The sequence below is a fragment of the Hyaena hyaena genome, unplaced genomic scaffold, assembly GCF_003009895.1.
Source record: "Hyaena hyaena isolate Hyena2069 unplaced genomic scaffold, ASM300989v1 scaffold_1190, whole genome shotgun sequence".
NCBI lineage: Eukaryota > Metazoa > Chordata > Mammalia > Carnivora > Hyaenidae > Hyaena > Hyaena hyaena.
The window spans coordinates 129133-201221 of record NW_024081827.1 but is presented as its reverse complement, the minus strand read 5'-3'; the positions used below and the strand labels follow the sequence as shown (position 1 = coordinate 201221).

General features: G+C 43.4%; 1 protein-coding gene and 1 pseudogene across 1 annotated transcript; one reads left to right on the top strand and one right to left on the bottom strand.

Moving 5' to 3' along the window:
- Window positions 1–19225: 19225 nt before the first annotated feature.
- RAB39A (RAB39A, member RAS oncogene family) lies at window positions 19226–52137 on the top strand. Its single transcript, XM_039222835.1, has 2 exons — window positions 19226–19666; window positions 49694–52137. Exons 1-2 carry the CDS (start codon window positions 19440–19442, stop codon window positions 50118–50120), a joined length of 654 nt encoding a protein of 217 aa, XP_039078766.1. The 5' UTR covers window positions 19226–19439; the 3' UTR covers window positions 50121–52137.
- Window positions 42186–42360, bottom strand: LOC120224571 (annotated as a pseudogene).
- Window positions 52138–72089: the final 19952 nt, after the last annotated feature.

Genomic DNA, 72089 nt, shown 5'->3' with positions numbered 1-72089 from the left:
GAGTCTGTCTGTCTGTCTGTCTCTCTCTCTCTCTCTCTGCCCCTCCCCTGGTCTCACTCTGTCTCTCTCTCTCTCTCTCTCTCTCTCTCTCTCAAAAATAAAAATAAACATTAAAAAAGTAAAAAAATAAAGGACTGATCACAGGCTACTCAAAAGTAAAAAAAAAAAGAAAGAAAAGAAAAAGGAAAAGACTGCTAGGAAAGGAAATCTGGAACTCTGGCCTAGCAGTGGTAGCTGGACAAGGAAATGAAACTAAATTTCCTGAGGATGAGAATGCAGATACAGAAAAACAGAATCAACCTAGCAAATGCCCTCACTTAGAGGGAGGTCTTGTGCGGAAGCCAAAACATCTAATGGATGTCAGTGCAAGAAACGGACATATGTAATACAAATGATGACACGAGCATTATTGTAGAAGTTTATCTCTCAGTATTAGTCGGGCAAATAATGAGATACAGAAATGTTACTAAAGAATAATGAAAAAACAGAAATGGTACGAACCAAAACTCTTTTTCATGAATTATGCCAAGAGAAATCGTAACATATCAAGACAGATAAATTTTGGAATGTTTTCAAATTAAATGCATATTACTCACTTATGTGAGATGGAGGCTGATGAAGTGTTTGCACACAAATATGTAAATGGATGTAAGCACATAAAAAGTGCTTAGTTAATGCTGCTTCATAATTAGTTAGGGACGTTCTGACTTCAGATGCTCGTGGGCAATGCAGGAATCCAGACATATAAATCACCAATTAAAACGAAGTAAAATGATGCAATAATAATAATGCTTGTTAGGACTACGACGATGATGATGATGATGTGCTTCCATGTTTTTATTATCCCCACTTTATAGAACAAGAACTGAGGCCTAGAGAGGTTATGTAAATTGCTCAAAGTCACACAGTTAATAAATAATGTGTTCAAACCCAGATTTGCTGATTCCACAGTCTGGGCCCTTAAACACAGATACATCAAGTCTCCAGATAAAGTTCAATCGTAGTTTCTATGCAAGGTAGAAGGGAGGAGAGTCTTGATGCAAAAGGCAAGAGACAGCATTAAGAGGGTACCAGGATCAGAAATAATTTCACCGAGATGAATAAGGCAGCTTCTTAAAAAGTAGTGGTTTGGTGGACAAAGAACTAGAATGTGACAGGCAAAGGGAGGAAGAGTTACAAACACAAGGTGTGGCTGGCTTGCAGATGTGGTATTCACGTGTGTGACGGACAGGACGGAGCAGCAGAAACGCTAGTAAGGAGGCAAGTGTAATAGTCCAGGCAAAGACAATGGAAGCCTAACCTAGGGGTGGAAAGGAGGGAACAGGGCGTGAGCACATTCAGAAAGTGGAGTCTAGAACTTGAGTGCTGATAGAGCTTACAGGTAAAGGGGAGGGGGCTTCTGACTAAGGCAAAAAAGATGGGTTTTTTTCCTCTTGAAGGCTCTAGGGAGAAGAACCAGTCTGAAACGGGAAATAATGAATTTTACATTGGACTTTTGTGTTTGGAATGCCTCTAAGACATCCAGATGGAAATGTATAGCGGGGTAGTAAAAATTTGTGTCTATCGCTCAGAAGTGATTTGTTGCTATTCACTAATATCAAGCTGATGTAGCCCTTCCAAATGTACAATATTCTTTTGTTCTTCCAAAAAGAATACCTTTTATGTATGGAAATGCAAAGGTATAGGTTTAATAACACACACCAGTGAGCATAATCATATTACTGGTCAACAACAGATCCCAGACGTGAAAGCTGGCTGTCAACTTTGGATCTGTCCATTAGACTGCACTGCCTCCACGTGTATCTGAGTTGCAATAGCAGAAGGAAAGTGAAGGGAAAACTTCACTGTTTAAGGAAAACATTATACACTTTCAAATACTTGGAGGCCAAAAGTAATCCAATGGGACAGATTCTTAGTCTATGTAACATTTTGGGAGCTCTACCATAGTCTGGTATTTCCCAGAATAAAGCCTTAACACAATAGTAATTTCTATATGACCTAAAAAAGAGTGCTTCGGTAATCTGAAAGGTTTTTATTCTTAGCTTCATTAAGTTATCAAGAAGTAATGGACCAATTAGAAATAAGGGCTAGAAGTAAAATGCAATTACTTGCTATACTATCTTCCTGTGGTCTTCAGCCAAAAGCACTAAAGGTCAGAATGTATGTCTAGCATTAATAAAAAACTAAAGGATTGTTAAGCACCATAGTCAGCCTACTCTGAAGATTTAGGGAAAGACAATAAAAAATGATTTTTCTAGCCTGGGAGTGGCTAGTAGACTCACATCAGTTCTATAAAATATGATTAACACTTACCTATGCAAACAAAGGAACAAATGCCTCCTTTCTTCAAAAACAGACACTGTAGAAGTCCAAACAGGGAGAATGATTTTGGAGGGGTGGGGAAAAGAAATTGAAAGAGTATTATTCTTGGGATTTAAAACTCAGATTTTCTTATGTGCTGAGACTTTTGAAAAGGAGGGGGAGGCTATGCAGAGTGTAAGTGAGGTAGGAGAATTTGAACTCAAGACTGTAATCTACCTCTGTCTTCAAATTCCAGGCTGTCAATCACCCTGTGTTCTGCCTTTTAACAAAAGAAGGTTAGATATTATCTTCCCAAATCCCAAGTCAACATGTCTGAAATCCTCTCATCAACCATCACCTAAAGAAGAGTTTGTCCTCCCTAAAAGCATAATCCTAAGTGAGAGGAAATCTATGGTATAGGTCACCCACTTTTTCATTATTGATTCAATAATTAAATCTTGAGTGTTTAATCTTGCTGGGCATGGTTCTAGCAATTGCATATAGATAGCATAGAAGATGGGTTGGGGAAAGGCATGAATGAATAAATGAATGAATGAATAATACAGAGGTAGACTATCAGATAGTTATAAGTGCTAGGGACAGGAGGGAAGGAAGAGTAGAACAGAAATAGGTAATAACCTTAAACTTGAAATCAGAAAACCTAAGGAATAGCTTGGCTTTGCCACAGACTAGTGTTTGGATCTTGGGGAGAGCACCTCACTCCCCTGGATCTTCATTCCTCACACGTCAAATGAAAGTCATCTTAAAACATAGTGTATTGAACATGTATGTTTATCTTTGTTCCTTTCCAAAGCCTCAGGGAATGACACAGTAAACAGATTAACAAAAACAAAAACAAAAGGAAGACATAAACCCACCAGGACAAAAGAGAAGAAAAGTTGACAGCAAACAAGAGTGTTAACCAAATTTCAGAAGATAAAAGTACTTGAACAATTGGTAGCTGACTTAGCAGAATTAAGGAAGCTGAAACATAGCGTGGAAAGTCAGAAGCCAAAACAAGCCACTAGATAGAATAAAATGAAGTCAGAGAAAAAAGACTAAGCCAGGACTGAAATAAAACTTTAAAAATAATAATATTACCAGAGAGATAATACAATAATGTATCTATGAAACAAGAACAGTATGCTATAAAAAGAAAATAATCAGAAAGCATCAACAACAACAAAAAAAACTTCTCAGAAATTAAAGGATGGTAGGAAAAATTTTAAATTCATCAGAAAGATTGAAAGACAAAGCTGAGGAAATCTGCCAAGAAGTGAAACCAAGGTACAAAAAAATAGAAAAAAGGAAATAATAAGCAAATCAGAAGATATATCCAAAATCAGAGGATAGATCCAACGTTTCAGGCATTTCAGGAAGAAAATGAAGGCATTTTAGGAAGAGAATGAAGAAATGAAGAAAAGGAAATTCTCGAGTTGAAAACAAATGCCAAAAATATCCTAGTATGGAAAAGCCAGAGTATCCATAATTAAAGCATCTGCAGCAAAAGAGAAAGTCACATCCTTGTAACATTTTATAAAACCAGACATAAAGAAAGGATCCAAAAAGTGGATCGGAGAGGGAAAAAGCAAGTTGTTTCCACACAAACATTTAGGTATAAAAATAGCATTGAACTGGGGCGCCTGGGTGGCTTAGTCGGTTAAGCGTCCGACTTTCGGGTAGGTCATGATCTCGCGGTTCGTGGGTTTGAGCCCCGCGTCGGGCTCTGTGCTGACTGCCAGCTCAGAGCCTGGAGCCTGTTTCAGAGTCTGTGACTCCCTCTCTCTGACCCTCCCCTGCTCACGCTGTCTCTCTCTCTCTCTCCTAGAAATAAATAAAAATATTTAATAAAAAAAAATAGCATTGAACTTCTTAACCACAACCCTGGAATCTAAGAGACAATATTAAAATGTCTTCAAAATTCTAACGGAAAATGATCTCCAACCATTAAATACTAGGACAAACTATGAGGTACATAGGAAGGTAAAGTAAGGACATTTTAGACAGGAAATTTCTCAAAAAATTCCTTGCTACACATCCTTTTTCGGGAAGCTGTTGAAGAAGTGATCCACCAAGTCAAAAAGTGTATCAAGTAAGAAAGAGCCATGGTGTGGCAGGTGCAGGGGATTGGCTCACCAAACACCCTAACCTCCTCCTGGTGTTCATCTCCCCATTGTATAGAGGCTGGAAAGCTAAAACCACATTCACCCGAGTCTCTGGAAGACTTCAATTTTATTAATCACATGCATGCACAGAGACTTGAATTCAGGACTGAGTGAAGTGGACACTGAGTATATAATAAGCATGGCATCTGGGGTACCTGGGTGGATCAGTCGGTTGAGCATTCAACTTCGGCTCATGGTTCGTGACTTTGAACCCTGCATCAGGCTCTGTGCTGACAGCTCAGAGCCTGGAGACTGCTTCGGATTCTGTGTCTCCCTCTCTCGCTGCCCCTTCCCCGCTCACAGTCAGTCTCTCTGTCTCAAAAATAAATTAACATTTAAAAAAATAAAAAATAGTAAAGAAGACTGATCCATTTCTATAGTTGGTATTGAGAAATTCAATCAGGAAAAGCAAAAAAAATAAAAAATAAAAAAAATAACAGTTTATTTGAAGTCATTGAGCAGGGAAGTGACAGAGTACCCGGGTGGCTCAGCGGGTTAAGTGCCCAACTTCGGCTCAGGTCATGATCTCACTAGCTCACTAGTCTCACTGGCTAGTTTCGGGCCGTTCTCAGATAATAAAATGCCCATTTATTCTCTTCAGGTCATACAACACACACTCAATTCGATAATAAAAATCTCCAAAGATGCTCGGCGTCCCTCCTCATCAGGGAAATACAAATCAAAACCACACTGAGATACCACCTCACGTCAGTCAGAGTGGCTAAAATGAGCAAATCAGAGAACTCTAGATGCTGGCGAGGATGTGGAGAAACGGGCACCTTCCTACACTGTTGGTGGGAATGTAAACTGGTGCAGCCCCTCTGGAAAACAGTGTGGAGGTTCCTCAGGAAACTAACACTAGAACTCCCCTAGGACCCAGCAATAGCACTGCTAGGAATTTACCCAAGGGACACAGGAGTGCTGATGCATAGGAGCACATGTACCCCAATGTTCATAGCAGCACTCTCCACAATAGCTAAAACCTGGAAAGAGCCTAAGTGTCCATCAACAGATGAATGGATCAAGAAGATGTGGTTTATCTATACCATGGAATACTACATGGCAATGAAAAACAGTGAAATCTGGCCACGTGTAGCAACATGGATGGACCTTGAGGGTGTTCTGCTGAGCGAAATAAGTCAGGCAGAGAAGGACAAATATCATATGTTTGCACGTACAGGAGGATTAGGAGGAACTTGACGGAGGAACAAGGGGGAGAAGAAGGGCGGAAATGGTGGGGGAAAGGGAGGGAGGCAAACCATGAGAGACTCTTGAATGCTGACAAAAACTGAGGACTGATGGATGTGGGGGGGAGGGGGGATGGGCATGGAGGAGGGCACTTGTGGGGATGAGCACTGAGTGTTATGTGGAAACTAATTTGACAATAAACTATTTGTAAAAAAAAAAAAAAAACTCCAGTCCCTGACCCCCCCACCCCCCCAACTCCGGCCTGTTGCAGCCAGAAGCCTGCTCTTGAGAAGAGAACAAAGGCAGCATCCGCCCTCCACCCCATCTACTGCTTCTCCCTCGTCTTGCCTGCCCTGGGTTTTGGCCACTCAAGGTCTTAGAACATGGAAAAGAAAGGAAAGGAAAGTATAAGAATTCATACCGAACCGGCACTGTGGTGGTGATGCGGCAGTCATTCTCTCTGGTCTCAGAGAAGATTTTAAATCAGCTTTTTTTAAATCCTGGGCAGCTTGGCAGAGTTTGTGCAATCTTCATAAATCCCACATCGCTAGAAAGTTCCCGGCGACAAGTCCCTTGACGTGGGTGCAAGCCTCTGTATTCTGACCGCTGTATTCTGGCTGCTTCTTCCGCAGTCCACAGGCATCCAGTGGTGCATCTGCAGTGGAGACTCGGGGACCCTTCCACACTGGCTTCTCACATGCATGATTCCTTGTGGTCCATGGAAGACGCGTACTCATCCTTTGCCCCAACAAAGTAGAGAAATGCAGGTTAGTCCCAACACATGGGCAACCTCTGCTTCGCTCCTGCACTGGAACAGAGAGCCAGCAAGCCCCTCGCTCTTTAGATTTCTCAGGTGTAGTTAAAACACATTCCCCAACTGGGGCGCCTGGGTGGCTATGTTGTTTGAACCTCCAACTTCGGCTCAGGTCATGATCTCACAGTCTGTGCGTTCGAGCCCCGCATCGGGCTCTGTGCTGACAGCTCAGAGCCTGGAACCTGCTTCAGACTGTGTCTCCCTTTCTCTCTGTCCCTCCCCCGCTCACACTCTGTCTCTGTCTCTGTCTCAAAAATAAACATTAATTTTTAAAAAACACACATTCGCCAACTGCTAGGGGCACATGTTGAACTCTGTGAGTGATCCTGTTTAGGCTCTTTCCCTGGACTCGAGACAAAGAGCAGGCATCCTTGGGGAGGGGAGGAGGAGCTCACAATGCCAGCAGCTCTACGCAAAACTCACGTCTCATCACCCACAACCCATGACCTTACACTTTCTCCATAGACAGGGCTATAGGAGTTGAAAGACCTGTTTTGGGGAGTGTCTTGAAATGTTTGCATCTTGGCCTGAAGATGGTTTGGAAGACGTTGTCTGTTGCACAGGGAATTTAGTTGAAACTGCCTCCATATACTGTTACGCTCTGACAAAAATTAAACTTAGAACGATGGGCTTTTGCTGGGCTGGATAGTCTTTCAGGGCTCTTCCAACTCTACAGATGGGTTGTGTGGAGCTGGCGGGAGGTAGACTTGAAGAGGAGAGCCAAACGCTGGTGATCATGGCGCGGAGGCACGGAGGAAAGGTGTGCCCGTGTGCATGGCAGGATGTGGCTGGGGGCATGGGTAGCAGGTGGCCACAGAATATTTAGACCCTATTGACCCTCCCTGAAAGCCTTGGAAGACAAGGCTGAAATCATGACCATCCAAGCCGTCAAAGAACTACTGGCCAGACACCATCATCTGAAGAGAACTGAAAGACAGTGGTTTAGGGAAAGAAAAACCTTTTTCCTTTTTCTTTTTGAGATCTTTAGGATGTCAGGGAAATTCTGTTCAATATGTGTGACTAAGGGAGAATCATAACAATGACTCTTACACTGCATTAAGTCTCAGGGTGCCTGGCTGGCTCAGTCAGTGGAGTGCGTGACTCTTGATCTCAGGGTTGTTAAGTTCAAGCCCCACATTGGGTGTAGAAATTATTTAAAAATAAATTCTTTAAAAAAAACACTACACAATTCACTATGTCTCCATGTTTTTAATAAAAATAAATGGTCACTCTTTTGCAGTAACTCTGTGAATGCATGATTGAAGAATGCAGGCTACATTTCAGGCTGCCTATTCTAATGAAATGTTGCTTTATAGAAAATGTAGTAAAAGCTAAATCCTTTCTTAAGGAATAATAAGAGCCCAAGCATTTAGCTCTGATAAGGTGAATAGGTCCTGAACACTCTTTGGTGAACTTCCAATCAGAAATAAATGGCATCTGAGAAGGAGGAGAGCCAATTCTTTCTCTTTGATCTGCCTCAATAATATTGGTTTCTGAGCATTTGTGTGGAGAAAAATTTTCTAAATGTTTTAGGTCTGAGATTAGAGGAAAATTTGCTTCTGCATTCCTCATGGAATTTAGAGATTCCAACAAAATTGTTTTCTTTAATGATCTTGAAATTCACTGTGATGATTTATACCCTAACGTGTGAGTCATTTAATTTCCAGTGATGGGAAAAGTGAGGTAAGGGAAAACCAAAGTGATCGATCATCAAGTTAGTCACCCTCAGCAAAGCTGTCAATTTGATTGGTAAAAATTGCATATCATTGATTTCATTTGCATCTCTTTGATTACTAGTGAAGTTGGGCATTTTTTCAGTGCTTAATAGCCATTTATATATCTTCATTTGTGAATAGCTTGTTCACTGGTAGAAACGGTCTTTTGATAAAGCAGATAGCAATTTCCACTGGAATAAAGATAAACTATGTTCCATCCCTTCTGTTTTTTAATTTGTACCTTATGATACCACTCTTGGGTGAGTAGATTACAGGTCCCTAGCCATAAAACAAAACAAACTAAAAAACTAACCATCTTAAATGTGAATCACTTTTAAATGTTTCTACTATAACTGCTCTGCTATCTATTTTCAGACAAGAAATGCTTCTAAAAGTCAACTCTTCTAACGATAAATTCTCACCCTTGAAAGACAGATACCAATGTTTAACTTGTTTGTCAATTATAAACTTCTCCAAGTTAACTCCTTGAATTTTCATTTTGAATGGTTGAGACAGACATGTAGTTTCATCTCATGTAAAACTTTTCCATGTTAAGTTCCTAAAGTCATGCTTTCTTATATTGAACTTTGGGGTCCTAAGGATCTTTGCGTCTTTGTGCTAGAATGAATTCCAAACTACTGCCTGAGAAGAATCTAGGCCCTACCCAAAAGTATTGACCTACCTCCATGCCCTTTAAGACTTTTCTGCCCTCAAAAGAAGCTGTCACTCCTATCCCCAGCCCAGATCACTATTAATATTTATGGCTCTACCTTGAACTACACTCCAGGTACCTGGCATTGAGAATAACATTGAATTCACAATCCTTTTCCAAAGTCAGACAAAGAATATTTCTGGAAGAGTGACTGAACGAGCTATTCCTCCAGTTCATGCTAAGATCTGTCTCTAGAAAAGACCAAACCAGAAGAGAAGTGGACCTCAGCTTCTGACAATCCTATTCTTGCTAAATTAAACTCAGACATCATGTCACTGGCCTACACCAAGGGGCATTTATACAAAACTATCAAATCCCACAGACCTCTCACTTTCTTGACTGCCTCCTCTTTCTGGACATTTTTCATCTAGACCACTGAGGTACCTACTTTCCAGAGTAGTCACATCCTGAATATCATCACCAGAAATGGGTCCACTTACTTCCAAACTTAAAAATCTAACATCTCAACCTCTTTGCTGTCCATCCAGCTTCTTTACCTAAGTAGTGCACTGCCACATTCTTCACCTCATTAAGGACACTCCACCACCACAATCACCACTACCACCACCACTACCACCACCATCACTACAGCTGCCACTACCACCACCACCTTCACCATCATCATCACCACCACTACCACCACCATCACCATGATCACCATCACCTCTACCATCACCATCACCACCACTACCACCACCACCACTTCAATCTATCAAAGTGTCTTGCCCTCATTTCCTTCTTTATTCACCTTAGACACCATGGCCTGAATTTATGATCACACATGTAATTTAAAAATCCAAGGGCATAAAAAAAAAAAAAAATCCAAGGGCATATCTCATTTTAGCTGTAGCTCAATGCTAAGGATCAGACGGTGTCAAAAGAACTCAGTTTCTATTCTGGGTTTAAGACTGCTTCCTCCATGCTGGTAGAGCCTGGGTCCCTACCTTTGTAAAGCTGCCCTGTTGATCTTAGACAGTCCAACGTCTTTTACACAAAGGAGAAATAAGTTTCCTTCATATTTCAGCGATTATTGTTATTTCTGTCACTCATAGCCTAATTTAATGCTAACACTAACAGATGCAAAATATATGGTGTTGAGCTAGACCAGGGCATTTCAGGAGCCACATATAGCATAATAACGTAAAAGCAAACAGAAAGTGGAAGATAAAGGAAAATCCCATGGTACCAAAACATATCTTTTATGCCACCCTAATAAGTTTAAATGTTATTCTTTAAGCATTGTATATATGTGTATACATGGGATGTTTGAAATAGTTTGAGCTAGGTGTAATATGATTAGATTATTCTATATGTTAGAAACTTTCTTGAAGATCTTTGGGTGTTGGACAAAACCCAAGTAATTAAGCTTATAACAATTCTGGTTAAGAGGTAAGTGTCAAAATCTGGGCAACAGTGCTGGGGAAGGCAAAGCGTACACAGATTTGAAAAATATATACAAGATAGAATTGACCAGAATTTAGTCAACCTGGATGACTTCTGAAGCAATAGAGATGGACCGGCACTATTACAAGACTACAACCAAGTGATATAAGAAGTCCACTATGGGCATTCCAGAGGGAGGACACGGAAAAATGTAGCTATGCATTCAAGATTTTTCATTCACCACTCATGTATATATTTCTCACAAAAGTCCTGAGACTCACATGCATGTTGTGTCTGAATGAAAGTGCATACTTTCCTGGAGTACACATGTGTTTGAATCACTCTTACGTGTCAGCTATCATCTGGATCAGTTCTTCCTCTTTTAGCAGATAAGTATTTTCAGCCTATTGCTTCGGGCATGCAAATACACTGTAACTTTATCTTCCTACAATTCAGCTTCATCTTCGAGTCTCCATTCTGCTGAATGACCTAATGTGTTTATTTTTCCCCCAACCACTGCAAGTTTAAACTCTGTCTATTCAGGCTTTTTTCTCCCTCCCCGTGTTTATTGAGGTCATTTAAATTCCTGGAGGTTTGGGGCGCCTGGGTGGCTTAGTCGGTTAAGCGTCCGACTTTCGCTTGGGTCATGGTCTCGCGGTTCGTGGGTTCGAGCCCCGCGTCGGGCTCTGTGCTGACTGGCAGCTCAGAGCCTGGAGCCTATTTCAGAGTCTGTGTCTCCCTCTCTCTCTGACCCTCCCCTGCTCACGCGCTCTCTCTCTCCTAGAAATAAATAAATTTAAAAAAATAATAAATTCCTGGATGTTTATATAAGCTTGCTTTATTGGAGATGGGGAATAGAATTGGACATTGGTACAACTGAGAAATGGCAAAAGCCTTCACAATGCAATGGCTGTAGAGTTGTATTTTTTAAGTACAGAGGAGTCTATGGAGGAAATTCTACCATTCACATGCCCCTTGTGAGGCAAGTATAACAAAATAAAACCAACGCCTACACAAGTTAGAAAATTAGTTGTTTTGTTTATTTGTGTGTTTATTTAGAGACAGAAAGAGAGGGCCCAAGCAGGGAAAGTACAGAGAGAGAGGGAGACAGAGAACCTCAACTAGGCTCTATGCTCAGCACAGAGCCCGATGTGGGGCTCGATCCCACGAGCCTGGGATCATGACCTGAGGCAAAAATCAAGGGTCAGATGCTCAACTGACTGAACCGCCCAGGCTCCCTGAAAATTAGTTTATTTTTAAAGTGTAAATTGACTTCTGGTTCACTTTGGATGAACAGCCCTATGCAGAAAAGAATTGTGGCGATCATAATTTTTTAGAGTATTAAGAATGGCATGCACTTACATTTCAAACCGATTTCTAATTTTATGCAATGATTTCAGTCCACGCTGAAATCAGACACTCTGGAAAATTCTATTTGTCTCAAACAGTCCTATAAGATGGTTAAATGAGACTAGCTAATCAGTTCAAATCCGAACTTCATTTCCAGAGTAATCAGCTACTGATTTTGAGGACCAGGTATTAAAGGTAGTAAGGATATTAATCACTTCGTATGGAGCCCTCTCATCCATCTCATGACTCCCTGTAGAACCACGAAGAGAACGGCTAGTTTTGACATCAAATTTATTATCAAAATTGATCATTGGTAGGTAAAGATTTAGTGTTTAGTGTTTAGGAAACACTAACTTTACAAATACAAAATTGTAACTGATAATACTCTTTCTCTATTCTCCACACCGAAACATTTTTTTTTTTTTATTCCCATCCAAAGTCTTCAGTCTTCATCTGAAATTAAATGTCACTATCTTTTCAATTTAAAGATTCCTTATCAGGAAACCTGGTTGGCTCAGTCAGTAGAGCATGCAACTCTTGATCTCGGAGTTCAAGTTCAAGGCCCATGTTGGGTGTTGAGATTACTTAAAAATAAAATACTGAAAAAAAAAAAAAAGATACCTTATCAGTTACCTTGATTTTGTCTTCTGGGGGGAAACTTGTGGAAACTTTAAATTTATTCAACGAATATTTATTTATTTATTTATTTTTAATATTTTTATTTATTTCTAGGAGAGAGAGACAGCGTGAGCAGGGGAGGGTCAGAGAGAGAGGGAGACACAGACTCTGAAATAGGCTCCAGGCTCTGAGCTGTCAGTCAGCACAGAGCCCGACGCGGGGCTCGAACCCACGAACCGCGAGATCATGACCTAAGCGAAAGTCGGACGCTTAACCGACTAAGCCACCCAGGCGCCCCTCAACGAATATTTATTGACTGCCTATTATATATAATCCGGGTGCTGTGGTAGGCACTGGGATACAACTGTGAATAAAACAGACCAAAGCAAAAATCCCTCCCTTCATGTAGCTTACATTCCCTTGGCGGGGTGGGGGTGGGGGGGGAGGGTGGCAAACAATAAACAAAATGAATAAGTAAAATGCATATATGTTACATGGTAATAAGTACTATGGAGAAAGATAAAGCAGAGAAGGGGGTAGGGGGACAGTTTTAAATACAGTCGAATGAAGACATTCGAGTGGAGCTTGAATGAGGTGAGAGAGCAGGCTGTGCAAAGATAGAAGGAGAAAGGGAAGAGCAAGTACAAAGACTCTGAGGTGGCAGCCTGCCTCTCCTGTTTGAGGAACATCAAGGAAGCCAGCCTGGTGCACCTGGCTGCTCAGCTGGTACAGCATGCAACTCTTGATTTTAGGGTTGTGAGTTTGAGCCCCACATTGGGGGTAGAGACTAGTTAAAAAATAACATCCTAAAAAAAAAAAAAAAAAAGGAGAGAGAGGCCAGTATGTTGTGAAGGTATTAAAGGGAAGGTAGAAGATGAGACCCAAGAGGTAATGAGAGACCAAGGAATTTGAGTGTTTCGGTGACATAAGAAGCCATTAGAAGTTCTGGAGCATAGCAGTGACAAGACCTGACTTACATCTTGCAGAATTGTAGCTGCCAGGTTGAAAATAGCAAAAGTAATAGCAGGGCAAGGCCTACTTAGATGCTATTCCACGAATCCAGACCAGAGACGATGGCCACTTGGATCATGGTAGCAGAGGTGGAAGTAGTGAGAAATGGTTAGAATCTAGATATATTTTGAATATACACCCTATGGATTTCTCTGAGGGGATACTTATGGGGGAGATGAGAAAGAGTGGAATAAAAAATGAGACGTTTGTCCAAAGAAGACACACAGTTGGCTAACAGACACATGAAAAGATGCTCACTATCACTCATCATTGGGGAAATGCAAATCAGAACCACAATGAGACACCACCTCACCCCTGTCAGAATGGCTGAAATTAACAACACAGGAAACAACAGATGTTAGCACGGATGTGAAGAAAGGGGAACTCTCTTGCACTACTGGTGGGAATGCAAACTGGTGTAGCCACTCTGGAATGGAGGTCCCGCAAAGAGTTAAAAATAGAACTACCCTACGACCCAGCAATTGCACTACAAGGTATTTACCTAAAGGATACAACAATAATGATTCAAAGGGACACAGGCAGTCTTATGTTTATAGCAGTGTTATCAACAATTGCCAAACTATGGATTCAGCCCAAGTGTCCACTGACTGATGAATGGAAAAGGAAGATTTGATACACACACACTAGAATATTACTCAGCCATAAAAAAAAAAAGAATGAAATCTTGCCATTTGCAACGACGTGGATGGGGCTAGAAGGCACTATGCTAAATGAAATAAGTCAGTCAGAGAAAGACAAATACCACATGATTTCACTCATTTGTGGAATTTACAGCTCAGTTGGTTGAGCATCTGACTTCGGCTCAGGTCATGATCCCATGGTTCATGAGTTGGAGCCCCATATTGGACTTTCTGCTGTTACCACAAAGCCCACTTTGGATCCTCTGTCCCCCACCTCTCCATCCCCCACTCTGCACTTCCCCTGCTTGTGCTCTCTCTCTCTAAAATAAATAAACATTAAAAAAAAGTTTTTATTTTTATTTTTATTGTTTTATTTATTTCTGAGAGAGAGAAACAGTGTGAGCAGGGGAGGGTCAGAGAGAGAGGGAGACACAGACTCTGAAACAGGCTCCAGGCTCTGAGCTGTCAGCACAGAACCCAACGCGGGGCTCGAACCTACGAACCGTGAGACCATTGACCTGAGCTGAAGTCTGATGCTTAACCGACTGAGCCACCCAGGTGCCCCTAAAAAAAGTTTTTAAATCTGCCCTACCTATGTGCCTTATTTTCTAAGCTTAAACTTCTATAAACACGAATACAGCATTTCTAATTAAAATATTAAATTATTTGTACCAGCATGCATAATCCAAATATACTTAAAATTACTCATGGATTATTCAAAGGCAAATTTTAGTAATCATAAAATTAATCAATTTTAGTTCATTATGAAGCTGCATATATAGAGAAGTTCAGAGTCATAGAGAATTTTGGGTTAACAGTTCATTTCCACTCCGTGGGCATTTATAGAGCACCACTATGCACTAGCTGTGTGTGTGCTGAGGAAATAACAATGAATTAATCATTGCATTTGGCCTTGAGGAACTTACAGCCCAGCCAGACCATCAAACCAATAGCCGTAATTCAAAATGAGGTATATTGTAGAAGATATGAGATATCACAGAAGTACAGAGTACTCTTTGCCTAACTGCTGTAGAAACACGGAGGGTGAAAAATAAGTTCTCCTTGGGGATATAAATGATTTAGAAAGATCACAAAGGGGAGATAATATTTGTTCTGGGCCTTGAAAGATGAATAGAAATTTGCTGAGCAGTTGGACGGTGAAAGGGATATAAGGAGAGGACACAATAGTGCGGGGAAATAAAGTGTCGCATGAATAGCATGTCATGTAGAGGAGTCACTGACTAGATCACAGATGCCACATTATGATTTTTACACGATTAGCTATTCAGACTTTATCCTAGAGTGAATGAGTCACCAAAAGTGTTCAATGTCATAATTCCAGAAGCAATGTAGAACTAAAGGTGAGGCTGTCCTGGATTGAATTATATCCCTCAAGAAAGATACCAAAAAAAAAAAAAAGTCCTAACCTCCAGGGCTTCAGAACGTGCCTTATTTGGAAACAGCCTTTGCGCCTTTGCCAAGGATCAATTTAAAATGAGGTCATTATGGTGGGCCCTAATCCACCGTGACTGGTGTCCTCATAAAAAGGGGTAAATGTGGACACAGATACAGACATGCACAGAGGGAAGACTATGTGAAGAATACAGGGAAAATGTCATGTGACCGTGGAGGACTGGAATGGGACACCTACATGCCAAGGAATGCCAAAGACTGGCAGCCAAGCACCAGGAGTGAGGAAAGAGGCTTCGAACAGATACTCCCTCACAGCCCAAAGAAGGAACAAACCTGGGAACACCTCAGACTTGCGGCTTCCAGAACTGAGACAACATTACTTTCAGCCATTCTGTTAGTGGTACTTTGTTACACAAACAGACCTAGGAAACTAATACCCAGGTTACTGAGCAGTACAGTCTGAAATGATAAGAGACTGAGCAAAGACAGTGACAGGAGGGAGTTCAGAAAAGGTCATAAATCTGAAAGATACCGCTGAGGTAAACAACAAGGTTTACTGAGTGGCGGAATATGCCAGAGGAGAGAGAGTCGTCCAGGATGGGTGAAGTTTTTACTCTATCTTAATCAACTAAATGTGGTGTCTAAACTACCTTACCTTAGATCCTTGTTAGCTCTCTCCTGAGGCTGGGGACCTTAGAGAAAGTCCCATGCCTTTTCCTCTGGCGAATGGCGTCTAATTAGCCATGCTTCTGCCCTGTCATTCAAGCCATCCTCTGGGCTGGTTTCGTTTCCATCCTGTTGGCTTGTAGCTATGTTCTGCTCCATTCAACTAGTTCCTTTAAGAGGCTTGAAGGTCACTTGACCTGCCTACTTTGCTTTCCATTTTAGTTTTGTACAGGACGCTATGTATTAGATTATCCTTAGCTCTACACTCTGCTGCCTGTAGACCAATTCCATCCCTTCCTTATACACGACACAAACCCTTAGCCCCTAGATTCAGGACCACAAGCTCTCACTTCTCCAGGGAGCTAGAATAGATACTAACCACGCTAACCAACCTGAAAAATACAGGAAAAGGAAACATGACAAGAAATCTAATTTCACGTTTGGACATTATTATAGAGACTATATTTTGGATACAAAGGGAAGCCACTGACCAATACTTTTTCCAGAATTGCTAATATGCCATATACTCCATCCAAAGGGATTGGCTTGCTACATGTTCCTGTCTCACTGGCCATAGCTCTTTGGTATAAACACCTGCTCCAAACTGGGTCAATTAGATTGTCTCTGGAGAAAAATTGGAATCAGCCTCTGGATGTGTCTAGATATCTAACACAGAACTTGCAGCAACCATAGTCTTCCATATAGACGAAGCAGGAGACAAAGCTGGTTCACAGAGAGGTAAGAACTAAGCAGATGTTAGAAGGAGGTAAATATGAGAGAGACAGAGACACATGCTGCCTGTGTTCCTCACAGCTTTCCCCTTCCTGGTTCCAATCCCTTATGACACCATCTGCACTTCTGCTTGTGGATGGTGTAAAAATACCTCCATATTCTTATGATAAGTGCGTTTCTCTTTTCATATCATCCTAACTGGAGTTTGTTTCAAAGAATCCTAACCAACCCACATGTATTGAATCTGAAATGTGTATCCAACACTTAAGGGCAGAGGTATTTGGAAATGTGGGTCTCAGGACAGAGCAGCGGTGGAGGGAAGGACATGTGTTTGGGTAAGGGAGTAACTGAAGTCACTGGAGCTGATGAGGTCACCGGAAGTAGTTCAAAGTGATGGGGGAAAGGAGCAGAGGGTAAAAAGAGGGAAAAATGGGTCTCTTAGGAATTTCAGTATTTAAGAAACGGATGAGTGTAAGAGAAGTCAGTGAATCAGGATAAAAAAACACAGGAGACTAGGAGAGAATACTTATGTAGAAGCCAATAAATAAAAGTATCCATGTTGAACTTACAGAAAATCCAACCATCGGTGGCTTAAACAGGGGATGATTGATTTGTCCCTAACAAGATGCCCAGAGGGGCACCTGGGTGGCTCAGTCGGTTAAGTGCCTGACTTCGGCTCAGGTCATGATCTCGCAGTTTGTGAGTTTGAGCCCCGTGTCGGGCTCAGTGCTGACAGCTCAGAGCCTGGAGCCTGCTTCTGATTCTGTGTCTCCCTCTCTCTCTGCCCCTCCCCTGCTCATGCGCTGTCTCTCTCAAAAAAAAAAAAAAAAAAAAAAAAAAAAGATGCCCAGAGCTGGCACAACAGATCAGCAACTCCATGAAGGACTCAAGCTCTTCCTCTCTCTCTCCCACCATTTTTGCCACCTAGTCTTCATCTCTATGGTCACAAGATGGTTCTTAAACCTTCCAGGGAGAAAGGAAAAGCAAAAGAGAAAGAGTGAGGGGCAGTATGGGTGCCACTCTCCTGCTGGAAAAGCAGAAGCTTTACCAAAAGCCCTATGTAAGTGTCATCGGTCAGAACTCTGTCACCTGGCCACCCCTACCTGGAGGAAGACTAGACGAGAACTACGGAAACGAGCTGGGTCAGGCAATCAGCTTTTAACAACAGACTGTAGTCCACAACAGCTACGGGGAGGGCAAGAAAAATGATACCTAAAGACAGATGATGGGGAGAGAGGGTTTGACAGTCGGGAAACCCCTGGCAGCCTATCAAGCGCAATTTCTGACAGTCTGCCCACTGGCTCAGTCAGGAGGGCATGGCGCCTCCTGATCTCCAGGTTGCAGGTTTGAGCCTCACCTTGGGTGTAGAGATTACTTAAAAATGAGTATAGATGGCTCTTTCCTAATGCATGAAAAGGAGAATAATGGAGGAGGCAAAAACCTAAAGGCGGAGCAGAGGTAGAGATACTTTGTTCGGCTCTAAGGCTGTGACTACTTGAGCATGTTTATACACACTGAGTAGTAGAAACAACTGGAGACAGGAGATCTGAGGTATAAATAGCATGACAAAAAGATCAACTGTTGGGGGAAAAACCATCCCGACACCCCTTGGGTGACAGGGGATTTAATGCGATATTGAAAGCGATACCTTTGTCTCCAAAACAAGATAGGAAGTGGGAATGAAGAACAATAGTTTGGATGCGGGCAGGAAAAGGAAGTAGAAACGCTGAAAACTCTATTTTGGCAAAAACACACTTACAAAGATAGAACCCTGACTTCACTGTTACCCAACTTTAAGGAAGGCATGAAGAAGCAGGAAGATCTCCTGAGAATTCAGGTGTGCTGGTTTACCTGGATCCCCGAGCTGACGGCCAAGCAGTGACCCTGGTAGGGACGGAGAGCCGGGAGAATGGGAACTTTTATGAGCAGCTCAGCAGCTCTTGTTTTGTTTTTTTTTTTGGTTCCTCCTGTCCCTCTCGGGACTGCAAAGCCCCAGAGAGGATGGAGAGGGTACCTGGCTTTTTCCTCACTCTGCGTGGTTCTGAAAGAAGGTACACGGCGGTGGCAGGAGCAATGGCCAAAGCACTTGCTAGAAGCATCCAGACCTTGTTCTGCACATTTATTCCCATTGTTTTGAACTCCTTCGCCGTAGCGCGCGGGAGGCGGCGCTGAGCCGGGCTACACTGCAGGACGCCGCCGGCGGGCACCCTCAGGCGCGCGGGGACCCGCAGGGCCTCGGCGGGAAGGCAGGCGCCCCAGAAGCGCCCCACTCGCAGGAGCCCCAGTCGCGCCCCGACAAGCCCGCCCCCACGCCCGTAAGAAAACGATTCTCACTTTTCATTGGCTGACCCTCGAGGAGGGGAGCCCTTGCTTCGTTTTCATTAGCTGCCGCTGGCGTCACGTCCTCTCGCCACGCCCACCTTCCCGGCGGCGCCCAGTGAGCTTTCAGGGAGAGAGATTTACCGGGGGCGGGGTCAGGAGTCGCGCACAGTCAGCCCGCTCCTCCTGCCTCGCGCCCCGCCCCCCGCCCCGAGGCCCCGCCCCTCGCCGGCCGGGCCCCGCCCCTCCCTCCTGAGAGGGCGGGGACCAGGCGGCGGCTGCAGTCGCAGGAATATGCTGGAAGCCGGCGGGCGGGCGCCCGGGCGGTGCTGAAGGGACAGTTCCCGCCACCGAACTTGCCGGGCGGCCGGAGGGCGCGCGGGCGGGGCGGCCCGCGGGGGCACGTGAGCCATGGAGACCATCTGGATCTACCAGTTCCGCCTCATCGTGATCGGGGACTCGACGGTGGGCAAGTCGTGCCTCCTGCACCGCTTCACGCAGGGCCGCTTCCCGGGGCTGCGCTCCCCCGCCTGCGACCCCACGGTCGGCGTGGACTTCTTCTCGCGCCTGCTGGAGATCGAGCCGGGCAAGAGGATCAAGCTGCAGCTGTGGGACACGGCGGGGCAGGAGCGCTTCAGGTAGGGCCGCCCCCCCCCCCCACCCCGCCGGCTCGGGCCCTGCGCCCTCCGAAGTGCGGTCGCTCCCTGCTCGCCTCCCCTTTGCCCCTCCTCTTCCAGGGACGACTTCCTCCTCCGCAGCTGCTCACTTCTCTCTTTGGCGCCCGTTTCCTGCGCCCCCCGCCCCCACCCCGCCGACCCCCTCGGACCCCGTGTTCTGTGCGCCCCTGCCCTCCCCCACCCCTCCCCGAACTGGACGCGCCCAGCTGTGCACACCCCAACCCGCCCCCCCCAGCTCCCCCTCTGCTCCCCCTGCGCGCCGCCCGGGAGGACTGCGGGAGGGGGCCCCCACCCCCGGCTGCAGGGGTGGGGGGCTGCGGTAGCGGTCCTCAGACCCGCGGGCCCCGGGGCTGCTTCGTGAGGGTCGAGCGGTCCTTCGCAGTCTGTCCTGTCGGGCGGTGTGGCCGGGAGGAGACGGCCGCCCCGGGGCGTGTCACGAACTTTCCCTCCTCGGTGACTTGCGGGGGCGCTGACGGCCGCGGCGGTGCGCCCCCAGGACGCGCCCGCGCCGCGGAGCCGAGCGGGCCGTGCGGCCGGGGACTGCGCCGCGTGCGCCTCCTGCGCGGTGAGGGCTGCACCGCGTAATAAAGCGTTCTCACGTTTCTAGGATTGGAGGACTTTTTTTTTTTTTTTTTTTTTAGAGGAAGGTAGGAAATCTGGTCTAGTGTTGCGTTTGGGCTTTTTTTTTTTCAAGATTGCACTGTCACCTGAAACTCACTTAAGCAAGCATTTTGCAATCTTCAGCAAGTTCTCTGCTTGTGAAACGCGGTCCTGCGGGCGGGGGCTTCCCGGACGCGGCCCCCGCCCCCAGCCCTTCCCAGTGAGACCCGCGCACTTCGGTGAGGACTGCCAACTTGCGACGCGCCGCCTTCCCGGCCCAGCTACACGCTGATCCACACGCGCCGTGAGTGCGCGGCCTCGCTTGCTTAGACCTTACTTCTCCCCTGCGTCGAGCGGAAAGATGGAAAGGCCGGCCCTTCAGAGAGGTTTTAAAGGTTGGAATTGTGTAATCCCTAGAATTCCAGGAGGAAACTTGTGTTTCCTTCTCAAGAGGCCTCTTTTAGTTAAAATAGAGGTTCAGTCTTCTGATTTCTCATCTGTAAAATGGGACCTGTATGATTTCTGAGACTCCTTCCCATTTCACCATTGTGAGATGGTGTGCAGATTCCATCACCTGTGATCTCATTCAGAGACGAAATTTAAGATGTTTTGTGGCTCCCCCCAAAGGCATTTACTAATAGCTCTTGCTCTGTCCTCTAAAATGAATATAATAAAAACATACTCTTTATACCTTAAACTTCTAGAAACTAGTGAGTTGCAACTACAAGAAACATAAGTAGTAAAGTCTTATTGTATCTAATTATTTGCTAAGAAGTAGTTCCTCAGCTTATTGGCAACAAAGTAAAGGATAATTAATTTGTTAGATTTTAAAGTCCTTTCTGCTAAATAGATCATTGTTTTTTAATGCCTTTGAGCAGATGTAAATGCCAATTCGTTTTATATACATTATTAAAATCAGACAGTACCTCTACCATAATAATACAAGGGCATTTAGGGAATATTTACTGACAATGAGTCATGCTTTATTTTGTCTGGCTCTTTACCAAAGATGTATTCATAAATACATACATATTTCAAAAGCTGCCTTCAAAGACTTCCCTTTCTGTCATTTAGCAGAATGTTTCAACATAAAATTGCATTTAAAACAATCATTGTTAAACCATTCTGTATCTTTTCCCAACAAAATAGATACTTTTTTGAGTAACAGATACCTTTTATTTCATAGAAAGGCACTATAGTTCATGAAGATGTTAGTCATATCATTAGGAATTCATAGAGAATTTTATATTTGAAGTTTTATTGTTGATTGTATATAAACTAGCAGAAAGGAACCTACTTTAGACAACTCAGAGTATAGTTTGAAAGCATTAAAAACAACAAAATAGTGAGCTGATAATTATGACCATACTCAGCCTTCGTTCCCCTCCCCCAGCTTTATTGAGACGTAATTGACAAATAAAGCCTTAATTTTCAGTGTTCAGATTAACACATGCTAGAGACAATAATTACTTTCAAAAGGAAGGAACAAAATCAAAGTGAAAAAGGTTTACAAAAATAAAGTTTATGTGAGCATACCGTAAATTATAACACTCAACTGTTTTTTTATTATTCTTAGCACTGTGTTAGGATAAATGTCAAATTCCTGTATTAAGGCAAGTCAAAATTGCAGTGCCTTCACTAAAGATAAAAGTTTATGTCTCTGTGTGTGACAGTCTCATCAAGGTAAGTGGCCTATGTTGGTGGAGTGACTCTGCTCTAAGCCATCATTCTAGTACCTTCTTACTTTTCGCCGTTGCTAAGACATCATCATCAGCTTTGTGAACACAGTGTTCTTGCACAGGGGAAGGGAAATGGAAAGTTCTAAAGCAAGCAATGTTCCTTTTAAGTGAGTTAGACCAATGTGGTACAGATCCCTTCAGCTGTTAAGTTCACTGAGGGGAAATTAGTTAAAAGGCCACAGGGGGGCGCCTGGGTGGCTCAGTCCGTTGACCCGCCAACGTCAGCTCAGGTCAGATCTCGCAGCTTGTGGATTTTACCCCTGCATGGGGCTCTGTGCTGACAGCTCAGAGCCTGGAGCCTGTTTCAGATTCTGTGTCTCCCTCTCTCTCTGCCCCTCCCCCACTCACCCTTTCTCTGTCCATCTCAAAAATAAATAAACATTAAAAAAAAAAGGCCACAGGTAGATGGGCCTCCAGGCACCCATGAAGAAGTGAACGTGGACCTGTCACGGTGGGCTTTGAAGGGAAACTAGCAATCGCCACTTTGCATGTTTTTAAAATTTTTAAAGTTTATTTATTTTGAGAGACAGAGCAAGGGGGAGGGGCAGAGAGAGGGAATCCCAAGGAGGCTCTGCAATGTCAGTGTGAAGCCCCAATGTGGGGCTAGAACTCATGAACCACAAGGTCATGACCTGAGCCAAAACCAAGAGTTGGATGCTTAACCTACTGAGCCACCTAGATGCCCGCCACTTTGAATTTTTAATCATCATAGTGGATGAAGTTTCACAGGAAAAAGAATATTGTTCAGCACAGTGTTATTTAGGATAAATATTGGGAAGGATCAAATATAGGAATCTAAATTTTGAGTTTCCCATAAAAAGCACTTAAAGCAATATAAAGATAAAATGAGATAAAGAAATAGCAGTGTTGGCTGTAGGGCTAGGAAACCTCGGGGCTTCAAACCAGATTTTGCCTTTTATTCCTTGTTGTCTGATCTTCGGACAGACAGTTACAGACAGTGATTATAAAGCTCGGATACAAAGAGAATAGCATCTTCCTGGTGCCGTGCTTCTCAGAGTGTGTTCTGCACAACAGTTACCTTTGTGACTCTTTTGAAAAATGAATTCTGTGACCAGGTGAATTTGGGAATCCCTGCATCCCATGTAGAGCTCTCTTAGAAATTCGTATCAAAGGCTCTCAGAAGCATTGTAACAAGGAAGCCCGTTTAACCTTGATTAAACCAGCATGTCTCAAATGTATTCTACAGGCTGTTTTTAGAATGCAAAAACTGAGGTGCCTGAGTGGCTTAGTTGGCTGAGTGTCAGACTCTTGATTTAGGCTCAGGTCATGATCCCAGGGTTGTGGGATCAAGCCCCGCATTGGGCTCTGTGCTGAGCCTGCAGCCTGTTTAGGAATCTCTCTCCCCTCACCCCATGCCTCTTTCCCCCACTGTGCGTGCTCTCTCTCTCAAAAAACAAAAAACAAACAAACAAAAAACCATGGAAATGTATGATAACTCGTGTTATAACGAGCACAACCCGAGAGGTCTGTTGGCGAGTTGCTGCAGTCACGTTCTTTAAGCGGAATCCCTAAACTGTTGAGGTTTAGAGCAGTGGCAGACCTGCAGAAGTTCATTAACCAGCTCGTTAACAAAGGGCTGTAAGTACTAAGCCAGAGAGGGGACAGCCCCCCGCTGCGCGGGGCCCCCAGAACCTGAGGGTGACCTCTGCCTAACACGCTGAACGTTCTGGACCTCCCCCTCCCCTCTGTCTGTCTGGTCGCCTCTTCCCTAGCAACCCTTCTACTGTGCGCCTTTCTCTTGCCCGCGTGTCCCGCCTCCCCTTCAGCGGCCTTGTGTCTTCCCGGCGCCCCTTTCCGTTTCCTCCCATCCGCCTCCTTTCCTCTCCTTCTTTTTTGTGTCCGTGTGTCTCTTCCTCTCCCCTTTCTCTCTAGCTTCTTTCCCCTCATCTGTCCCTCTGGCTCTGCTGCGTCTCTGTGTCCTCCGACCCCTTCAAATCTTTCATACAAAGTTAATGGTAGCTGTGGCTTAATTTATGTTCTTTGTTCGTAATTTTAAAAGCAGACAACATGAACATTTTATATTTCTCCTTAAAGAGAGCTTTTTTTAGAGACTAGTCTTTTTAATGTTTATTTATTTATTTTTGAGAGGGAAGGGGAAGTGCAGAGATAGTGGGGGAGAGAGAGAATCCCAAGCGGGCTCCACGCTATGAGCACAAAGCCCAGTGCAGGGATCCATCTTACAGACCATGACTTCATGACCTGAGCCAATATCAAGAGTCAGATGCCTAACTGACTGAGCCGCCCAGAGGCCCCAAGATAACTTTTTAAGTGCCTAAACTAAATTGTTTTGTTTTGTGTTTGATTTCTACCGCCTTTATGGCAGTTCATAGTCTTCAGTAGAAAAACATTTTTAGGGGAGGCTGAGTGGCTCAGTCGGTTAAGCATCCGACTTCGGCTCAGGTCATGATCTCACGGCTCTCAAGTTCAAGCCCGGCATCCGGCTCTGTGCTGACAGCAGGCCCAGAGCCTGCTTTGGATTCTGTGTCTCCCTGTCTCTCTGCCTTTCCCCAGCTCGTGCTCTGTCTCTCTCTCTCTCTCCTTCAAAAATAAATAAATATTAAAAAAAAAAAGAGAGAGAAGAAAAAGATTTTCCAATCCTGGATTGGCAGGTTCACAACTGCACACGAAAGAGCAGAAATTGTCCACGGTTAAGCCCCAGTCATCGCAGTCACCTGTCGTTCCAGGTCTTAGACACAGTACAAGCAAGGCTAAATATATACTGAGTAATCCTATAAAATAATGCCCTGGTTCAAGTTATTTGTGCCGAAGGGGCGCCTGGGTGGCTCAGTCGTTAAAGCATCCGACTTTGGGTCAAGTCATGATCTCTAGGTTCGTGGGTTCAAACCCCGTGTCGGGCTCTGTGCTGACAGCTCAGGGCCTGGAGCTGCTTCTGATTCTGTGTCTCCCTCTCTCTCTGCCCCTCCTCCACTCACGCTCTGTCTCTCCTTATCTCTCAAAAATAAATAAATATTTTAAAAATTTTATTATTTGTGTTGTAAGTAATAGAAATCTAGCCAAATTAGTTTAGATAAATTATAAATGATCCAGATCTCACGATGACAAAGGCTCACGGAACATGCAGGTGTCTAGAAGTACGGAAACTCCATAAGCAAGAGTTTGTTTTCCCTCTGGGGCGTTTTCTTCTCCAGCTCTGCCAGCCCCCAGTCCTATTAGCTCCTGAGCCTCTTGCTCCCATTCACAGAAGAAAACAGTCTCATGGGCTACTTGACAGTCTCATTTGCTACTCGTTGATTACCAGTGAGGCAGCTTCCCCACAGTCACATTTTAAGATACATGTACACGTAATACAGATACAAACATACTAGGTATGTATGATGAGTCATACAACTCAAGTGTCTCTGTAAAGGTCTCCTTTTTGGAAAAGAGAAATTCACAGAAGGAAATGACTGATCATCCCAGAAAGTATTTTGTGGTGTTTCTGGGTAAAATGTTATGTCAGAACGAGCCGGCGTCATTTCTAACAAGTGTAACAGAATGTGAAAAGATGCCACAGGTGGCCAGACATACCTTTATCCTGCAGAGAGTATTTCCCTCGTCCCCTCAGGGCATTCAGGCCATGTTGAGTGATTATGTAGTCAGCACAGTCCAGAAACAAGCTAGTACTTTGAAAACGCTGGCATTGTCTTTCTTAATTTCCCTTTTCTTCAATAATTCCGCTGATGGAGCAGATGTAGCCACGACCTCAGTGCCCCTATTGGTACATGAAGGTGGTTATGCATCCTGAAGTAAACCAAAGGCCGTCTGCCCCATATCTGAGGGCGCTGGGCCAGCATCAGGCAAAATTGTAAAGGAGGTAAAGCTCATTCTTGGGACTTTGGGGGCATTCCCACTTCTCTTAGGTATTTCGGATAGTGAGCCCTTGGCCTATTCTTCTGTCCTCGGTCACATCCCTTAGTAGTCCATTTCAGCTTCAAGGAGAGACACAAAATGCTCAATGGTTGAAAACAGGAAGAATCTTGCCAGGAGTATTTCTGTCCTAAAAGAGGGCACCACCTAGTGAGAGAATGTCTCATCTTGATGCTTCCCTGTTGGCAGAGTTCCAGGTTTGTGGCCCGGTGGGTTGGAATTTCCTCTCCTGAGCCTACGGTAATGACCGCCTGTGCTGGCACATTGACCCCGAGTTTAGCTTTCAGAGCAAGGGCTAGATGTTGTGAGTTCATACATCACCACGGTAAAGTCTTCACCTGAAAAGTGCTTTGCTCAGTCTGAGATGGTAGAAATTTCTAGCCAGTGTCAGTTTGGCCAGCGTATAAGGATTTTTTAACAACTTCCCCTTCATTGTCATGTAGCTCTACAGTTTAAAGAGGACTTCTTAGGGGCACCTGCGTGGCTCAGTCACTTGAGTGTCTGACTTCAGCTCAGGTCATGATCTCACAGTTCACAAGTCCATGAGTTCAAGCCCCACGTCAGGCTCTGTGCTGACAGCTCAGAGCCTGGAGCCTGCTTTGGATTGGACTCTGTGTCTCCCTCTCTCTCTGCCCCTTCCCCCCCTCAAAAATAAATAAACATTTAAAAAAATTTAAAGAGGACTTCTTGGAATGACCTAAGAATGTTTATTGTGTTAGTTATTCTTGTCCTGACTGAGTTAGAGGGAATCTTCTTTTTTCTAGTCTGCTCTGTCAAGCAGTGGAAAAGGTGAGCCAACCAAGTGATGCTGAGATACACATGCACACACACCAGGGAGCATCAGATATTGCTTATATAAGCTATTTTAGTTCCTTCTAAAGTGAAGTGCCTACAAAGCCTATACTTTTTTATTTTAATAAATCTCTAAATGTCAGCAACTTTTTTTTTTAATATATATATTTTTTTAATTTATTTCTAGGAGAGAGAGAGAGAGAGAGAGACAGCATGAACAGGGGAGGGTCAGAGAGAGAGGGAGTCACAGACTGAAACAGGCTCCAGGCTCTGAGCTGGCAGTCAGCACACAGCCCGACGCGGGGCTCGAACCCACGAACCACGAGATCATGACCTAAGTGAAAGTCGGACGCTTAACCGACTAAGCCACCCAGGCGCCCCTAAATGTCAGCAACTTTTAATCAGTTCTGAAAATATATGATTTAAGGAAGTTCACTTTAAAAATTGCTATTCCAGGGGCACCTGGGTGGCTCAGTCGGTTAAGTGTCTGACTTCAGCTCAGGTCATTGTCGGAGGCCGCGCCGGCTCCGACAGGTCCAGGGGTCCCTGAAGGATGGACGGTGTCGGCGAAAGAGAGTGAGAGAGCCCCGAGATTCTTTCTGATCACCAGGCAGGCATCTCTGTCCTGTCGGTTTTGGTGTCTTTATTTAAAGGTTCAACAACCGTATGAGGTCAGAGAAAAGGAATTTCTTACAATGAGAGGTCTTTTGTGATATCAATTGCAGAATTATCCCAGTCATGGTGAATTTACAACCAAGGAAATAACAGGATGCTCTTAGTGAAAGACAGGATAACATATAGGTTAGGTTGTATATAGATAAGCTAGGAGTCATTCTGTCTGGCTCTTAAGAGGATGAATTTTTCTGAATTGGTTTGTGTGTGGAAGTCCTCATGGGGTCCCTAAATGTGTCCATCTTGGCACCTGGGTTTATGTTTTAGCTACTCTTATCTATCCTCATCCCAGTTGCCAGTGTAAGGAAAGGTGTTTGTGGAATGTAGGCCTTGAGGAAGGGACTGCCATACATCACCAATTAGTAAGTTATATTCTGTACTTATCTGTACTTTAACTATAAATTAGGCTCTTCTGATATGGGACCAGGCTCAATAGTAACTCTTGTGTTCTTAACCCCCTTTATTATCTAAGTCTTGGATCTGCAAGGCCCATAGGAAGAACCTTTTGACAATGATCCACAGAGCTCTTATCCAAAATCTCTTTTGTAAAGGCAGGAATATGCTTTTCCTATGAGGTAACTGTGTTCAGAATATGGGTTTGATAAGGAATATTGTGAGGCCTGGTCAATACCAGCAGGCTCATTTCCAACATGAGCCAGTAGTAGCAGAAGGAGGTATTAGTCTTCATTTCTCATGGCAGAAGCTGTGCAAACATTGCCATTTCCTTGCTGTGACTGCCATCCAGAGAGGCCGGTGCGGCTCCCGACATATCCCCCTTTTTTATTATATATTTTTAAAAGACTGGAAACAGAAAAAGGACAATTAATGTGGCTTTAAAAAGGAAGCTACGATTACTGACAAAATTATGGAATCCATCTAGAAAGGACAATGCTATCTGGGAAGGAAAAATAAAAGGTAGTAGAACAGGGGAAATATCAAGGAGAACAAGACCTTTCAGAGACAGAGGTCTGTTCCCATAATCACGAAGGGAGAGGTTCCTACAATAATTTCTTTCACAGGGTGCAATCAGCATATTAGGACCAGAATAAGGGGACAATTACTTCCGACATCGATAAGAGGCAGGGTGACAGTAATTGGCAGAAAAAGAGAAATAGCAGTTTTAAAATTTTGTGAACTCAGAGGGAGGAGTAGACTTCAAGTTTCTTTTGCTTTGTTTATGTCAATAGATTTTTAGGCAGTCCGTGTCAGTATGGAGAGGATAAGGAATTTCCCTGAAACAAATAGAGTTTCGGCAGCTGCTTGGGAATATTCCGTAAAGTCCCCGTCCCGAGGTAGACCAGCCATAGTTGGCTCCACTTATAGCCATTAGTCTGGGAAAAGAATAAGTGAGAAGCCCTCACATCTGCTAGAAAGAGGAATAGAGAAAGTTGACGTCCTCCTCAGTCTGATTTTATTTCGGCCAGAAGAATCTTGGGGGTCAATACTCAAGCAGAAATAATTAAGTGGGGGGTGGATATCGGTCACATCTAATGGCAAGAGACCTTGCAAACTTGCCTCAACCTCACAAGGAGTGTTCTCAACTTATGAGTTCAGAAAGGCTCCCAACAGGTCATGATCTCACAGTTCGTGGGTTCGAGCCCCGCATCGGGCTCTGTGCTGACAGCTCAGAGCCTGGAGCTGCTTCAGATTCTGTGTCTCCCTCTCTCTCTCACCCTCCCCTGCTCATGCTGTCTCTATGTCTCTCTCAAAAATAAATAAACTATTTTTTAAAAAATTGCTACTCCAGGAGCACCTGGGTGGCTCAGTCAGTTAAGTGTCCAACGTCAGCTCAGGTCATGATCTCACAGTTCATGAGTTCCAGCCCCACGTCGGGCTCTGTGCTGACAGCTCAGAGCCTGGAGCTGCTTCAGATTCTGGGTATCCTTCTCTCGCTGCCCCTCCCCCACTCATGCTCCCTCTATTTCTCTGTCTCTCTCAAAAATAAACAAACACTAAAAAATTTTTTTCTTTAATTGCTACCCCACACACTTTACCTGGCTTATCATGTAACATCTTATTATGGTAAAAACAAACAAACAAATAATCATTGTTTTCTGAAAGGAATCACTTTATGTAACAAAGTACTGGTTTTTTAGGAGTTCCAGAAAAACATGAAACAAAGGTTAAAGTATGTTGAAAGTATATTTTTACTCTAAGCTATGAAAAGAGTTTCAAAATACAGGTAAGCAGTTCTGTATATAAGCAGGACTAAATAAATATTGACAGCTAGCTGACATATTATTTTAGTTTGGTTTAAAGTCTTAACAGCATTTTTTTTTTTTAATGTTTATTTATTTATTTATTTTGAAAGAGAAAGCAAGCTGGGGAGGGGCGGAGAGAGAGAGAGAGGGAGACAGAATTCCAAGCAGGCTCCACGCTATCAGCATAGAGCCCAACACAGGGCTGGATCCCAAGACCACAGGATCATGACCTGAGCCAAAATCAAGAGTCGGTCAGATGTTTAACCGACTGAACCACCCAGACACCCCAATGAACGGCATTCTCTTAAACGTTCTTGGAAGGTAGTGATGTTTTTCTGTTTTCCTTCCTATGGTAGCAATTCATTTTTAATTTAGGAACAATTTGCTAAATCAAATTACTGTATTACTGGCAGTATATCTTTAAAATACCAGTAATACCATCAGCTGGTATCAATAGCTAGGATATAACGAAGCCACCAAAAGTATCTCAGTGCTGGGGCATCTGGGGGACTCAGTCAGTTAAGCATCGACTCTTGATTTTGGCTCAGGTCATGATCTCATGTTACATGCTGACAGTGCAGAGCCTACTTGGGAATCTCTCTCTCTGTCTCTCTCTCTCTCTCTTTGTCTCTGTCTCTCTCAAAATAAATAAATAAAAATACAAAAGTATGAATTAAAAAAATAAGATAAAATTATCTTCCTTTACTAAGAATGTTAAAAGTGGTTTTTCTTCTGAGTTTTTAGTCTTTCCAAATGTGTTTCCTTTTCGTAGGAGTTTGTGTGAAACACCCTCAAATACATAAGTCTGAGGGATAGCCTTAATAACAGATTCCTGCCTCAGAAATACAAAAAGAATGGTGTGGGGCCCAAACTGAACCCTCTTTGAGAAGAGATTAAGAGAGAATAGTCCAAACAGGAGTTAGATAGATGTTAAGAACTTCCTGGCATTATGAAGAAAGATTATAATTTTTTTTCTCTCTTTTTTAAAATGTAACTTAAGTTAGTTAGCACATTGTGCAATACTGGTTTCAGAGTAGAAATCAGTGATTCATCGCTTATATACAATACCCAGTGCTCATCACAATAAATGCCCTCCTTAATGTCCATCACCCATCTAGCTGGTCCCCCACCCACCTCCCTTCCATCAACCCTCAGTTTGTTTTGTATCATTAAGAGTCCCTCGTGATTTGTTTCCCTCTCTTCTCTATGTTCCCCCCTTCCCTTCTGTTCAACTGTTTTGTTTCTTAAATCCCACATATGAGTGAAATCCTATGGTATTTGTCTTTCTCTGACCAACTTATTTAGCTTAGTATGAAACATTCCAGCTCCATCCATGTCATTGCAAATGGAAAGACTGCATCCTTTTTGATGGATGAGTAATATTCCATTGTGTATATGTATACCACATCTTCTTTATCCATTCATCAGTTGATGGATATTTGGGCTCTCTCCATAGTTTGACTATTGTTGATAACGGTGCTATAAACATGATAATGCTGCATGTACCCCTTCGAATCTGTATTTTTGCATCCTTTGGGTAAATATCTAATAGTGCAATTGCTGGATTGTAGGGTAGTTATATTTGCAAGATTATCATTTCTTAAATTCTAGGGGTTGCCTCTCATTTTTCTTCAGTGTAGCATTGTTCAGAGTGATATTGATAGATGTAATTTGAGAAAAGGTTTCCTTGATTAAACAGAGTGGGAGGGAAATTGCAGGGTTTCTCAGAGCTTTAATATATGGATATAGTAATACACATTGTGAATCCCCAAGGTAAATATGGGATTTCCCAATCCAGAGGTTTTTTTACATATAGCATTTTAGTAACTGATAGGTAGGTAGGTGGTTGGGTAGGTAGGTAGGTAGACAGAGCACTTTAGGAAATAATACTTCAAAAAAAAGTATAGGCAATTCCTTAAATTTTAGGAATATATTTGAGAATCTCACAGTTTCTTCCTTCATGTGATTCTGTCTGTCTCTTTTGCTGTGCTTCTGGATATGATATCATATGATTTAAAAGGTTTCCCTTTTAAAACTCTTGATATATCAGGGTGCCTGGATGGCTTAGTCAGTTAAGGGTTCAGCTCTTCATTTCAGCTGGTCGTGATCTCGTGGTTTGTGAGATATAGCCTCATGTTGGTCTCTGAACTGATAGCTTGAAATTCTCTCTTTCCCTCTCTCTGCTTCTCCCCTGTTCGTTCTCTCTCTCTCTCTCTCTCTCAAAATAAATAAATAAACTTAAAAAAAAAAAACCTCTTGATATTTTAGGAAAAGATCCAGTAACCCTTGAGAGTCCCATGAGTTTTGTCCCCTCATTTAATATTGAGAGTTTCATCTGTTTGCCTGACTTCTAGCCACCTGTCACACTTTTATGTAGATCACGCAAGTATCTTTAGTGCTTGTCTAAAGAACACAACCTCCTAGTTAGAATCACTAGAAAAGCTGGAAGAAAGGTAGAGGAACAAATGGATGAAACTTCACATTTTCAGATTTTTTTAGTTATAAAAGGGCTACCGTAGGAAGGTCCTGGGAAAGCAAATGTTAATGAAGTAGGTAAGAAGTGAGGGATAGGATAGATTTGATAGAATATATGGATAGACTCTGAAAAGAGAGTTAAAAGTGGAAGAGTAGGGGGGGCACCTTGGTGGCTCAGTCGGTTAAGCGTCCAGCTTCAGCTCAGGTCATGATCTCACGGTACATGAGTTCCAGCCCCACGTTAGGCTCTGTCCTGAATGTGTGGAACCTGGAGCCCGTGTCTGGAATATCTGTCTCCCTCTCTCTCTGTCCTTTCCTCGGTTGTGCTCTCTCTCACCCTCTCTCTTGAAAATAAATAAAATTAAAACATTTTTTAAACAGGTAGAAGACAGGATATAGTTAGTTGTATGCAAAGGACCATTGGCCGCAAAGAAAATTAGTGAAAGATTAATTGAATACAACCTCCAAGAAAGTGGGTGGAAAGTTACAGGAAAGAAGCCGCAGAGGTCAGCTGCTATGGTCACACGCTGACCATTTTAGTAGATAAACACCTGTAGCCACAGGATCAGAAGGGAACAGACAGGTGGTCTGATACAACAGTCTCATTGTTTAATAATACAATTAATGTCTAGAAAGGCTTTGACTTACCTTAGCTCCTTAGTGATTTGCTAAGAACCCTGTTCTCTTGGCTCTGTATTCAATGTCCTTTCTGCTGCACCATATGTCCTGTCATGGTTGAAAAGACTTTCATTGACACATTGTGCAGTTTCTGTCCTGAAAAATAATCTGTTTGCACACAACCACCTCCCCCTGTCCTCTGTATACCCCTGGTAACTATCCTCTCCACCCAAACCATTATGTTCCTGCTCCATTCAGAAAACAAGGGAGAAATAGCTCTGCAGGACAGTAGCAATACCGATAACTGACAGCAGACACATGTGGCTGCGATGACACTTCCCTGCCCTCCACGCGGTACTCTGTGACTGCGTGGCTACACAGTGGCGGGAGTGAGCCTGACGCTGCAGCAGACAAGCTTGTATGAAGTGTCGCGCTGTAGAGGTGGGGTATTGAGCGAAAAGTAAGATGTACTCTCACATTCGTGGTCCGTGCTGCTCTATACGGGGCGCAGACTCTGCTGCTGGAACTAAGAGGCTGCTTACATAATACAGAACTTTGTTTCTCCTGCCACCGTGGTCCAGAGTGAATGGTTCTGGGTGGTCAGGGCGGCCCTGCCTCAAGATCACCTTCCAGGATTCTTCTGTCTTAATCGAGGCACACCACACAGTGCGCACACTGCTTCTCACGTCCCACTAAACCAGAGTTAGGGCCGTGTCCACAGCTGACTGCAGGAGAGCCGGGGAACACAGCCTCCATCTGAGTTGCTGTGCGCCAGCGAGCGCTTGGGAGCCCTGTCACAATCAAATAGCTGCAGTAAAGGCCGGTAAGTACTAAAACAAGCTCCAGCGGCAGAGCAGAGGGAGGAATCGTCCTCTGTGCCTGGGGTGAGGGCTCATTTCAGAGGATGTTTCCCAAAGAAGACGGTCCTCGATGCTGGGACGTGAAGGATCTGTGAGCAGTAGTAAGAGAAGTAACAAAAGGACCAACCGCAACGGAAAAGAAGAAGCTTCCAGTAATGACAGCAGATTGAACACCTGTATCTGTTTTAGCTTTTCTTCCCCCAAATCTCACTAAAGTGATGATAGTTTTGTTTTGTTTTGTCTTGGAACCATAAACCCTCAAACAAGGAGCATGGGTAAGGAGACAAGAGCAATCAAATTTTGGAAGCAGGAAAGCAGATAGAGGAGTGGTAAATGAATTAGGCGGTTCAAGAAAACAGGCTTCTAGGGGCACCTGGGTGGCTTAGTCGGTTAAGCATCCGACTTTCGCTTAGGTCATGATCTCACGGTTCGTGGGTTCGAGCCCCACGTCTGGCTCTGTGCTGACTGCCAGCTCAGAGCCTGGAGCCTGTTTCAGAGTCTGTGACTCCCTCTCTCTCTGACCCTCCCCTGCTCACGCTGTCTCTCTCTCTCTCCTAGAAATAAATAAAACATTAAAAAAAAATTAAAAAAAAAAAAAGAAGGGGCGCCTGGGTGGCTTAGTGGGTTAAGCGTCCGACTTTCGCTTAGGTCATGATCTTGCGGTTAGTGGGTTTGAGCCCGCGTCGGGCTCTGTGCTGACTGCCAGCTCAGAGCCTGGAGCCTGTTTCAGCATCTGTAACTCCCTCTCTCTCTGACCCTCCCCTGCTCATGCTGTCTCTCTCTCTCCTAGAAATAAATAAAAATATTAAAAAAAAAAAAAAAAGAAAAGAAAACAGGCTTCTAAACAAGTGATGGAAAAAACTAAAATCCAAGCCAATATATACCATTGAAGCCCCTAAAGACTCAGGAAATGGTTGGCACAAGATACTTCTGCAAGTGCTAAAATAAGCATCACTGATTGCCAGTCTGCCTAAGAAAGATTGGATCCTGGGGGCCCCTGGGTGGCTCAGTTGGTTGAGCATCTGACTCTTGGTCTCAGCTCAGGTCATGATCTCATGGTTCCTGAGATCAAACCCCATGTCAGGCTCTGTGCTGACAGCATGGAGCCTGCTTGGGATTCTCTCTCTTCCATTCTCTCTCTTCTTTCTCTGTCTCTCTCTACCCCTCCCTCCTCTCTCTGTCTCAAAAATAAAAAAAAATAAAAAGGAAAGAAAGAAGGATTGGATCCTCACACCCTCACCACCATTCCACACAAACCAGGTGACTTCCTCTACCCCCACATTGGCAAAAAACTGGAAATTTATTCTTGGAAAAGAATGAAATATAGAGTCTTCAACTGGAAGCACCAGGCACAAATGAGGTTGGGGCCCCTTATTTAAATTTTTTAAATGTTTTATTTATTTCTAGGAGAGGGAGCGAGAGAGAGAGAGAGAGACAGTGTGAGCAGGGGAGGGTCAGAGAGAGGGACACAGAATCTGAAGCAGGCTCCAGGCTCTGAGCTGGCAGTCAGCACAGAGCGACGCGGGCCTCGAACCCACGAACCACGAGATCATGTCCTAAGCGAAAGTGGGACACTTAACCGACTAAGCCACCCAGGCGCCCCGGGGCCCCTTGTTAAAGTAAGGGCATTAAGTGAGTGCGTGCATGTTGAATGCTGTTACAGCCTAGTCCTCATCCTCACCCCCGCCCCCACCCCCAGGCAGCTCCCAGAATGCTGGCAGTCAGCCCCTTACCCTTCAAACAGGACATTGGTTAAAATAATAAAAAACAGGGGCACCTGGGTGGCTCAGTCAGTTAAGCGTCCGACTTCGACTCAGGTCGTGCTCTCATGGTTCTTGGGTTCGAGCCCCACGTCGGGCTCTGTGCTGACTGCCAGCTCAGAGCCGTGAGCCTGCTTCAGATTCTGTGTCTCCCCCTCTCTGACCCATCCCTGCTCCCACTGTCTCTCTCTCTCTCTCTCAGAAAAAAAAAAATTAAAAAATAAATAAATAAAAAACAAAAACCCCAGAACATTGGTGAAATCATTTCTGCAGAATCTGACCAGTCCAAGAAGAGAGACGTAAGATACCATCATGGGAGTTTCCTCAGCTCAGTGACCCAGTGACCCAGACTCTGTGGGGCTTTTGGTCTCCATGAGCAGCTATGAGAAATATTAGGAAACTTGTAATATAAAACCTAGAGACCAAAACACAGACCAGAGGCAACCGGAGAAACAAACTTAATAAGGGAGAAAGGAAGGTTAACAAAGAAACAACTGTCTTTAATTTACTAATAGAGATAATGGGAAAATATTACATTCATAAAAGAACAGGATTATAGTTTTTTTAAAAGAATATTTTGAGAACAAAAGAGCTTTTAGAAATACAGTAGAAAAAAATAAAACATTCAGTACAGAGTTGAGGAGGGACACCTGGGTGGCTCAGTTGGTAAAGCATCTGACTCTTGAATTCTGCTCAGGTCATGATCTCGCTGTACCTGAGTTGGAGCCCCACATCGGGCTCTGTGCTGACAGTGCGGAACCCGCTTGGGGTTCTCACTCTCTCTCTCTCTGCTCCTCCCCTGCTCACACACGTGCTCACACTCTTTCTCAGGATAAATAAATAAACTTAAAAAATTAGAAGACTACTCCAGAAGGTTTAATAGACAAGGAAAGGACATCCCAGAGAGTACAAAAGAAACTGAAAGGTGGGGCGCCTGGGTGGCTTAGTCGGTTAAGCGTCCGACTTTCGCTTGGGTCATGATCTCACGGTTCGTGGGTTCAAGCCCCGTGTCGGGCTCTGTGCTGACTGCCAGTTCAGAGCCTGGAGCCTGTTTCAGTCTGTGACTCCCTCTCTCTCTGACCCTCCCCTGCTCACACTGTCTCTCTCTCTCTCCTAAAAATAAATAAAACATTTAAAAAAAAAAAAAAGAAAGAAACTGAAAGGGGAAATTCTCAGTGAAGCAATTCAAGAAAATTTTCCAAGATTTAGGGACCTGAGTTTTCAGATGGGAAGGGCCCAGCACAATAGATGAAGGTAGACACATTCTAAGGGATATTGTCGTGAAATTCTAGAACACTGGCATCACAGAGAAGTTCCTACAGACTTTCACAGGGGAGGGAAGAGTCTGGAATCATATTGGTTTCAGACTTCTGAAAACAGCAGTGAAAGCTAGAAGGCAATGGAGAGACTACAAAGTTTTGAAAGAACTGTGTGTCGGACTAAACTATCACTCAACCAGGAGAGCAGAATAAATCACACGTGCAAGATTTCAAAATATTACCCCATGCGTCTTTGTGAGAAGCTGTTTGGGAATGTGCACTCAGCACCTGCACAGAGCGGAGTAAATCAGGAGCGAAGGATTCGTGGGCTACAGGGAACAGGAGGCCTACCTCTGAAGACAGGCGGAGGCCAGGAAGATGGTGAGGGGCCGTGCTAGGGTGACCTCTCTGCTGCAGGTTCCAAGGACAGCCGGGCCACATCGCGGCAGGCTGCAAGGTTCTGGAGGAGACCTACTCAGGTAGACAAAAAAGACAGAAAGGCTCATGAGAGCTCCTTAAAAGAACACAATTGGCTGAGAGTTTGGAATTGGATTATTGAGCTTAGTGAAACAAAAAAGAAAGGAAGAAAAAGATGTAGATACTTTAGTGCTCATTCATATTAGATGCTTCTTTTCTTCAGGACACACGGGAGGAATATATCCCCCTTCTCATACACACAGTCATGTGACTAATTGTGGCCAGTGGATTTGAGCCGAAGTAGCACCTGGTGGTTTTACAAATAAGCCCAGACTTGGGGTGCCTGATCGGCTCAGTCGGTTAAGCGTCCGACTTCGGCTCAGGTCATGATCTCACGGTTCGTGGGTTCAAGCCCTGCATTGGGCTCTGTGCTGACAGCTCAGAGCCTGGAGCCTGCTTCAGATTCTGTGTCTCCCTTCCTTTCTGCCCTTCCCCCACACATGCTCTGTCTCTCAAAAATGAATAAATGTTTAAAAAATTTTTAATTTTTTTAAAAGTTTTTATTTATTTCTGAGAGAGAGACACAGTGTGAGCAGGGAAGGATCAGAGAGAGAGAGAGACGCAGAATTGGAAGCAGGCTCCAGGCTCTGAGCTGTCAGCACAGAGCCCGATGCAGGGCTCGAACTCACAAACTGTGAGATCATGACCTGAGCCGAAGTCGGATGCCCAAACAACTGAGCCACCCAGGGCCCCCCCCCCATTTTTTTTTTTTTTTTTTTTTTTAAGAAATGAATAAGCCCAGGTTCGTTCTCATTCTTCCCATCAACAGGTGGGTGTTTTGTTACTGCAGCAAGCCTGGCCTATCTTTACTAATAGACAAGATAATTATTAATTCTAGAAGAGATTGTGCAGGAAGGGGAAGTCTTTTACAAAGTCAGGGCTCAGCAACGAAAAGAAAGTTTATGATCAGAATAAACACAAATGCCAAGAAATGACTTATCTAAAATGATGATGTGATGACTCTGGTTGGGGAATGGGGAAAACTAAGGATGTGTGCCAAGTGCATGTGTAACTTCTATAAAAACACAGAAAAAGAAGGAAAAGAACATGAGCATAGTCTGTTCAAATAATTTGAAAATAAGAACTGCATGATTCAGAGAGAATGAAATGGGAAAGAAACACCAGTTATAAATCCCAGGTGTGAAGAGATGTACAAAATTACAGGAAGCCCAGCAGCACAGAGAAAGCCATATGAAAAGAGACTAAGTCACAAAAAGGGTTGGAGAATTAGAACCCAAGGAAAATGGTTCTTAAATTGTGTAGATCACGTAATGCACTCTGCAATATGGAAAATAAAATAATCATGAGAAGATGGTTATCGTCTTTTATATGGCAGACGGATGCCAGAAAGCATTGGACTGAGTGCTGAAGTCTTTTATATATTTTCTGTTAACAAACCAAATAGAAAATAAGCACCTTCCATTATCACCTTGCAGACAGCAAAGCTAGAGACAGTTCCCTTTAATTTCCAAGTAAACTATTTCGATTTTCACACATAACTTGCTCCACCTTCCAGAAGCCACTGCACAGTACCCATTTGAATTACTACCAACTTAAATACAGTAGTGCTTTAGAAAATGTGGATGATTTCGCCTATATGCTTGCAAATATCTACACCTATTCAGCCCATTTCTTTCTCTCCTTTTGGCTTTGCAAATCCCTACCATAAATATCAAAAGGAGAAAAGCTCTTTGGTATTTCTCTGCTCTTCTCCCATTTGCTCACATCTGCACGCTGCCGAGGCACAGTCTGACAGTGTGACCTTATTCATTTGTTGATGTATTCCTTTACAAATATTGGTGGGACACATCATACCCAGCTCTGCCAAGATGTTAGACACTAAGGATACAGCATTCCAGAAAAAATGACAAAAATCCTTGCTTTCACAGGACTTATCTCCTAATGGGAGGAGTCAGGCTATAACCATGTAAGTTATAAAAACTACATAGGCTGTCAGTGTTACGTGCTGTGGAGGAAAATGGAAGATAAGACTGGAATAGAGCACGTTAGGTGGGAAGGCCTCACCACCATAAAGTAATGATGTGTCATAAAAAGAACATAGAAGGTGGTCGTGGGAATTGATTGACATTCAAAGACAGAATATGGCCCATTTGGTCTTGTCAGTAAGTGATATTTTATGCAAAGACCCTGGAATTACCCAAAGAAAATTTTAATGTTTGTATGTGTACCAGAGGAAATCTTCAGTCGTGAGCTTTCAGTTTCAGAATCTCAGGAGAGGAGTTGCTAGAGTCAGTAGTAATAAAAGGAGAGGGGAGACTTGTGTTTTATCTGGAAAGCAGTCCTAAGGGCCTGGATGACAAAGCTAGTGAAGCAGGTAAATGAAGCCTCAACACAATGACTATTCCCAGAAGGGCAGCAGGGAGGTAAGGTCATGGTGAAAAGCACTCACAGGGCTAATGCACTCATGCACTACTTGCGCTGGCATCAAACTACTTCTGTCCTCTGAATGCCTATTTTACAACTGGCAAAGCCACCCAAAGGGCATTTCCAGGACAGAACATCTGGTACGTTTCACCTAAGCAAGTCGGCAAGCGCTCTGTGCTTCATGGCTTTTTTCAGAGGCCTGTGCACATCCAACAAAGTTCATGATAAGAGCATGTAAGAATTAGATAATCTTGCTACTTTCTGATAACATTTCAGAGTAAGTAAATAAACATTTCAGAATAAGTAAATATGATATAATACAAATAGTCTCCTGCATTCCAGGGCCTATGGACTATGTCCTTCATAGGACAGCAGCATCTTGTTTTCAGTGCCCTCTAGGAAACTAGAGAACTGCTTAATTTGAGACATTTACATTTTTTTAGAGTGTCAGTGATCATGTCATTTGGGTCAAAAAAAATTCAAATACCTAAAGGTATATTATTCACACTTTATTTTATTGCTCCTTGAAGTAATTTGTTGTAAACATAAGCAGATTGCAGTGCAATCTCTGTCACGTGTCTACGTATTGTTTCAGAGGAAAAATTTAAGAGAAAAATTAACATAAATTAGATGACCACTTTTTTAAAGCAAATATATTATAAGAATAAACTTGGGGTGTCTGTGTGGCTCAGTCTGTTGAGCATCTGACTTCAGCTCAGGTCATGATTTCATGGTTCATGAGTTTGAACCCAGGGCCCAGCTCTGTGCTGACAGCTCAGAGCCTGGAGCCTGCTTCAGATTCTGTGTTTCCCTCTCTCTCTATCTCTTCCCTGTTTGTGCTTTGTCTGTCTCTCTCTCTCAAAAATAAATAAACATTTAAAAATAAACATTTTGGAGCACCTGGGTGGCTCAGTCAGTTAAGCATCTGACTGTTGATTTCTGCTCAGGTCATGATCTCACAGTTCGTGAGTTTGAGCCCACATGAGGCTCTGCGCTGACAGCTTAGAGCCTGCTTGGGATTCTCTCTCTCTCAAAATAAATAAATAAACTTTAAAAATAAATAAATAAATAAACAGGGACGCCTGGGTGGCTCAGTCAGTTAAGCGTCTGACCTTCAGCTCAGGTCATGATCTTGCAGTTCGTGGGTTTGAGCCCCACGTCAGGCTTTGTGCTGACAGGTAGCTCAGGAGCCTGTTTGGGATTTTGTGTCTCCCTCTCTCTCTGACCGTCCCCTGCTCGCTCTCTCGCTCGCTCTCTCTCTTTCTCTCCCTCTCTCAGAAATAAATAAAACATTAAAAATTTTTTATACTTAATAAACTTTGCAGGGGCACTGGGTGGCTCAGTCAGTTAAGTGTCCAACTTTGGTTCAGGTCATGATCTCACAGTTCATGAGTTCGAGCCCCACATTGGACTCTGTGCTGTCAGCATGCTCTCTATCTCAAAAATAAACATTAAATAAATAAATGAATAAATAAATAGATAAACAAACCTTGCAGATGAATGGTTAAAAGAATATGTGGCATAAACATACCATTGAGTAGTCTTGAACCATAAAAAAGAAGGAAATCCTGTCACATGCTACAACGCGGGTGACCCTTGAGGACACTATGCTAAGTAAAATAAGCCAGTTACAGAAGGACAAATACTGCGTGATTCTGTGGATACAAGTTATCGAAAGTCGTCAGACTCATGGAATCAGAAAAAAATGTGGTGTGGGGGGGAGGAGGAAGTGAGTTGCTGTTCAATGGGCATGGAATTTGGTCATGCAGGATGAGAAAGTTCTAGAGATCCACTGTACGGCACTGTGCTTACAGTTGACAATACTTGTAGTGTACACTTTAAAAATTTTTAAGAGGGTAGATCTCATCTTACGTGTTTTTTACTCACAATAATTCCAAAGAAGAATGAATTTGGGTGTCATGAGACTATGTTCAAGGTTATAAAATGTCTGTGGCTGTGTTTTCTGCCATTCTTCTCTTACAACTGTGTGGATGCTATCAGTCAGGGTTTCAGTCCTCAGCACCAAAAGCGACTTAAGGACCTTGATCTAAAACAAAAGTTACTAGAAGCATGTCTGAGGCACAGAGACTTGACCAGAAGCTGGAGGGACAGGGCTTGGAATGAATCGAAAGATCACAGATGTTCTGGGCAGCAAGCACCACCAGTGCGGTCCTCACCATATCGTTCCCCCTTTTTTGCCTGTTTGCCCACTTCCATATGAAGCCCCAGATGACCAGCTGGCAGTCTCAGCTAATTTGGTACAAGCATCACAGCGTTCTCTAGTGAAAGCATTTCTCCTCTGGATACTAAAACCTTGACATCAGCAGAGTTCAGAGTCACAGGGATTAGAAGCAACAAAAAATTGTAGTGACTCATTAAGTGTGATTGTGAGAGGTACCATCACCCCACTTCTACCCTTTGTTTTCCAAACCACAGCATCTGCGCATGAGGAACCTCCTCCCCCACACTCTATCCCTCACTAGTTTAAAACTTACTTCATGAGTCATTCTAAAACCTTATAAGGTGTTACCTCCTGGATGTTGGTGTAACTGAATCCTAACCCATTCCACAGTTTTATACGGCCAGATGCCTCTAGGTGATTGTGACATGCTAAGATCCACGAATCTCATGGCACCAGCCTATTTCTCTGTCTCCTCCTCTGCTAAGTGAGATCTTTGGTCTGCAGCAAAATGTGGGATACTGTGTCTATATGTAAGGGATTCTATAAGTTCATGGATGGCGGTGCTGGCATGATTTGAGTCCAGATTAAACATCTGTGATAGTGAGGACACATCAGTGTTCCTTCCATGATGGTGTCCCCCAGAGAAAGATGCCATATCAAAAGTGACAGTAGCTGCTGGAAAGTTAACTATTAAACTGATAAGAACAGATACTACACTTGATCTTAGCCAAAAGGCTAAGAAGCAATGGAAAGTTAACTATTAAACAGTGACAGTCCAGGCAAGAGAAACTCTGTTGAGCCCAATCACAGCCTCTGTCTCTGCCATGATCCCTTTGAATCCAGACTGGGGTGAAAATACTGACTGATTAGGCCACCTGGGTGGCTCAGTTGGTTAAGCATCCAACTTTGGCTCAGGTCATGATCTCACAGTGTGTGCGTTTGAGCCCTGCATCGGGCTCTGTGCTGATGGCCAAGAGCCTGCAGCCTGCTTCAGATTCTTTCTGGGTCTCCCTCACTTTATGCCCCTTCCCCACTCATGCTCTCTCTCTCTCTCTCTCCCTTTCAAAAATAAACATTAAAAAAATTTTTTAGGGGCGCCTGGGTGGCTCAGTCGGTTAAGTGTCCGACTTCAACTCAGGTCATGATCTCGCAGTTCGTGGGTTCGAGCCCCGCATCAGGCTCTGTGCTGACGCTCAGAGGCTGGAGCCTGCTTCAGATTCTGTGTCTCCCTCTCTCTCTGGCCCTCCCCCACTCATCCTCTGTCTCTCTCTGTCTCAAAAATAAATAAACTATAAAAAAAAAAATTAAAAAAAATTTTTTTAAATACTGACTGATAATTACAGGGCAGGCAGGATATTTTGTTTCACCAGTTCACTCCCCCACAGAGCGGGCTTTAGGTGAGTATTTCACACAGAATACACGTATTCACATGCTCTAGACCCATCTGCGTACCTATTCTCCCCCAGACCTCCTTATTATCAGTCCTCTGATCTTGTTTCTTCCACCATGCCAAACTTTTAGCCTCTGCTCATGAATTGGTGTCCATCCCTCCCTACGTCTCTCCCATCTCTCCCCCTGGAAAAAGTACCACTAGAAGTTCCACGGATAGGAGGGGCTCTCATTTCCACTGACCTTCAGGGCCACTGTGGAGTGGGGCTGACCAATGTCAGCGCAGTGTGCAGCACCATGTGTCAGGCAGACTTGAGTTGCTTCCTCTTTAGTTATAGGGAAATCCCGATCAGGCCATAGGTTGAGAGGGTCCTGCGAAAGTAGGCTTGCTTGGTGTGTGAGCCTTGTTACTCCAGGTCCCCTCAGCCTCCACCCCTGTCCTCCCTATATATGTGACTTCTGCTTGGTGACTAAGGTCCAGCCTCGTGACACAGAGAACACCTAGCTCTTGATGAGCCCTCAGAGTCACACAGCTAGACATTTAGTCTCTATCAAAGCCAGGTTGTGAGCCAAGAACTTTTTCTCAAAAGCATAATAGCTCTTGGCAAAAAGGGCATACCTTCATCCCACAATGCCACTCCTGTAATTGTGCAGCAGAAACTTCCCCGGCCAGACGCAATGCCCAGTCTGCCCTAGGCACTTGAGGCAAGCCCCATCAGGTCTGAGGGACCACGGGCTGAGTGGCAAAGCTGCTTGTGTTGTTGCTTGGAGCAGCTGAAGGGATGTCTCTTGCTGTCGGCCCTATTCAAGCCAGTAGCCTACTGGGTGTCCCACTTAATGGGTCAGGGAAGTAGATTCAAATACTATACTCGTGTCCTCCAAGATCCAAAAAGGCCCACCAAGTATTATGCTGTTTTCTTTTTTGGAGGGTGCATAAGATACCACAATTTGTCTTTGGAGAGGTTTTAACAGCATGCTTCAGATTAAGGGATCCCCCTCCCCCCCAAGAAACTTCACAGAGATTACTGACTACTGTATTTTCATGGGATATATTTTTAGGGTATGTGGATATATGTTTCATTTACCCACTCTTCTCTAGCCACTGACACACTCATAGCAACTCAGTGACCTTGTCATGTTATGTGAGAGTGTAACACACTGCTGATAGATCTTAATCCTGGGCACTCTTCTTTCCTTTCACTGCTAGTATCTTCCTCACTCTCTCCGCTTTTCTCCTATTTCCCCAATGGCTGTGTGCATGGCTTTACCAAACCATTCATTTATTACCTCGCTGAGAATGTACCAAGTGCACACTTTGTGCCAGGCACTTGGAAATCACTGGTTATTCAGTGATGAGCATAGACATGGCACCTGCCTACCTCTTACAGTTAACAACCCAATATCCTGGATTTAGAAAGTGGAAATCAGTGAAGAAGGATGGTGTGCAAGACTCCTAGCCTTGAACACAGTGATTCTGCCCAGCAATCTGAGAAGCAGACTCTGACCGAACAGCCGCCATTTTCCCTTCAATGGAGGTGTCTAATGAGAGGAGTAACATGTCCCTCCAGTTCTGTTTTGTGGGGAGAAAAAGTTTGAAAGGGATATCCCATTTCTTCCTATGGGAGAAGCCTAAATGTGAGGGAAGAAGGAGAAGAGTTTCTCCTAATACCAGCAGTATTCCTTGGCAGTGGTGAGTATCTACTTGGGAGTGTGGTTATAACTAATTCATATTGACACCAGCCTGCCTGGTTGAGTGATCTTCCCTGGAAAGATTCGGCTACACACTGGACTGATCTAGAGGTAGTATTCCCAGATGAGTATAGCAGTGGGGGAGGAGCTTGGGAACTTAGACGTTTCTAAGAGAACAATTATCATGATGTCTCATGGAAGGAGGTTAAAAATAGGAGGGTATTAATGGATAGAAAGTAATGGAAATGCTCGGTAGATTACACATCTTGTTAACATTTTAAAATTATCGCAGTAAAAATATGCTGCAAGCTATGAGATTTTGATCAAAAAGTAAGCTGTATATTTGCAGCTTTGGAGGTAGTGACTTTCTGATGATGAAAAAGAAGTGAGAAAACAGAATGGAGGGGATAGTTCATTAGAAATGAGGAAGTCACAGACACCTGAGTGGCTCAGTTGGTTAAGCGTCCAACCTTAGCTCAGGTCATGATCTCACAGTTTCTGAGTTCGAGCCCCACGTTGGGCTCTGTCCTGACAGCTCAGAGCCTGGAACCTGCTTTGGATTCTGTTTCCATCTCTCTCTCTGCCCTTCTCCTGCTCTCTCTCTCTCTCACTATCTCTCTCTCAAACCTAAATAAACATTTTAAAAAAGAAAGAAAGAAATGAGGAAGTCAGGTAACTGAGAGATGACACCGGACAGCTCATCCAAATGAGTGTTGAAATCAGTGAGCAGAATGACAGGAAGTGTGATGGAAAGAAAAACAAAGCGAAGTGCTCAAGTCTTCTGCATGCGGGGAATGACCAAGCACTTGGCAGATGACTGCAGATGATAGAGCCAGATGGCAGAAGCCTCAAAGGAGCAAGCGTTTTTATTTTATTTTATTTTATTTTATTTTATTTTAATCTTATTTATTTATTTATTTATTTATTTATTTTACAACTGGGGTTGGGAGAGAATTCTCTGGAAGTGGCCCTGGGGAAGCAGAAGCCATCTCCTCCTGCTCCTACAGAACAAGCAACTTGAGCGTGTTGCGGGGGAAGCCGTTTGATCAGAAAATGAAATTAAATACAGCAGCTTTCAGGAAAGGCAAGGAGGAGGGGAAAACATTCTGAGAGAAGACTGTTCTTTGAAAATGGGATAAGGGTTGCTAAGACTGTAGTTTTCAAGGTATAAAAGAACAAGTAGGTTTCTTTTATTATCAAGAGGAGATCTTCTGGGGCGCCTGGGTGGCTCCATCAATTGGGCGTCCAACTTCGGCTAAGGTCATGATTTCACAGTCTATGGATTTGAGCCCCACGATGGCCTCTATGCTGACAGTTCAGAGCCTCTAGCCTGCTTCGGATTCTGTGTGCGTGTGTGTCTCTCTCTCTGCCCCTCCCCCACTCATGCTCGGTCTCTCTCTCAAAAGTAAATATTAAAAAAAAAAAAAGGAGATCTTCCATTGGTGGGGGGAGGGGGACAAAGGTCTGCTAAGAACTTGTAGCTGTAAAGCCTATCTTCCATTATTCACCTTCCCATTATATCACCATCATGTTGGATTTAGGGGATGCTGTATGCCCTTTCCAGTCTCGCCAGAGGCTAACATCATAACTCTTTTTTTTTTTTATGTTTTATTTATTTCTAAGAGAGAGAGAGAGAGAGACAGCGTGAGCAGGGGAGGGTCAGAGAGAGAGGGAGTCACAGACTGAAACAGGCTCCAGGCTCTGAGCTGGCGGTCAGCACAGAGACCGACACGGGGCTCAGACCCACAAACTGCGAGATCAAGACCTAAGCGAAAGTCAGACGCTTAACCGACTAAGCCACCCAGGCACCCCTAACATCATAACTCTTAACTTTCACAAAGCACACCTGAGACCATTGGAATCCATTCATTTATTTCTCCTTCCCTTCTCTTCCTTCCTTCCCTTCCTCCCTCCCCCGGCCCCTCGATTTTTTTTCTTTTCCTTAATCATTTCCTTAGTCTCTCATTCAGTGAGACTTTCAAAGCCCACAAGAAAATAGTTATAAAGTAATCTGCAGCAAGATGTTGTTGCTTATAAAGAGTTGTTGTTACTTGGGGCATCTGGGTGGCTCAGTTGGCTGAGCGTCCAACTTCGGCTCAGGTCATGATTTCACGGTTCATGAGTTCGAGCCCCATACTGGGCTCTGCTGACAGCTCAGAGCCTGAAGCCTGCTTCAGATTCTGTGTCTCCCTCTCTCTGCCCCTCCCCTGCTCACGCTCCGTCTTATTCTCTTTCAAAATTTTTTTTAATTTAAAAATTTAAAAAAAAGAATTATTACTCAAAATCAACTCAAATTCTGTATAGGGTTGCTGACCTATGTAGTTCTTTTAAGTACTTTTAGATGCTGTACCCTACTATAATACTTTTGAGCATTTCTCAGACCTAAGTGTTACCCAAGAAAGGAGGTCCTGAGAAAGATACATGCTCCTTTTCAAGATTTAGTTTCAGTCTGTAGGCCTGTGTCTCCCCCTAAATAATTGACAATAGGGATGCCCAATCATGTTAGGGAAAACCTACCACCTGCGACAACGGCATCTGAATCTGAATCCTAGCCGGATCAGAATTCTAAACCTAATATCCACACTCACACAGAAGCTAAAGGTCAGGTTATTATGTAGAAAATGGCAGATGTCATATTGAGACCATATATCCCAACTAATCCCTAGTAATAGGCTGTTTCTATAGTGTATACAGCATTCACTTTGCTATAATTTTGTTCTATAAAAGGATTTACCAACTGTATTCTAAATATGTTTGCAAAATTAAATACACAGGGCTGGAAACACATGGCATTTTCCCCAGTGTAAGACATGTGTCTGCCTAATATATGAGCATGTCAACATTGAGCTTTTAACCACAAAGTATATTTTTATAAATTAAACTAATGGTAAATTAAAGAGGAGGGGAAATAAAAGTAATGCCAGCTCAGTGCTGAGTGAATTAAAGCTCAGTCCAATGACATAGCCTTAATTAGGTTTCTTTTAAGACGTTGCACATCTACCTAAATGCACACCTATAAAGATGAGTAGCAAAACAATAACAAATTAGCCCTCCATTTTTTTTAAAGCAGCAACTTAAATGAACTGCAGTATTTGTAGCCTGTCAAAGATAGTGGGAAAATTTTCTTATTGTCAGTGACTGTATAACACAGTAGTCCTTGAGAAAATATTCCTAAAATATTCACTTGAGAATCTCTCTGCCAAGAATTCTGAGGAATAACAGAGAAGCAGAAGAAAGGGAAAGAAAGAAGACATAAACATTCGTTCTTCACACTCCCACAGCAGATGGTACTTGTGGTAGGGGGTCACTGAACTGAGCTGTGATGTCAGCAGTCAGGATAATGAAGGCACGCAAGAGGTGGAGAGCATACCAATGACCCACTGGCCTTCCACAAAGATCTCTGGTGGTCAGGCAAGTAGCAGAGAAGTTTACTTAAGGATCATCTCAGTGCTCAATGTCACTAACAACTTGGAAACTGAGACATATGTGATCTCTGCCTCCTAGCGCATTTAGTATTTTTCTTCTCCAATAAGATTACTTAATCCAATATGACAGCTATTAAGTGGCATCTATCATTTGCCAGGCAATAGGATTGTTAGATACATAGAGGGAAAATGTTTGATCCTCAAGGAGCCTTGAACTGAATGGGAGTCATACCAGCCAATCCAATCAGCACATTGCAAAAATGGGTGTAATCATAATGGCGGTATGCCAAAGGCTCAACAGAATTATGAGATTGCCTAAGAGAAGTGGGGAATGAGAGGTCAGTGACAGGGAAGGCTTCCCATATTTATGATTTTTGAGCTGACTCTTCAAGGAGACATAGGAGTTTGCTAGGCAAGGGTAGAAGACATTCTAGGAGAAATATAACATATAAAAGCAAGAAATATAAAATAGTACGGCCTTGCCACGTGGCCTCATGATTCAATCAGAAAACAGCACAGGGGCGCCTGGATGGCTCAGTCGGTTAAGCGTCTGATTCTTGATTTCAGCTCACGGTATCATGAGCTGATGATCACGGTACCAGGTCACAGTATCATGGTTCATGGGATCCAGCCCCATGTAGGGCTCTGTGTGAAAAGCCTGCTTGGGATTCTCATTGTCTCTCTCTGCCCGTCCTCTGATCACGCACGCACGGGTGCACACACTCCCTCTCTCTCAAAATAAATAAGTGAACTTAAACAAAGAAAGAAATCAAACAGAAGGGTTAACTGAAAGCTTAACCAAGTGACTGTTTCTGGAAATAGTGGGCAAGGTCAAGGGCATCAAGAAAGGATGGTGAGGCGTTCAGAGTTAGCAACAGTGAGAAGCCATTCACCACCTGGCCAAAAGAGACAGGAAAGAGAATGGGATTACTTGATCCCATGGGAGACAGGAAAGAGACAGCAAACAGAATGGGAGCCCATGAGAAAGGCACTACCCAACGGGAACCTTGACCAGAAGTAGGAACACAGCAAGCCAGGGTCTGGAGGAGACTAATATTAATAATTCTATCAGATGCTTTTTAAATTTTTTATGATTATGTTTATTTATTTTGAGAGAGAGAGAGACAGACAGACTGTGAGTTGGGGAGGGACAGAGAGAGGGAGACCAGCGTCTGAAGCAGCTCCAGGCTCTCAGCTGTCAGCACAGAGCCCGACGCGGGGCTTGAACTCACAAACCATGAGATCATGACTTGAGCAGAAGTCGGACACTCAACCGACTGAGCCACCCAGGTAGGTGCCCCTCTATCAGATGCTTTAAAATAAAAATAAATAACCTTCAGTGTGAGATAACATACCACGTAAGCGCTTATATCTGTCTGAAAATAGCTGCACTGAATGTTCTGTCAGTAGATGAAACCGGCTTGCTTCTTCGTCTCAGAATATTTTTGTTCACTTAAGACACTTGCTACTCGGTTTGTAAATTCTAGTGAAGTCACATGACATCACCTTCAGATTTTATTACGGTGGGAGCGGAACAACTTGCTCTTTCACAACCTGTTTTTCTATTTATTTTTCAGGTCAATAACGCGATCTTACTACCGCAACTCAGTTGGTGGATTTTTAGTATTTGACATTACCAACCGACGATCTTTTGAACACGTGAAAGATTGGCTGGAAGAAGCCAAAATGCACGTACAGCCATTTCGGATTGTGTTTCTGCTGGTGGGACATAAATGTGACCTGGCTTCGCGACGCCAGGTTACCAGGGAAGAAGCTGAAAAGCTGTCGGCGGACTGTGGTATGAAGTATATAGAAACCTCAGCAAAAGATGCCACAAATGTGGAGGAATCCTTTACGATCTTGACCAGAGACATATACGAACTTATCAAGAGAGGAGAGATTTGTATTCAAGATGGCTGGGAAGGGGTCAAAAGCGGTTTTGTTCCAAATACTGTGCATTCTTCTGAGGAAGCAGTAAAACCCAGGAAAGAGTGCTTCTGCTGACTTGGGCCGGCCAAGGATGGTGGACAGATGGGCATCATCCCAGCCTGAATACCAACGGTAACAGCAGCAGGAGATGCCATGAGAGCATTTAGGAAACAGTTGTAAGCCCGCGCTAATGCTATTTTGTGAGGTGTTTGATTTGGAGCGCTATGCTTGCTGGTTACACTAGGGATTGGGTGTTTTGCTCAATTATCAGGCAAAGCAGACAACCTGTGCTTGAAACTGGAGTGTCTACCGGATGATGCCCGTTCTTACTTTGTTAGCGCATAGCTGACCGTAAAGCCCACATATATCAATATTACTCATTTTTCTTGACAGGTTGAAATGGTTTTTTTGTGCATATATGGCCTAGTCGAAAAGATTTCATCAGGAATTACATTTTCCTGAGCTAATCTGTTAACACTGAATAGCAAAGTGGATTTAAAAGTGAAGGGTTAAGAATATAAGCCAGAAAGAGTTTAAAACTTAAAAAAAAAAAAAAGTGCAGTGTTTGCTTACAAAGTTAACAATCTCAGAGGTATCATCAACTAGGACAAAAATAACTATTCCATATTTAATGTACCAGGTTTTTAACTATTCTTTGAAATATGTATCCTCCCTTAATTTACCTGATCATAAAAAATAAGTTTTATACTCATTTTTGTTCTCTGATTTATTGCTCTTGATAGATTTATGTTTTGTAAAGATATCTAAAGATCCAAGCAAAATATTTTATCGCAAATATTTGTAAAAATAAAAATGAAGGATCGTTCATCAGCAAGTGTTTTGATGTTATGGTATATTGTCCCTATTTAGAAAAGGAAAATTCATTTATATACCAACATTTTCAAAGAAAGTAAGTGCAATTTACCTTGAACTATTGTCAAAATTATCAATATAGGTAAATATGGAATGTTTTTAGTGATTTTTTTTTTTTTTTTTGGTCTGAGTAAGTTTCTGAATTTCTCTGTTCTGGGACAAAAAAAAGTATAGGAAAGATTTTTCTGGACAAGGAAGATTGGTTAAATGTCTGATATATTTAGCATTCAAATTGTATTTCAGTAAAATTAATGATAGAATAATGAGTTAAGGCTATAAAATGACTTTTGGGATTTGAGTTAAGGCTATAAAATGACTTTTGGGCTTTCTAACTTTTAACTAATTGATTAAATTCCCCTCCTGGAAGGGACATTTTGATGACAATATTGTAGAACATACATTTCTGTTCAGGAAGCATTCATTCCTGATCACAAAGGGACACCAAATGCAGCCATTTTTTGGAATGATGAGGTTTACTGTTAACCTTTAGTAGCTTCATTTGCTTGAAAACCAAAGTGATATGGTAGAAAGAATATTTAACGAGAAATCAGAATACCTGGGTTCTAAGCTTGCCTTTGCTGTACCACTACCTGAACACAAGTGAGTCACTTAACCTCACTAAGCATCTGTTCTCTTAACTGTAAGATGAGGCGAATAACCCCATTTATCGTGTTTCATGGACCAGTTTTGAGAATCAAGTGAATCATGTGAAAAAGCTTTGTAAATAGAGAAAGCATTATGCAAATTCGAGCTTGGTGTCAGCTCCGCATGGGCGCACCATTGTATTCACAGTGGACGAGAATGTTGTTTTCTCCCATTCTTTCCCATTTCCGCATTCTGCAGAGGGAGCAGGCTTTCCTGGACCTGAGGGCTCTCTTGGTTTCACGGCTCGCCCGTGGCCTCTTGCCCTGGGACACTGCTCCTCTCAAGGGGAAATGACAGGGAGGCAGATCCCAGGAGATGTGATTCCATCAGGAGTCGTGTTCGAATGTGTTTTTGTGCATCATTGAAGTCGATATTTAATTATATTTTAAATAATTGTACATTTTCTAGGTTCATAGAAGTATTTTTAATAGTGCTTATGGAGAGAAGAATACAAATTATAGCATCACCATAAGATTTTGAATAGTTGTATTGTCAACATTTTCTTGATCTCCTTGTATTAATTTCACTCATGTGAGTCCACACTGTCCCCCCAAATGTGACGCAATTTATTTTCACTGCTACAATTTTATTTTTTATTTTTACTTTTTTTTAATATTTTTATTTATTTCTAGGAGAGAGAGAGAGAGACAGCGTGAGCAGGGGAGGGTCAGAGAGAGAGGGAGTCACAGACTGAAACAGGCTCCAGGCTCTGAGCTGGCAGTCAGCACATAGCCCGACGCGGGGCTCAAACCCACGAACCGCGAGATCATGACCTCAGCAAAAGTCAGACGCTTAACCGACTAAGCCACCCAGGCGCCCCTTTCACTGCTACAATTTTAAATCTTACAATTTCCCATCATTCCGAAATGGCACCAACTCAAAAATTGGGTATCTAACAACAGTTTAAGGTTCAGGCAACTGTGCCTACTTGTAAAGTTAAACAGCTAAAATATAAAACATGATTTAACTTCCAGTGGACACCCTTTATAACACTAATGGTGGGACAAGGCTAACATTCAGGCTAAAGGGTCTGATGTTTTCTAAGACTTAGAATAGAACGAAGGAGGCAAAAGAAACCAATGGAAATGCAGGGCCCCCAAAAGTTGATACTTAACCAAGGTCACACATGAGCAGAAGCAAGTCTAGATCTCTGGTTTTCCTTATACCTGGGTTGGGGTTCTTTCCATTACCATGCTCTGTCAGGCGTGTGTGTGTGTGTGTGTGTGTGTGTGTGTGTGTGTGTGAGAGAGAGAGAGAGAGAGAGAGAGAAAGAAAAAGGGAAATGTGATCTAACTGAATCCACAAAATACTAAAATTGGGCCATATCATTTTGAGGTAATGGAAGGGTGGTTTGTGGTACAACAATATTAAAATGAACAATAACTATAGAGATCTGAGTTCTTACACAAGATTGCCAAATGTCTATATAACCTTAGCCAGATATCTTTATCCATATAGGTATATATATAAAATAACTGAGACCTATTTTCTTACACATCATTATGGAGAATATGGATAGTGACACCAAAATATTTGGTCAAAATATTTGCTCCAGGCAAAACATTTTGAGTAAGTGTCTTAGTAGCCAGGTATACTCGAATCAGATGTCATTGAAATTATTTAGTTTTAATTATTCAATTTAAATTTAAACCTATTTAAGTTTAAAATTTAAAACTAATGAATGATGTAGCTAATTACTAAGTATTTTTAATAAACATGAAGGAAATGAGAAACTATCTGATCATATGATACACTTGTCCCTGACAAACGCTTCTCATCTTGAACTGTATTAACACATTGAACGCATATAGTAATGTAATGTTCATTAATTGGTAAGCTGAAGCCAAAAGGATTTTGTAAACAGAATGCTTTTAAATGTGGCCTTTATGTACATAATAGTAGCAAACAAGATTTCTTGGAGAGTTTGCACTAGATTTCCAACAGCCTCAAAGTACTCCATGATTGTTTTTAGGGGCGACCAAAGCAGCCTTTATTATTGTTAAGAAGACTTTCCCAATCTATTTATCCAACTACAGTTTTCAAAAACTGAATCTATAGATTAATGAAATCCTTTTAAGAGCGCTTTTGATTTTATATTGCCTTTGATTCAATCAAGTACAAAGCTTCATGGACTTCAAAGAGTGCACTATATTTGAATAATTTCCTTAGGTCTGACTGAGTGACAAGAATGTGAAAGACTAAAGACCCATTTCATAAGCTAATTCATTGGTTCCCCAGTAACTGCCTGGAGAGATTTAGTTGGAAATGCAAAGGAAACATGTAATCTTTAAGGGGAAAAAAGAAGAAGAAAGACTATAAAGGCTTTAAAGTTACATCCTTTGTATTTTAAAATAGAACATGCTCCCCGGAAGAAGCTAGCTCTTGGAAATTCCACAGCTGATAAGAAGTCATCTCTGCTTCCGAATCAAAATCTTTCTAAATCCCGATTTTTTCACTAAACTTCCCTGAGCAACCAATCTCCACTCGATACTAAAATAACTAGCAAACCATCTCCCGAACTTGGGAGAACCACCGCATGACTTGGTGTTTCGATAATCCTAGTGACTGATGACAGGACACATCATCTGCGCTGAGCTGTGACAATCTGTATCAATCATTACAGATGCTGGTCTGCTCATTACGCATAATCATGATAGGGAGTAAATGAAGAGAAAAGAAACCATTTTAGGATTATTTTTAAAGTTGATGTTCCTTATTGTTATCTCTCTGGGTAAATTTTTGTCTTTTTTTAGATTGTGCCTAAAACATTGTCTCATTGACGCAATCTTCGGTGATTCACCATCAATGGTTAGTATGTTGAATCAATCCTATTAAACGTGGATTCCTTATACATGGTTTTAATTTACACATTCTATGGAGAAACGTGTTTTGCTACAGTCCTCTCTTGCCATTGTTTTTTAGAATGACAGCCAATGGAAGAAAGACATGGTTTACGTTTTTTGATGTATGTTATGAGTGTTACTTGATTTTAAATAATGAATAAAAAGAATGAGAACTATGCTTGTCACGAGGTTGTTACCTTATTCATCTTTGGGGAACCATGTTTCAGGGTGATTTCAAAGCAGAAACAACCACTTACCTGCAATGACATGCGTCTGTGTGTGTGTGTGTTTACAAATGAAGTGCAAATAAGAATCAAGAGATCTGAAATCCTATTTATTTTATTTAATACCCTGGTGAAGTGTGAGGCAGACCCCATGATCAAACACGTATATATGTGCAGCAAAATGTATGAATATTTACATTAAAAAAATGCCTGTAAATAGCCTATCACCAATTAAGGTCAGATTGTTTGCTGCCAAATGAGTTATCAAAAGAATTGTAGACTCCAGGGCTTTTTGGCTTTCCGAATTACTTTAAAAGATCATAGTCTCTTATTATGCCTTAAGACATAATTCAGAATTTGTGACCTTTTTCTAGTAAGTTCATCATTGTCATGCTTTAGCCTCACACATAGCAAGAGCTTATTAAATTTTAAATTGAGCTGTTCAGTCTCACAAAAAATTTTATAACTTCCGCATATATAACCAGTTATACATGTAAAATACTTACAGCAGTGCTTTGCACATAGTAAGCACTTGATAAATGTCCTTTTATTTTGTTTTTAGTGTTTTTTTTTTTCTTTAAAGAGAGAAAGAGCACGAGCGGGGGAGAGGAGGAGAGAATCCTCAGCAGACTCTATGCTGAGCACAGAGCCTGACGTGGGGCTTGATCCCACCACCCTGGGATCATGACCCGAGCTGAAGCCAAGAGTCAGAGGCTCAACCGACTGAGCCACCCAGGCGCCCTTTTAATATTATCCTTATAACGCCAAATTGCCAAGAAGCCAGTTTTAATCCCCAGCATGCCAGACACTAACTGTCGATAAAGGCAATCTTACAGATCATTGTAAGTGGTCGTGACTCTTTGACATGACGATTCTCAGAGTTGGGCGAATGCTCTAGCAGGCAAACAGAAGATGATACAGCTCTCAGGGAAGGCGGGCGACACCGACAACCCCTGACCAAATGGACAGGGACTCAAATGCGTGTAGCCCTCATGTCTCAACAGCTGTGCTGGAAACAGTCATTACCAGAGCGGTGAGTGTGTGTGCCGTGTGGTAAGGACCGTGGGCCAAAGGATCGGGCTTCCCAGTTATGTATAAGATGATTATCAGTAGCATTGTTTTTTAAATAGATTTTTTGGAAATAACTTTATTGACATAATTTACATTACAATGTACCTGCCTAAGATATATTATTAGGGGACCTGGGTGGCTCAGTCAGTTAAACGTCTGACTTCGGCTCAGGTCATGATCTCACGGTTCGTGGGTTCAAGCCCCGCGTCAGGCTCTGTGCTGACAGCTCAGAGCCTGGAGCCTGCCTCAGATTCTGTGTCTCCTTCTCTCTCTGCCCCTCCCCTGCTCACACTCTATCTCTCTCAAAATAAAATACATAAAAATTTTTTTTAAAAAGATGTATTATTAGATTGGGGCGCCTGGGTGGCTTAGTCGGTTAAGCGTCCGACTTTCGCTTAGGTCATGACCTCGCGGTTCGTGGGTTCGAGCCCCGCGTTGGGCTCTGTGCTGACTGCCAGCTCAGAGCCTGGAGCCTGTTTCAGCGTCTGTGACTCCCTCTCTCTCTGACCCTCCCCTGCTCACGCTGTCTCTCTCTCTGTCTCTCCTAGAAATAAATAAAACATTAAAAAAGAAAAAAAAAAGATGTATTATTAGATTATTTTTTTTTCTTCTTAAAAAATTTTAATTTTTAATGTCGGCTATGCACTGACAGTGTGAAGCCTCCTTGGGATTCTCTCTCCCTCTTCTCTGCCCCTGCCCTACTCATGCACTCTCTCCCTCTCTTTCTCAAAAGAAATAAACTTAAAAAAAAAAAAAAAGAGTTTATGAATAACTCTTCCTGGGGCAGGGCAGAAAGAGAGGAAGACACAGAATCCAAAGCAGGCTCCAGGCTCTGAGCTGTCAGCACAGAGCCCAACGTGGGGCTCGAACCCATGAACTGTGAAATCATGACCTGAGTCGAAGTCAGCTGCTCAACTGACTGAGCCCAGGAACATTCTCTATAGTATGGACAGAAATGCTTTGTTTTGAGTTGAGATTTTTTTCTTATAGCCAGTTATAGCTTGTGTGTTACCTTTGGTTGTAAAGTTTTCATTTTACTTCATATCTTCTAGGATTTATGTCTTGATTAGGAATTTCTTCCCTAGCCAAAAATTATACACACTGTCCTACACTTGTATTTTATGTTTGTACATTTGTATGTCAGAACTTATTTGTACATGTGTCACGTAGGTATTTTTCCTGATTAGTCCATTGTTCCAAAGTCATGTCTTCCTTTCTCCAAACATTTGAATTAACACCTTTATCACAGAAGATTTGCACATCTACATTTTTTTGCTCTCTCTGTATCTATACAGAACCTGTTTCCAGACTTCAGTTCTAGTGATTATTCGTCTGTTGTTGAACTAATACCACACTTTTGTTTATTGAAGTTTTTTAAAAAATATTTATTTTTAAGTAATCTCTACACCCAATGCTGGACTCAAACTCACAACCCTGAGGTCAAAAGTCACATGCTGCACCGACAGAACCAGCCAGGCTCCCCAAATCATTCACTGAAGTTTTAAAATACAGGGTCAGAATGACTAACTTAATTGCTCTAAGCCCTTCCCATGCCCATCAGTACCCAGACTGTGGTCTCTAAATACTATTTCCCTTTTAAAATAAAAGGCAACAGGGTTCTTTTGTGAATGGCTGTGTCTTGGTCTGTGGCAAGAAATGAACAAAGTGAGCCTGGACATCTTGTCGCACCAGAAGGTAAGGAAGACATCCAAGAATACTGTGGATATACCTAAAGAACATAGAAACAAACCTGGAAAGCCACAGCTAGGGCAATATGAGCATCAGAATGAAAAACAGTGGAGTAAAAGAGCATTAAATATTTTTAAATCTATGAGCTCACACAATAGTAAGAAAAACTCATATTTCTAGTCCATGACTCCCAGGCCCATGTATTCAACTGTAGCAAGTGTAGCAGAGAGTACAGCATATAAGGGTCTCGGATCCAAAGCGTGTACTGCGCTGTGTAAGACCCAACCCTGTCCTGTCAGGTTTCATCTCCCAGAACTGGCTTTGAAACCAGTCTTCAGGAAGCCATGTTAGGCCAGCTGCTTCTGGGGACAAAGTACGTGGTAAGACCAATTATCCCGTGAATTTGCCGTGAAATCAGTTTCTTGATCATACACAGTGCTATTGAGGGTGGAGGGGGGGTGCCATCACCTGGTTAAGGCATCCCGTGAGTTCAAGGATATAGCGCAGCCGAAAGCATTGCAGACAGTGAAGGTAAAGCCATATTCCAAGCGAGCATGTAATTGTTCCAGTGAAGACAAATGTCTGCCCCTTCCAAGATGGAAAAGGTTCAGTGTAATCATCCCACAGTTAGTGGCTGGTTGGTCTCTTTCTAGGGGATCCCCAAGTCCTCGCCAGTGGTGAGGCCTGGACCTACCATTTTTATCTTATACAAAAGTGTTGTGCTTGGAGACTCTAAAGGAAACCGACTCATGAAGCGGAGCCATGGCCACAGAGTCACTTGGTACTTCACGGTCGGACGCTTCACCTCTACCTGTGCCCAGTTTCATGCCAGAATTGGTTTTTAAAAGGCATATAATTCCCTGCTATAGATGGGATGACTTTGACCGGGAGCCCCGAGGACTGCTTGTGATTCTTCCATTGGGTCTCGCCATAAACTCTGCAATGTGTTGTGCCCCCCACTAATGGTGTAGGGTCTCCTGATTTCGGGCCCAAGCAGGAGGGCCGCTTGGACCACAGTTTGGACCTGCTATAGAGCCCTACCCTTTTCTGGAAACCTGGTATATGGGGCAGAGCATTATTACCTGGTGTGGACTAAGGTGTCTTCAGAAACGGAGGAGGCCTACAAGGATTTGTTCTTCCTTCTTCGTGGTAAGATGCACCCGTTCGTTCTTTAATTGAGATGGAATGTCTCAGCATACCACTGATCACCTGACCCTTAAATACTCTCTTATCGCAGGCTCCTGAATCCTCACAGGGTTTATTTCACACCTCTAAAGTCCATGCAACTTACAAACGCTTTCAGCATACTGGCCGTTTATCATAAATGGTGTCCTTCATCCATATATGATGCAGGATGCTGAGGTAGTCCGGATGTCTCTAGACTACAGTATGACAAAGGACAGGAGAGTAAACATGACCCTAGGGGAAAACTGTGATTTTTACTCTCATCCATTCCATGTGAACGTGCCCTCTTTCTGATCCTGTTTTCTGATGAAGATAGGAAACAGTCTATTGACAAAATGGCACGTCTGGGATGTGAGCACATCCGGGACAGGATAACGCAGTGCGGTGCTGTTGGTGCTATAGGTGGTTGAGTCTGGGAGTCTACTATCGTGCTCCAAAGTGAGTGTCGAGACTAGTGGATTAGGTGGAGGATTAGCACCCCTGAATTCAAAAATCTTTTTTTTTTAATGTTTTATTTATTTCTAGGAGAGAGAGAGAGAGACAGCGTGAGCAGGGGAGGGTCAGAGAGACAGGGAGTCACAGACTGAAACAGGCTCCAGGCTCTGAGCTGGCAGTCAGCACAGAGCCCGACCCGGGGCTCGAACCCACCAACGTGAGATCATGACCTAAGCGAAAGTCGGACACTTAACCGACTAAGCCACCCAGGCGCCCCTCAAAAATCTTTAAGAAGAGCCTGTTTGCACCATTTCCCTCAGGATATAACATGTATTCTCTTGGCCAGGGCAGAGCCTACTCTTTGGCCTTTTCCATCATGCTAGCTTTCAGTCCACAGGCGAGTTGCCCAATATGGTGTGCCAACTACCAGGTGTGGCTAGTTTGGTTATGCAGTGGAGGAGTGGGGGAAAGGGCCACTGGGTGAATCTGTGGGTCCGGTGGATGGCACTAGCCATGTGTATCGTTTGTTACCTGGTCCCCATATGTCCCCCTTCTAACAGTGGGACCATGACGACACTTCAGGTCTCAGAATGTCAATGTCAGCTGGCACCCTGTGTCAGATGGTCCTTGAAATACTTAGGCATTCCCCTTTCTCACATGCATAGTTATCGAAGTAAATGGCTGTAGGCCTTCTTGGGAAAGGGCAAGACATTGTAACATTACAATGCACACCTGTCGAGATGTTGTGGGGTTCTCCCTCCTGATGACCTAGTTTCTTCTAATGTCAATGGATTCTGGTTCTGAAAACCGGGCAAGGGAATGTAACTTTTTTTTTTTTTTTTTTTTTGTGAGTGACTGATCTGAACCTCCTGATCATATGTCGTTGATTTTTTTTGAAAAATAGAAAATTCTTTTTGTAGTAGAGCCACTGTATTAGTTAAAGCTCCCCAGAGGATCAGTTCCAGAGAACCAATAGAACATATATATTAAATATATTCACAGGGAATTAGCTCACAAGATTCTGGGGTCTGGCAAGTCCAGTTACTGCAGGGTGGGCTGGCAGGTTAGCGACCCAGGAGAGCCAAACTTCTGGCTTGAGTCCGAAGGCCATCCGCTGTAGAACCAAGAAGAGTCAGTGCTGCAGATGAAATGCGAAGTTAGTCTGCCGAAGGAGTCGCTTGCTCAGGGGAGGCTGGTCTTCTGTTCACTTCAGGCCTTCAGCTGCTTGGATGAGCCCCACTCATATCATGGAGTACAATCTGCTTTACTCAAAGTCTACCGATTTAAATATTAATCTCATCCAACAAAATACCCTCACAGAAACATCCAGAAAAACACTAGACCAAATATCTGGGCACCTGGTGGCTCACCCCAGCTGACACATAAACCCTCAAGGACACGATGTTCTGTTAACCATCTCAATAGCCCTGAGGATCAGGCACCCCTGACCTTAACATACATTAGTGTCCATAGGATTTCTAATGGTTAAGGGTTGCTGCTTAGTGTCTGCTGTTTTGGGCTTCTATCATCCTTGTTCCTCTCTGGAAGCCTGCTTCTGTATGACCTCTCCTACCCCCAGCCTTGGCCTACACAGGAAAGGCAATCCTGACTTATGGAGTGACACAGGGGAGCCTCTTACCAGAACATTCCTTCTTGCCTCGGTACATGATGCATCCTCCAGGCCTTTCTGTGAAACACTATCACCAGGAGAATTTTCCACTTTACATAGTACATCCACTTCAGCACACTCGCTTCTCTGAGCCTTTTACTTCTACTGTCCGTCATGGCTGTTCTAGATTCCAACCTCATTGAGTGCAACACTACTTATCCTATGTTTCTGAGGGGCTTCCTAGGAGAAAGTGGGCCCCATTTCCTGGGACTCTCGCCAAAGCATTAAATCCGATGTCCTGTGAAAATATTCCCAAGTCATTGAAATCTTCCTTATCCAACTGTCTATTCTGGCTTACTGGTCTAGCACCGTCAGAAGCCAATAGCGTGTGCAGTCTCCCTTCCCTGGCCAGCACATACAAGCAGGCAGTACGTTACAGTTTCCTTTGCAATATAGTCTCTGTTCTCCCTTCTGAGGCCCAGCACACTCTTGACTAGGTTATACCTTGACTTAACCCTAGTTAAGGTCTAAAGGGGAAGCATGTGTTGCTTTGTTTGGAAAAAAAAAAAAAACAACTCTGCATCATCAAGCCAAGGGAGAAGTGTTCATCTCTTTTGTTGTTGTTGTTGTTTTTTTTTAAAGAGAGAACGCATGAGCAGGGGAGAGGGACAGAGAGAGAAAGAGAGAGAATCTTGAGCAGGCTCCATGCTCAGTGCGGAGCCTGGTGCAGAGCTTGATCCCACCACCCTGGGGTCATGACCTGAGCTGAAATCAAGAGTCAGATGCTCAACTGATTGAGTCACCCAGGTCCCCCATGACGTGCTAGTCTTTAATAGGGAGGGGTGAGCTCTCAGACTCAGAGGATTCAGAGAAATGTGATGATTCAAGATTCTGTAGGTCATCAAACTAGATGTCCTCAGTCCATGTGTCAGTCTCTCCTTCTTTTTCAGTCAGGACCCTGACCTTGGCTTAGAAGACCTGCCTGGTAGGGAGTTGAACTTTCTGTGGAGCTTGACAACTCTGATGAGGAAGTCCTGGGCCTGGTCTTTGATTTTCTGTGTCCTCCCACTGTCAGAGATGACAGCCTCTGTGAAAGCTGTCTGGGAGACCTGAATGTCACAGGTAGTTTCCAACTGCCGATCCATGCTCTCAGATTGTCATCATCTTTTTCTTGTACTTGGATGCCCACCAATACCATTGTGCTTATGGTTACTATAGTTACCTTCTTATAGTTAGCCTATATCAGACCCCTTATACATATAGTGCACCAGCTAATGTGTTTCCTTACAGCATGCATCAGATCATTCCCTCCCCCCCAGAGAAAGTTTTAACAACCTGTGAAGGTGTCCTTATCATCATAGTAAGAAGCGATTCAGTTCTAAAACCCCATTTTAGCTGCTTCTCTATTGAAAGTGTCCTGGTAACAACTGCCCCAAGATGGATTTTCCAGGAAGCTGACTCTGAAAAAGGGTTCGTTTGAGATGGTCAGGCCTTTTTTTTTTTTTTTAATGTTTTATTTATTTCTAGGAGAGAGAGAGAGAGAGACAGCGTGAGCAGGGGAGGGTCAGAGAGAGAGGGAGTCACAGACTGAAACAGGCTCCAGGCTCTGAGCTGGCAGTCAGCACAGAGCCCGACATGGGGCTCGAACCCACGAACCGCGAGATCATGACCTAAGCAAAAGTCGGATGCTTAACCGACTAAGCCACCCAGGCGCCCCGAGATGGTCAGGCCTTTTGTTGTTGTTGTTGATAAGCCATAGGAGTTGGGCCTCCCAGAAGAGGTGTGGCCTTGGGTGATGTGGCTCTATAGAGAGGCAATTCCTGAGGGAACTGACAACTGAATGTCGCCAGCAGACAGCAGAGCTGGGACAACACATTTTTTTTTTAAGTTTATTTATTTATTTTGAAAGAGAGAGAGCACCAGCAGGGGAGGAACAGAGAGAGAGAGAGAGAGAGAGAGAGAGAGAATCCCAAAGCAGGCTCCATGCTGTCAGTATAGAACCTGACATGTGGCTGTACCTTATAACCTTGAGATCATGACCTGAGCTGAAGTCAGGAGTCACGGATGCTTAACCAGCTGAGCCACGCAGGTGCCCCAACACATCTTTCTTAGAAGGAAGATCAGGGTGGGGTATTTCAGAAGCTCACAAGTTAAAACATCAACCATGTGGGTTGTGTTGATCATGATACTGATTTGACTGTAAAAAAGAAGTGACCATCAAGGAAAATGGAATATTCATTAATGATATCAAGACATCATGTTGATGTTTTAGGTGTGATGTTAGTTTATTATTGTGCTTTTAGAATGAACCCTTGCCTTTTACAGATGCACACTAAAGTGAATTGGGGTACACAAGGGGACAAGGGTAACTATGAATTGTTGGTATGCATGGAAGACACAATAACGGGGCACCCCCCCAAAGATGCCCATGACCTCATCTCCAGAATGAAAAAGATTTTTGCAGGTGTGATTAAGGACCTTGATTAGTGGGAAGACGATCGTGGATTACCCAGGTGAGCCCCATATAATTACAAGAGGCTTTGTAAGAGGGAGACAAGAGGGTCAAAACCAAAAAAGAAGATCATGTGACCGTGGAAGCAGGGGAAACAGAGTCAAAGAGAGAAGACGCTAGGCTTCTGGATGGCTAGCTACAGGAAGGAGCCACCAGCCAGAGAATGCAGGCAGCCACTGGAAAGCAGAGAAGGCGACGGACAGATTCTTTCCTGAAACCGTCAGAAGAAATGCAGCCCTGTGGAAACCTCGATTTTGTACTTTTCATCCTCCAGAACCGTAAGGGATTAAATTTGTATTAAGCCATAAATGAATGATAATTCATTACAGCAGAAATGCGAATCTAATACAGTAAGCATATACAGTTCCATTGTGATATGTTTCTACATTTGTGAAACTTTCTACAATATTTATTTGTTTATTTTTATATAGGCTCCATGCCCAGCATGAAGCCCCACATGGGGCTTGAACTCATGACCCTGAGATCAAGACGAGCTGAGATCAAATTTGGCACCACAGGCACCCAAATTTTCTATAGTAAAAAGTGTTCTGAAAAATAAAAGAAACCCAGCTTTGAAAAAGAAAATGTAATATGGGTAGATATATAGTTGGGCAAGTCCTCCTTTGTTTTTTTTAATGTATATTTTGGGGGCGCCTGGATGGCTCAGGTCATGATCTCACAGTTTGTGGGTTCAAGCCCCACATCGGGCTCTGTGCTGACAGCTCAGAGCCCGGAGCCTGCTTCGGATTCTGTGTCTCCCTCTCTCTCTGCCCCTCCCCCACTCACGTTCTGTCTCTCTCTGTCTCACAAAAATGAATAAACATTAGAAATATTTTTTAAATATATATTTTTGCTGGTTTTCCACATATTTCTCCCAAATACATTTTTTAAAGCTTATTTATTAGACAGGGAGAGTAAGAGCATGAACAGGGGATGAGCAAAGAGAGAAAGAGAAGGAGAATCCCAAGCAGTGCTCCATGCCATCAGTGCAGAGCCTGACATGGGACTCGAACCCACGAACTGTGAGGTCATGACCTGAGCAGAACTCAAGAGTCAGACTTTCAACCAACTGAGCCACCCAGGCGCCCCCAAATACATTTCCAATTAGCTTGTCAAGTTTGTGTTAAAAAAAATCATGTAAGTACTTTATCAGAATTTTACGAAATATGCAAATTACTTTGAGAGAAATTATGTCAAAGGTTAGTGTCACAGGATGCCCCTGCTAATCTGAGGCCACTCCTGTGTACGTCCAGGGGATGGAACCCCAGTTGAAGGAGGGCTGTGGGTCTCCAGCCACCTCACTGACCACTCAGTGGGTGAGTTCTATTCAGAGGGGAGAGTGAAACAAAGAAACAGACACTTAGCCTTCCTTTCGAGACGAGTTCTCCAGCCTGGCTTTACTACTGTACTGTAAATATTTCATGCCCTACTTGTCTCCCTATGTTTGTTGTCCATCAGCCATACTTAGTTTCTAACAATGTTATCTGACATCACCAGTACATTGTAAGTGTTGGAGGTGAGTGGAGCTGGATGCACGCGGAATTGATCCTGAGGATTATGAAGTATGCCCTAGAGACCGACAAAATAAAACAGGAAGAATGAAGAGAGTAAGTGGAGGCTGGTTGATGAAGTGGCAAAAGTTAGCCTTTCATATTGCTGTGACTTCATTGCCTAGTCCTGTGAAGCCTGGGGATATTCTAATTCCATAAATCGTAACAAATTTATTAAGCAAAAATACAGCAGACATAATCTTTGTGCTGCAATGATGGGGCTGCTTTGGCACTGAAAAATACTCTGACAATTTACTTCGGGTGTAATTCAACTAGGAAATGGAGTTTCATGTAGAAAGTAAGTCTGTAAATTCTATTACTAAGATATTATTTTTATGATTCATCCTTACCTTGGAAATTGTCAAAACAGAGATTTAAAAATAAGTTGGATAAGGCTTTTGAATGCTAGTAGCTTGAGTAAAAATATTAGAGATTTTTAAAATAAATTTCTAAATAGATAAACTCTCCAAGTGATAGTGTGAATAAGAAGGTGGTAATCGGATGATGCTCAGCATCCTTCCTCATCAGGAAAATACAAATCAAAACCACACTGAGATACCACCTCACACCAGTCAGAGTGGCTAAAATGAGCAAATCAGAGAACTCTAGATGCTGGCGAGGATGTGGAGAAACGGGCAGCCTCCTCCACTGTTGGTGGGAATGTAAACTGGTGCAGCCCCTCTGGAAAACAGTGTGGAGGTTCCTCAAAAAATTAACAATAGAACTCCCCTATGACCCAGCAATAGCACTGCTAGGAATTTACCCAAGGGACACAGGAGTGCTGAGGCATAGGAGCACATGTGCCCCAATGTTCATAGCAGCACTCTCCACAATAGCCAAAACATGGAAAGAGCCTAAGTGTCCATCAACAGATGAATGGATCAAGCAGATGTGGTTTATCTATACCATGGAATACTCCATGGCAATGAGAAACAATGAAATCTGGCCATGTGTAGCAACATGGATGGACCTTGAGGGTGTTATGCTGAGCGAAGTAAGTCAGGCAGAGAAGGACAAATATCATATGTTTGCACGTATAGGAGGATTAGGAGGAACTTGACGGAGGAACAAGGGGGAGAAGAAGGGGGGAAATGGTGGGGGAGAGGGAGAGAGGCAAACCATGAGAGACTCTTGAATGCTGACAAAAACTGAGGACTGATGGATGTGGGGGGGAGGGGGGATGGGCATGGAGGAGGGCACTTGTGGGGATGAGCACTGGGTGTTATGTGGAAACTAATTTGACCATAAACTATTTGTAAGAAAAAAAAGAAGAAGAAGAAGAAGGTAGTAATCGGCCAACAGCTGCTAATTTCCGTTTCTTATACTTATCACTAATTAGGCAAGATAACATGGTTTTTTTCTGGTACTGAAAAGTGAATAATTGTGTAATTATTGACAGTGATACACGTATTAGAGATGTGTTTCTGTGTGTGTGCACGTGTGTGTGTTTTCCAAGTCTTTGAAATCCCCCTTAAGCCAAGAGTCAACATCAACTTAGAGGGCCGCTCCTACCACTGTAGTTAACTGATGTACCACTAGGAGGCGCTCGTGAGACGGAGTTTTGAACTCTCTCCTTACCAGTGGCTGCAAATCCAGCAGTGGTCGCTAGAGGGTGCCAGAATGTGGAGTTAAAGACCCAGGAGTTCAAACCTCTGACTGGTCTTCTTTCCAAGGAGGAAACTTTGAACCTGTTGGCGAACTATTTAGTGGGAGAGGAAGGGGAAAAAAGTGAAGTTGATTTGGGCACTGGAACAAAGGAGTCCAGGAAAAACGTCAGAAAACGTGAACCATCTGCGGATTAACCGCTGCTCTCCTGTGTGAAGGAGAGTTAGGGCCTACGGTGAGAGTAAGGCAGGGGAGACCCACAGATGGGAAGTACTAGAGTGAGTCTTTGGTGAGGCAGCCTCTGGGGAGATAAGAATCAGGTCCAGAAGTGAAGGTTCGACCTCACGGGTCAAGCAAAACACGCCTGGAGCCTGTTTCCTTGGTTTTTCTGTGAAACCATCCCTCAGCTAAAACGAGCATTAAGTCACAACTCTGAAGACTTGAGTCTAGTCCCGACACTAGCTGATGTGGTGGGACATCATTTGACTCCAAGCACACTCATAGGCCACAAGTTGATCGACCCAACAAGTTGGTTATGATATCTGTCTGTTCTAGAAATCATATATACCCAATCACTGGTTTTTCAAAAATTGATAATTCTGGGACTTCACAATGCTGTTTTGCAATACTTTTAATCCTTAGACACTTTTTTTGGTTTTCAGAATTTGGGGATTATTTTCCATTTTATAAATAGAGTATTGTAGGCCCCAAATTATTTAACTCATCTTTGTCTAGAAAATATCATTAAAGCATAAGCTTCAGGCATTGGTTAACAATTTTTTTTAAATTTATTTATTTATTTAGAGAGAAAGAGAACATGCATGCGAGAGAAGGGGTAGAGAGAGAGAGGGAGAGAGAGAATTCCAAGCAGGCTCTGTGCTGTCGGCTCAGACCCCAACACGGGGCTAGAACTCATGAGCTATGAGATCATGACCTGCACTGAGATCAAGAGTGAGTCTCAACCGACCGAGCTACCCTGGCACCCCTGGTTAACAACTGTTAAGGAAGAACCTGGAAAAAATATGTGACTATTCACCAGTTGCTTTGAGAACACTAGCCTGAAACTAGTTTTTAAAATGCATTTCTCAGAATTCTCAGTACTTCAGATAAGTCTATATTTCTCCCTGGGTTGCCTGCTCCTTCTGATAAGGACCAAGGGAATTCCTGAGGCACCTGGCTGGCTCGGTTGGTGGAATGTGAGACTCTTGGTCTCAGAGTTGTGAGTTCAAGCCCCACATTGGGTGTAGAGATTACTTAAAAATTTTTTAGAGAGAGAGAGAGAGAGAGAATTCGAAAGAATCCTATAGATTTGGATGGAGTAGGAGTGCCCTTCCCCAAATTCCACACATTCAACTGTAACAGAGAAGAGAGGACTCTAGAACTCTGTGTGTTTCTGGCAAGATCCCCACCCATCCCTACTGCCTGACACACCCCACTATCTGTTCTTGTACTATTAAAACCAATTTCTGGTGCCTGAGTGACTCATTCAGCTAAGCATCAGACTCTTGATCTCAGCTCAGCTCATGGCTTGTGGGATCAATCCCCGAGTCAGGCTCTCTGCTGTCAGCACAGAGCCCGCTTTGGATCCTCCGTCTCTCTCTGACCCTCTCCCACTCTCTCTCTCTCCCTCTTTCTCTCTCAAAATAAATAAATATTGTTTTAAAAATCCCATTATGCCTTTAGCCATGTTCTATCCATATCCACAGGAAGCCCCGATGCCTAGATTACCCCCTCTGCACCTTCCCCCTTCTGATTCCGTCTCCCATTTCCCCAACCTCCAAGCCTCTGCACAGGTGGTAAAACCTCTGTTTCCTCAAACTCTTCTCGTTACTCTCCTATTCTAGGTGAAGCTCGATTCGCCCCTGAAATCACTGCGTCCCCTGCGTCTCTCTCACAAGATGGCTGATGTTTGTGAGCTGGTCTTCTTTGCTTCCTATTGGTGCTTCCAAATCCTCACCCTCCGTGTGCTCACTTCGGCAGCACATATACCAAATCCTCGCCCTCCCTCCTCCCTAGAAGCACTCAGCTTTGAGTCAGTGTCAATGGACTATCCATCCATCCACTAATCCTCCTTGTTGCAATCATGTATCGGCCCCTTAGGTCAAGCTCCCTCATCCCTTAATTAGCTCAGGTCCTGACTCCCTGTCATTCTCTCCAATATGACTCCTGTTATAATTCTTAGTGATTTCACTATCAGCATAGAAGGTTATTAATACCCTGGTGTTTTGTTCTGAAACAAGAACATGAGATAACAGTGATTTATTGGGGAGACAACCCAGGAATCAGGAACCAGGGAGCAAGGAGAGTAAGACAAAGAAGGCAGAAAAGCCTCTGTAAAGGTGTGGCATCAAGGTCACTGCCATGAACAAAGGAAGCAACCTGAGTTTCCCAGACACCGTCTGCCAGAGGGCTGGAGGCTGGTGCACGATGCACTGGCTTCTGCCGTGTTGGCTGAGGGTTGTTCCCTGATGCGGTGTCTTCCCCATACGTGCTGCATTTGCCTGTGAGCCTCGCAGGCTCCGGGGGCTTGGAGAAGATCTGAAGGGAAAGCAGAGAGGCCAGATGGCCTTTTCGGGTGGGAGGCGGTGGAGGCGTCTGGAATGTCCTCCACCATAGCTCCTGCTAACATCACAAGTAGGTTAAGGGATGTGACCATGACAGCAAAAGCATCTGGAATGCCTGGCTTCTTTCTCAGTTCCCTAGTTCCCTGTTTGCTAATGACCTTGTCCTCCACCCCACCTCAACTCCTCTCGCCCTTCATCACACTTTAGCCTTTGTCATTACCAGTCCCTGCACCCTTCGACAGCCTGAGCCCCACTTCACCCTCCACCCGCCCCCTCCTATCTTTCCTATCCACTCGGTCCCCTATTGGGTCTTGACTCCAATAATCCTTAGACTCAGTCCTTTGGCCCTTCATCCTCCTGACTCAGTTTTAATCCCGTGGCCAATCAGCACACTCACTCTTTTACACGGATCCTCAACTTCCACCATCATCCTCCCTCAGCAAAACCCCAACCTGGGTTACGTCTTGTTCCATATCTATTCAGTGCGTGAGTCTACACAGCTGAATGTGGCTTTAGAACCAAGCAGGTCCTGCCACTCACGAGCTGTGAGACCTTGGGCACATCCCTTATTCCCGCTGAGTCCTACTTTCCTTACTTTCCTTAGCTCTGCTGGGCGGCCTCAACTCACTCAGGACCAGCGGTCTCTGGTGCCACACATCTTTGGGGCTGCCTAGGGATCAAAATGCATTTCCCCAGTCCATTCAACTCCTCCCGCCCTCGTAAATAAGAATTTCCTTTCTTCTTACAACATCCTATCAGGCTTCCAACTCGAGCAGCAGAGAAATTGGAAGAGAGCTTTCACCTCCAACAGCCCATGGACCACATCATGTCCATCCTGCTGCTCCGTGTGACTGTCCAGGCTCCTCGCCAAGGCCACCCCTCTCCACTTGTGCACTAGGTCCACACCCTCTCCTCTCCTGAGAGCACACAACCTGATGCGGGGCTCGAACTTGCAAACTCTGAGCTCATGACCTGAGCCAAATGCAATGCTCAACCAACTGAGCCACCTAGGAGTCCCTTCTTCTTTTTTTAAGTTTACTTATTTATTTTGAGAGAGAGAGAGCGCGCACACGCTTGAGTGGGGGAAGGCAAGAGAGGGAAAGAGAGAATCCCAAGTAGGCTCCATGCTGTCAGCACAGAGTCCGACATGGGGCTCGATCCTATGAACTGTGAGATCATGACCTGAGCCCAAATCAAGAGTCAGATGCTCAAACAATGACAGAGCCACCCAGGCGCCCCTCCCCCACCCTGCATCATCGTTTTTTCCCTTCTACTGGATCAATCATATCAGCCAGATGTGGAGTTTAAAGTTCTCCACAAGGAGGGAGTAATTCCAGCATTAAGAGTATTAATCTAGGGTCGCCTGGGTGGCTTAGTCGGTTAAGTGTCCGACTTCAGCTCGGGTCATGATCTCATTGTTTGTGAATTTGAGCCCTGCGTCTGGCTCCTTTTTACTAAATATTGTCACATTAGCTCATTATTCCAGCCAGTCAGTCGAGATATTTTAAATTACAATTCTTTTCTTCAGACATGTTCGATGTCTTTACCATCTTCATGCCATCTGGAAACTTCATCTGTCAGCATAGGAACAAACTGCTAAGTAGGGTGCGGTCCTGACTCCTGAACGAGACCTCGGCCAGACTTACTTGTTAAGCATCCATTGTGTTTAACAGAAAATGTTAACAGAAAATCCTTTTTTCTTTAATATCCAGCATGCTATAAAACACTTTCTATACCTAAAGTGGAGAATAATTATTTCACTTTTCCTCAACAATATCTTTATTCTGGATCCTTAAAGTGTATCTAGGAATATAAAAGATTTACTTCAGTATTATAGTAGTGAAATGCTAGTCTCTCCACTCTTTAGTAAGCAGGCCACAAAAATTTTCAGTCAGGTCGTGGATTAACCTTTCTCCAAAACTTAAAAATAGAACTAGTTCCTTATGAATCAAAGCAATTGACTAGTACTCTAAAAGTCCCCAGTAGATATTTGTGAATTTCTTTTTCTCTGCTGAGTTAAAATGGACTTCAGTGATGATAAAAATACCTAAATAAGCAAAATGCTGACTTATTTATATGATCTACAAAGAAGATAGTAGTGACAGTATCAATGAACGTTTTCCTCACAAGGACTACATAGAATGCTATTATCTTTTCAGAATGCTAACTTTAAACAATAGAGTCATTATTGGAAAGAATAATCCTTCAGCACCCGCAACTAGGTCTATGCTCTCTAATGTACCATTTGGTAGCCTTACAGCCTAGCAGATGGTGACTGATTCCTCTACCCGCTCCAACCCACAACAGCTGTGTAGAGCAGGGATTGGAGAAGTGTAGTCAGGGATCTGCTGAAGTCACCCTCGCTTGTAATAAGGTAACAGCAGTGGATATGGAACGGGATGAACAGATCCAGATGATGTTGGGAACTATGACTGAGAGGATTTGCTGATGTGTTGCTTGTAGGGGGGAAGGAGGAGGAAAGGACGATGCCCATTCTTTTGGTTTTGACCTTAGCAAATGGTGCTTTAAACTGAGATGGTGAAGTCTTGCGGGGTGGAGGGCGAGAGAGGAACGGACTTGGACTAGATAACGTTATAGAAACGGCAGTTAAACAACAGAGAAGGGAATCAGAAGTTCTGTTTTGCATGTTGACAAAAGTGAAAACATCAAACAAATAAGGAAATTGACCTTATTCTGGCTATTACGTTGGGGAGAGGATACCAGATCTAAAGATCAGGGCGCCTTAGCAGGATGGTTTGCCTGGATAAATGATAGGTGAGGTGATTTCACAGTTTGGGCTGCTTTTATAAATCAGGGGTCATCTCGGCCAGTCAGCGGAACGAGAAATGTTTGTCTCCCTGTCTAGCTAGTTTCAGGGAGGATAAACAGTTCAGCTGGTCATTACGAGACAAATAGAAATTTGGTGGATCTGTGTCTGGCCTTGTCACAGGTAAATCAGGGCATCATCTGCAAGTTTAACAGGGATTATTAGAAAGAATGGACAGTTTAAGCTACATGGAGAAGGGTGGTTCTCTGTTGGAAGTCATTTCTGGAAAACAAAAGGTTGAGGGGGGAGCATTAGCCATCACTGTGTCCCGGGAGCATACGGCTCAGGTAAAGTTCAATACTATCAATGTTACATTTTGAGATGTTTATGCGATCCCAAGTAGAGAGGACAGACATGTGGTTGGATATATAAGTCAGGCATCCAGGAGAGAGGGTCAAAGCTGGAAATGTAT

Bases quoted from the DNA above. Each gene is read 5' to 3' on its own strand.
- RAB39A (XM_039222835.1), top strand. From the start codon at position 19,440: ATGGAGACCATCTGGATCTACCAGTTCCGCCTCATCGTGATCGGGGAC. The intron at 19,667-49,693 runs GTAGGGCCGCCC...TTTATTTTTCAG, and splicing joins GCGGGGCAGGAGCGCTTCAG to GTCAATAACGCGATCTTACT.